The sequence below is a fragment of the Miscanthus floridulus genome, unplaced genomic scaffold (genome assembly GCF_019320115.1).
Source record: "Miscanthus floridulus cultivar M001 unplaced genomic scaffold, ASM1932011v1 fs_430_2, whole genome shotgun sequence".
Taxonomy (NCBI): Eukaryota; Viridiplantae; Streptophyta; class Magnoliopsida; order Poales; family Poaceae; genus Miscanthus; species Miscanthus floridulus.
The window spans coordinates 1-72,089 of record NW_027096740.1 but is presented as its reverse complement, the minus strand read 5'-3'; the positions used below and the strand labels follow the sequence as shown (position 1 = coordinate 72,089).

The window sequence follows — 72,089 nt, the reverse complement described above, 5'->3', positions numbered from 1 at the left end:
AGGCTTAGAAATCATTTTGGACGCACCCGATGGTACTCCTAGGTGACGTGGGTCATGTGGAGTCTCGTTTTGGTCCGTTGGGGGCCAGTGTCGGTGTAAGATAGGTGCGATGGAACTCCTAGGTGACGTCGGTAATGTGGAATCTCTTTTCAGTTCATTTGGAGACAGTGTTGGTGTCGGTGCAAGATAGGTGCACGGTTTGCGCCGAGTGTACCATAGGCTCAAAAATCATTTTAGACGCACCCAATGTTACTCGTAGGTGATGAGGCTCAAGCGAAAGCTTGTTTCAGTCCATTCGGATGTGGTGCTAATCTTGACACAAGATAGGTGCATGGTTTGCGCCGAACACACCATAGGCTCAGAAACTATTTTGGACGCACCCGATGGTACTCCTAGGTGACGTTGGTCATGTGGAATCTCGTTTCGGTCTATTGGGAGCCAGTGTTGGTGCAAGATAGGTGCACTGTTTGCGCCAAACATACCATAGGCTCGAAATTCATTTTGGACACACCCGATGGTACTCCTAGGTGATGTGGGTCATGTGGAGTCTCGTTTTGGTCCGTTGGGAGCCAGTGTCGGTGCAAGATAGGTGCACGGTTTGCGCCGAACACACCATAGGCTCAAAAATCATTTTCGAAGCACCCGATGGACTCCTAGGTGACGTGGGTCATGTGGAGTCTCGTTTTGGTCCGTTGGGAGCCAGTGTCGGTGCAAGATAGGTGCACGGTTTGCGCCGAACGTACCATAGGCTCAGAAATCATTTTGGATGCACCCGATGGTACTCCTAGGTGACGTGGGTCAAGTGGAATCTCGTTTCGGTCTGTTGGGAGCCAGTGTCGGTGCAAGATAGGTGCACGGTTGTCGCCGAACCTACCATAGGCTCGGAAATCATTTTGGACGCACCCGATGGTACTCCTAGGTGACGTGGGTCAAGTGGAATCTCGTTTCGGTCTGTTGGGAGCCAGTGTCTGTGCAAGATAGGTGCACGGTTTGCGCCAAACATACCATAGGCTCGGAAATCATTTTGGACGCACCCGATGTAACTCCTAGGTGATATGGGTCATGTGGAATCTTGTTTCGGTCTATTTGGAGACAGTGTTAGTGTCGGTGCAAGATAGGTGCATGATATGCGACGAACATACCATAGGCTCATAAATCATTTCGGATGCACCCAATTTTACTCCTAGGTGAAGTGGGTCATGTAGAATCTTGTTTCGGTCTATTGGGAGCCAGTGTCGGTGCAAGATAGGTGCATGGTTTGTGCCGAACATACCATAGGCTCAGAAGTTGTTTTGGACGAACCCGATGGTACTCCTAGGTGACGTGGGTCATGTGGAATCTCGTTTTGGTCTGTTGGGATCCTGTGTCTATACAAGATAGGTGCATGGTTTGTGTCGAACATACCATAGGCTTGGAAATCATTTTGGACGCACCACATGGAGCTCCTAGGTGATGTGGATCATGTGGAGTCTTGTTTCGGTCCGTTGGGAGCCAGTGTCGGTGCAAGATTGGTGCACGGTTTGCGCCGAACACACCATAGGCTCAGAAATCGTTTTGGACGCACCCGATGGTACTCCTAGGTGACGTTGGTCATGTGGAATCTCGTTTCGGTCTATTGGGAGCCAGTGTCGGTGCAAGATAGGTGCACGGTTTGCGCCGAACATACCATAGGCTCAGAAATCATTTTGGACGCACCCGATGGTACTCCTAGGTGACGCGGGTCAAGTGGAATCTCGTTTCGGTCTGTTGGGATCTAGTGTCTATGCAAGATAGGTGCATGGTTTGTGTCGAACATACCATAGGCTCGAAAATCATTTTGGACGCACCCGATGGTACTCCTAGGTGACGTGGGTCATGTGGAGTCTCGTTTTGGTCTGTTGGGAGCCACTGTCGGTGCAAGATAGGTGCACGGTTTGCGCCGGACATACCATAGGCTTAGAAATCTTTTTGGACGCACCTGATGGTACTCCTAGGTGATGTGGGACATGTGGAGTCTCGTTTTGGTCTGTTGGGAGCCAGTGTCGGTGTAAGATAGGTGCGATGGAACTCCTAGGTGACGTGGGTAATGTGGAATCTCTTTTCAGTTCATTTGGAGACAGTGTTGGTGTCGGTGCAAGATAGGTGCACGGTTTGCACCGAGTGTACCATAGGCTCAAAAATCATTTCAGACGCACCCAATGGTACTCGTAGGTGATGAGGCTCAAGCGAAAGCTCGTTTCGGTCCGTTCGGATGTGGTGCTAATCTTGACGCAAGATAGGTGCATGGTTTGCGCCGAACACACCATAGGCTCAGAAACTGTTTTGGACGCACCCGATGGTACTCCTAGGTGACGTTGGTCATGTGGAATCTCGTTTCGGTCTATTGGGAGCCAGTGTCGGTGCAAGATAGGTGCACGGTTTGCGCCGAACATACCATAGGCTCGGAAATCATTTTGGATGCACCCGATGGTACTCCTAGGTGACGTGGGTCATGTGGAATCTCATTTTGGTCCATTGGGAGCCAGTGTTGGTGCAAGATAGGTGCACTGTTTGCGCCGAACATACCATAGGCTCGAAATTCATTTTGGACGCACCTGATGGTACTCCTAGGTGATGTGGGACATGTGGAGTCTCGTTTTGGTCCGTTGGGAGCCAGTGTCGGTGCAAGATAGGTGCACGGTTTGCGCCGAACACACCATAGGCTCAGAAATCATTTTGGACGCACCTGATGGTACTCCTAGGTGACGTGGGTCATGTGGAGTCTCGTTTTGGTCCGTTGGGAGCCAGTGTCCGTGCAAGATAGGTGCACAGTTTGCGCCGAACGTACCATAGGCTTGAAAATCATTTTGGATGCACCCGATGGTACTCCTAGGTGACGTGGGTCAAGTGGAATCTCGTTTCAGTCTGTTGGGAGCCAGTGTCGGTGCAAGATAGGTGCACGGTTGGCGCTGAACATACCATAGGCTCGGAAATCGTTTTGGACGCACCCGATGGTACTCCTAGGTGACGTGGGTCAAGTGGAATCTCGTTCCGGTTTGTTGGGAGCCAGTGTCTGTGCAAGATAGGTGCACGGTTTGCGCCAAACATACCATAGGCTCGGAAATCATTTTGGACGCACCCAATGGTACTCGTAGGTGATGAGGCTCAAGCAAAAGCTCGTTTTGGTCCGTTCGGAGGTGGTGCTAATCTTGACGCAAGATAGGTGCATGGTTTTGCCAAACGTACCGTAGGATCGGAAAACGTTTTGGACGCACCCGATGGTCCTCCTAGGTGACGTGGGTCATGTGGAATCTTGTTTCGGTCTGTTGGGAGCTAGTGTCGGTGCAAGATAGGTGCACGGTTGGCGCCGAACATACCATAGGCTCAGAAATCATTTTGGACACACCCGATGGTACTCCTAGGTGACGTGGGTCAAGTGGAATCTCGTTCCGGTTTGTTGGGAGCCAGTGTCTGTGCAAGATAGGTGCACGGTTTGCGCCAAACATACCATAGGCTCGGAAATCATTTTGGACGCACCCAATGGTACTCGTAGGTGATGAGGCTCAAGCAAAAGCTCGTTTTGGTCCGTTCGGAGGTGGTGCTAATCTTGACGCAAGATAGGTGCATGGTTTTGCCAAACGTACCGTAGGATCGGAAAACGTTTTGGACGCACCCGATGGTCCTCCTAGGTGACGTGGGTCATGTGGAATCTTGTTTCGGTCTGTTGGGAGCTAGTGTCGGTGCAAGATAGGTGCACGGTTGGCGCCGAACATACCATAGGCTCAGAAATCATTTTGGACACACCCGATGGTACTCCTAGGTGACGTGGGTCAAGTGGAATCTTGTATTGGTCTGTTGGGAGCCAATTTCGGTGCAAGATTGGTGCACGGTTAGCGCCAAACATACCATAGGCTTGGAAATCATTTTGGACACACCAGATGGAGCTCCTAGGTGATGTAGATCATGTGGAGTCTTGTTTCGGTCCGTTGGGAGCCAGTGTCGGTGCAAGATTGGTGCACGGTTTGCGCCGAACACACCATAGGCTTAGAAATCGTTTTGGACGCACCCGATGGTACTCCTAGGTGACGTTGGTCATATGGAATCTCGTTTCGGTCTATTGGGAGCCAGTGTCGGTGCAGGATAGGTGCACGGTTTGCGCCGAACATACCATAGGCTCAGAAATCATTTTGGACACACCCGATGGTACTCCTAGGTGACGTGGGTCAAGTGGAATCTCGTTTCAGTCTGTTGGGATCCAGTGTCTATGCAAGATAGGTGCATGGTTTGTGTCGAACATACCATAGGCTCGAAAATCATTTTGGACGCACCCGATGGTACTCCTAGGTGACGTGGGTCATGTGGAGTCTCGTTTTGGTCTGTTGGGAGCCACTGTCGGTGCAAGATAGGTGCACGGTTTGCGCTGGACATACCATAGGCTTAGAAATCATTTTGGACGCACCCGATGGTACTCCTAGGTGACGTGGGTCATGTGGAGTCTCGTTTTGGTCCGTTGGGGGCCAGTGTCGGTGTAAGATAGGTGCGATGGAACTCCTAGGTGACGTCGGTAATGTGGAATCTCTTTTCAGTTCATTTGGAGACAGTGTTGGTGTCGGTGCAAGATAGGTGCACGGTTTGCGCCGAGTGTACCATAGGCTCAAAAATCATTTCAGACGCACCCAATGTTACTCGTAGGTGATGAGGCTCAAGCGAAAGCTTGTTTCAGTCCATTCGGATGTGGTGCTAATCTTGACACAAGATAGGTGCATGGTTTGCACCGAACACACCATAGGCTCAGAAACTATTTTGGACGCACCCGATGGTACTCCTAGGTGACGTTGGTCATGTGGAATCTCGTTTCGGTCTATTGGGAGCCAGTGTTGGTGCAAGATAGGTGCACTGTTTGCGCCAAACATACCATAGGCTCGAAATTCATTTTGGACACACCCGATGGTACTCCTAGGTGATGTGGGTCATGTGGAGTCTCGTTTTGGTCCGTTGGGAGCCAGTGTCGGTGCAAGATAGGTGCACGGTTTGCGCCGAACACACCATAGGCTCAAAAATCATTTTCGAAGCACCCGATGGACTCCTAGGTGACGTGGGTCATGTGGAGTCTCGTTTTGGTCCGTTGGGAGCCAGTGTCGGTGCAAGATAGGTGCACGGTTTGCGCCGAACGTACCATAGGCTCAGAAATCATTTTGGATGCACCCGATGGTACTCCTAGGTGACGTGGGTCAAGTGGAATCTCGTTTCGGTCTGTTGGGAGCCAGTGTCGGTGCAAGATAGGTGCACGGTTGTCGCCGAACCTACCATAGGCTCGGAAATCATTTTGGACGCACCCGATGGTACTCCTAGGTGACGTGGGTCAAGTGGAATCTCGTTTCGGTCTGTTGGGAGCCAGTGTCTGTGCAAGATAGGTGCACGGTTTGCGCCAAACATACCATAGGCTCGGAAATCATTTTGGACGCACCCGATGTAACTCCTAGGTGATATGGGTCATGTGGAATCTTGTTTCGGTCTATTTGGAGACAGTGTTAGTGTCGGTGCAAGATAGGTGCATGATATGCGACGAACATACCATAGGCTCATAAATCATTTCGGATGCACCCAATTTTACTCCTAGGTGAAGTGGGTCATGTAGAATCTTGTTTCGGTCTATTGGGAGCCAGTGTCGGTGCAAGATAGGTGCATGGTTTGTGCCGAACATACCATAGGCTCAGAAGTTGTTTTGGACGAACCCGATGGTACTCCTAGGTGACGTGGGTCATGTGGAATCTCGTTTTGGTCTGTTGGGATCCTGTGTCTATACAAGATAGGTGCATGGTTTGTGTCGAACATACCATAGGCTTGGAAATCATTTTGGACGCACCACATGGAGCTCCTAGGTGATGTGGATCATGTGGAGTCTTGTTTCGGTCCGTTGGGAGCCAGTGTCGGTGCAAGATTGGTGCACGGTTTGCGCCGAACACACCATAGGCTCAGAAATCGTTTTGGACGCACCCGATGGTACTCCTAGGTGACGTTGGTCATGTGGAATCTCGTTTCGGTCTATTGGGAGCCAGTGTCGGTGCAAGATAGGTGCACGGTTTGCGCCGAACATACCATAGGCTCAGAAATCATTTTGGACGCACCCGATGGTACTCCTAGGTGACGCGGGTCAAGTGGAATCTCGTTTCGGTCTGTTGGGATCTAGTGTCTATGCAAGATAGGTGCATGGTTTGTGTCGAACATACCATAGGCTCGAAAATCATTTTGGACGCACCCGATGGTACTCCTAGGTGACGTGGGTCATGTGGAGTCTCGTTTTGGTCTGTTGGGAGCCACTGTCGGTGCAAGATAGGTGCACGGTTTGCGCCGGACATACCATAGGCTTAGAAATCTTTTTGGACGCACCTGATGGTACTCCTAGGTGATGTGGGACATGTGGAGTCTCGTTTTGGTCTGTTGGGAGCCAGTGTCGGTGTAAGATAGGTGCGATGGAACTCCTAGGTGACGTGGGTAATGTGGAATCTCTTTTCAGTTCATTTGGAGACAGTGTTGGTGTCGGTGCAAGATAGGTGCACGGTTTGCGCCGAGTGTACCATAGGCTCAAAAATCATTTCAGACGCACCCAATGGTACTCGTAGGTGATGAGGCTCAAGCGAAAGCTCGTTTCGGTCCGTTCGGATGTGGTGCTAATCTTGACGCAAGATAGGTGCATGGTTTGCGCCGAACACACCATAGGCTCAGAAACTGTTTTGGACGCACCCGATGGTACTCCTAGGTGACGTTGGTCATGTGGAATCTCGTTTCGGTCTATTGGGAGCCAGTGTCGGTGCAAGATAGGTGCACGGTTTGCGCCGAACATACCATAGGCTCGGAAATCATTTTGGATGCACCCGATGGTACTCCTAGGTGACGTGGGTCATGTGGAATCTCATTTTGGTCCATTGGGAGCCAGTGTTGGTGCAAGATAGGTGCACTGTTTGCGCCGAACATACCATAGGCTCGAAATTCATTTTGGACGCACCTGATGGTACTCCTAGGTGATGTGGGACATGTGGAGTCTCGTTTTGGTCCGTTGGGAGCCAGTGTCGGTGCAAGATAGGTGCACGGTTTGCGCCGAACACACCATAGGCTCAGAAATCATTTTGGACGCACCTGATGGTACTCCTAGGTGACGTGGGTCATGTGGAGTCTCGTTTTGGTCCGTTGGGAGCCAGTGTCCGTGCAAGATAGGTGCACAGTTTGCGCCGAACGTACCATAGGCTTGAAAATCATTTTGGATGCACCCGATGGTACTCCTAGGTGACGTGGGTCAAGTGGAATCTCGTTTCAGTCTGTTGGGAGCCAGTGTCGGTGCAAGATAGGTGCACGGTTGGCGCTGAACATACCATAGGCTCGGAAATCGTTTTGGACGCACCCGATGGTACTCCTAGGTGACGTGGGTCAAGTGGAATCTCGTTCCGGTTTGTTGGGAGCCAGTGTCTGTGCAAGATAGGTGCACGGTTTGCGCCAAACATACCATAGGCTCGGAAATCATTTTGGACGCACCTGATGTAACTCCTAGGTGATATGGGTCATGTGGAATCTTGTTTCGGTCCATTTGGAGACAGTGTTAGTGTCGGTGCAAGATAGGTGCATGATATGCGACGAACATACCATAGGCTCAGGAATCATTTTGGACGCACCCAATTTTACTCCTAGGTGAAGTGGGTCATGTAGAATCTTGTTTCGATCTATTGGGAGCCAGTGTCGGTGCAAGATATGTGCATGGTTTGTGCCGAACATACCATAGGCTCAGAAGTTGTTTTAGACGAACCCGATGGTACTCCTAGGTGACGTTGGTCATGTGGAAACTCATTTCGGTCTGTTGGGAGCCAGTGTCGGTGCAAGATAGGTGCACGGTTTGCGTCGAACATACCATAGGCTCGGAAATCATTTTGGACGCACCCGATGGTACTCCTAGGTGACGTGGGTCATGTGGAGTCTCGTTTTGGTCTATTGGGAACCAGTGTCGGTGCAAGATAGGTGCACGATTTGCGCCGAACATACCATAGGCTCAGAAATCATTTTGGACACACCCGATGGTACTCCTAGGGGACGTGGGTCATGTGGAGTCTCATTTTGGTCCGTTGGGAGCCAGTGTCAGTGTAAGATAGGTGCGATGGAACTCCAAGGTGATGTGGGTAATGTGGAATCTCTTTTCGGTTCATTTGGAGACAGTGTTGGTGTCAGTGCAAGATAGGTGCACGGTTTGCGCCGAGTGTACCATAGGCTCAAAAATCATTTCGGACACACCCAATGGTACTCGTAGGTGATGAGGCTCAAGCGAAAGCTTGTTTTGGTCCATTCGGAGGTGGTGCTAATCTTGACGCAAGATAGGTGCATGGTTTTGCCAAACGTACCGTAGGATCAGAAAACGTTTTGGACGCACCTGATGGTACTCCTAGGTGACGTGGGTCATGTGGAATCTTGTTTCGGTCTGTTGGGAGCTAGTGTCGGTGCAACATAGCTGCACGATTTGCGCCGAACATACCATAGGCTCGGAAATCATTTTGGACGCACCCGATGGTACTCCTAGGTGACGTGGGTCATGTGGAGTCTCGTTTTGGTCTGTTGGGAGCCAGTGTCGGTGCAAGATAGGTGCACGGTTTGCGCCAAACATACCATAGGCTCAGAAATCATTTTGGACGCACCTGATGGTACTCCTAGGTAACGTGGGTCATGTGGAATCTCGTTTCGGTCTATTGGGAGCCAGTGTCGGTGCAAGATAGGTGCACGGTTGGCGCCGAACATACCATAGGCTCGAAAATCATTTTGGACACACCCGATGGTACTCCTAGGTGACGTGGGTCAAGTGGAATCTCGTATCGGTTTGTTGGGAGCCAGTGTCGGTGCAAGATAGGTGCACGGTTAGCGCCGAACATACCATAGGCTCGGAAATCATTTTGGACACACCAGATGGAACTCCTAGGTGATGTGGGTCATGTGGAGTCTTGTTTCCGTCCGTTGGGAGCTAGTGTCGGTGCAAGATTGTTGCACGGTTTGCGCCGAACACACCATAGGCTCAGAAATCGTTTTGGACGCACCCGATGGTACTCCTAGGTGACGTTGGTCATGTGGAATCTCGTTTCGGTCTGTTGGGAGCCACTGTTGGTGCAAGATAGGTGCACGGTTTGCGCCGAACTTACCATAGGCTCAGAAATCATTTTGGACGCACCCGATGGTACTCCTAGGTGATGTGGGTCAAGTGGAATCTCGTTTCGGTCTGTTGGGAGCCAGTGTCGGTGCAAGATAGGTGCACGGTTTGCGTCGAACATACCGTAGGCTCGGAAATCATTTTGGACGCACCCGATGGTACTCCTAGGTGACGTGGGTCATGTGGAGTCTCGTTTTGGTCTGTTGGGAACCTGTGTCGGTGCAAGATAGGTGCACGGTTTGCGCCGAACATACCATAGGCTCGGAAATCATTTTGGACGCACCCGATGGTACTCCTAGGGGATGTGGGTCATGTGGAGTCTCGTTTTGGTCCGTTGGGAGCCAGTGTCGGTGTAAGATAGGTGCGATGGAACTCCAAGGTGACGTGGGTAATGTGGAATCTCTTTTCGGTTCATTTGGAGACAGTGTTGGTATCGGTGCACGGTTTGCGCCGAGTGTACCATAGGCTCAAAAATCATTTCGGACGCACCCAATGGTACTCGTAGGTGATGAGGCTCAAGCGAAAGCTCGTTTTGGTCCATTCGGAGGTGGTGCTAATCTTGATGCAAGATAGGTGCATGGTTTTGCCAAACGTACCGTAGGATCGGAAAACGTTTTGGACGCACCCGATGGTACTCCTAGGTGACGTGGGTCATGTGGAATCTTGTTTTGGTCTGTTGGGAGCTAGTGTCGGTGCAAGATAGGTGCACGGTTGGCGCCGAACATACCATAGGCTCAGAAATCATTTTGGACACACCCGATGGTACTCCTAGGTGACGTGGGTCAAGTGGAATCTCGTATCAGTCTGTTGGGAGCCAGTATCGGTGCAAGATAGGTGCACGGTTAGCGCCAAACATACCATAGGCTTGGAAATCATTTTGGACACACCAGATGGAGCTCCTAGGTGATGTGGATCATGTGGAGTCTTGTTTCGGTCCGTTGGGAGCCAGTGTCGGTGCAAGATTGGTGCATGGTTTGCGCCGAACACACCATAGGCTCAGAAATCGTTTTGGACGCACCCAATGGTACTCCTTGGTGACGTTGGTCATGTGGAATCTTGTTTCGGTCTATTGGGAGCCAGTGTCGGTGCAAGATAGGTGCACGGTTTGCGCCGAACATACCATAGGCTCAGAAATCATTTTGGACACACCCGATGGTACTCCTAGGTGACGTGGGTCAAGTGGAATCTCGTTTCGGTCTATTGGGATCCAGTGTCTATGCAAGATAGGTGCATGGTTTGTGTCGAACATACCATAGGCTCGAAAATCATTTTGGACGCACCCGATGGTACTCCTAGGTGACGTGGGTCATGTGGAGTCTCGTTTTGGTCTGTTGGGAGCCACTGTCGGTGCAAGATAGGTGCACGGTTTGCGCCGGACATACCATAGGCTTAGAAATCATTTTGGACGCACCCGATGGTACTCCTAGGTGACGTGGGTCATGTGGAGTCTCGTTTTGGTCCGTTGGGAGCTAGTGTCGGTGTAAGATAGGTGCGATGGAACTCCTAGGTGACATGGGTAATGTGGAATCTCTTTTTAGTTCATTTGGAGACAGTGTTGGTGTCGGTGCAAGATAGGTGCACGGTTTGCGCCGAGTGTTCCATAGGCTCGAATTTCATTTTGGACACACCCGATGGTACTCCTAGGTGATGTGGGTCATGTGGAGTCTCGTTTTGGTCCGTTGGGAGCCAGTGTCGGTGCAAGATAGGTGCACGGTTTGCGCCGAACACACCATAGGCTCAGAAATCATTTTGGATGCACCCGATGGTACTCCTAGGTGACGTGGGTCATGTGGAGTCTCGTTTTGGTCCGTTGGGAGCCTGTGTCGGTGCAAGATAGGTGCATGGTTTGCGCCGAACATACCATAGGCTCGGAAATCATTTTGGATGCACCCGATGGTACTCCTAGGTGACGTGGGTCAAGTGGAATCTCGTTTTGGTCTGTTGGGAGCCAGTGTCGGTGCAAGATAGGTGCACGGTTGGCGCCGAACATACCATAGGCTCGGAAATCATTTTGGACGCACCCGATGGTACTCCTAGGTGACGTGGGTCAAGTGGAATCTTGTTTCGGTCTGTTGGGAGCCAGTGTCTGTGCAAGATAGGTGCACGGTTTGCGCTAAACATACCATAGGCTCGGAAATCATTTTGGACGCATCCGATGTAACTCCTAGGTGATATGGGTCATGTGGAATCTTGTTTCGGTCCATTTGGAGACAGTGTTAGTGTCGGTGCAAGATAGGTGCATGATATGCGATGAACATACCATAGGCTCAGAAATCATTTCGGACGCACCCAATTTTACTCCTAGGTGAAGTGGGTCATGTAGAATCTTGTTTCGGTCTATTGGGAGCTAGTGTCGGTGCAAGATAGGTGCATGGTTTGTGCTGAACATACCATAGGCTCAGAAGTTGTTTTGGACGAACCCGATGGTACTCCTAGGTGATGTGGGTCTTGTGGAATCTCATTTCGGTCTGTTGGGAGCCAGTGTCGGTGCAAGATAGGTGCACGGTTTGTGCCGAACATACAATAGGCTCAGAAATCATTTTGAACGCAGCTGATGGTACTCCTAGTTTACGTGGGTCAAGTGCAATCTCATTTCGGTCTATTGGGAGCCAGTGTCGGTGCAAGATAGCTGCACGATTTGCGCCAAACATACCATAGGCTCGGAAATCATTTTGGACGCACCCGATGGTACTCCTAGGTGACGTGGGTCATGTGGAGTCTCGTTTTGGTCTGTTGGGAGCCAGTGTCGGTGCAAGATAGGTGCACGGTTTGCGCCAAACATACCATAGGCTCAGAAATCATTTTGGACGCACCCAATGGTACTCCTAGGTAACGTGGGTCAAGTGGAATATCGTTTCGGTCTGTTGGGAGCCAGTGTCGGTGCAAGATAGGTGCACGGTTTTCGCCAAACATACCATAGGCTCGAAAATCATTTTGGACACAGCCGATGGTACTCCTAGGTGACGTGGGTCATGTGGAATCTCGTTTCGGTCTATTGGGAGCCAGTGTCGGTGCAAGATAGGTGCACGGTTTGCGCCGAACATACCATAGGCTCGGAAATCATTTTGGATGCACCCGATGGTACTCCTAGGTGACGTGGGTCATGTGGAATCTCATTTTGGTCCATTGGGAGCCAGTGTTGGTGCAAGATAGGTGCACTATTTGCGCCGAACATACCATAGGCTCGAAATTCATTTTGGACGCACCTGATGGTACTCCTAGGTGATGTGGGTCATGTGGAGTCTCGTTTTGGTCCGTTGGGAGCCAGTGTCGGTGCAAGATAGGTGCACGGTTTGCGCCGAACACACCATAGGCTCAGAAATCATTTTGGACGCACCTGATGGTACTCCTAGGTGACGTGGGTCATGTGGAGTCTCGTTTTGGTCCGTTGGGAGCCAGTGTCCGTGCAAGATAGGTGCACGGTTTGCGCCGAACGTACCATAGGCTCGAAAATCATTTTGGATGCACCCGATGGTACTCCTAGGTGATGTGGGTCAAGTGGAATCTCGTTTCGGTCTGTTGGGAGCCAGTGTCGGTGCAAGATAGGTGCACGGTTGGCGCTGAACATACCATAGGCTCGGAAATCGTTTTGGACGCACCCGATGGTACTCCTAGGTGACGTGGGTCAAGTGGAATCTCGTTCCGGTTTGTTGGGAGCCAGTGTCTGTGCAAGATAGGTGCACGGTTTGCGCCAAACATACCATAGGCTCGGAAATCATTTTGGACGCACCTGATGTAACTCCTAGGTGATATGGGTCATGTGGAATCTTGTTTCGGTCCATTTGGAGACAGTGTTAGTGTCGGTGCAAGATAGGTGCATGATATGCGACGAACATACCATAGGCTCAGAAATCATTTCGGACGCACCCAATTTTACTCCTAGGTGAAGTGGGTCATGTAGAATCTTGTTTCGGTCTATTGGGAACCAGTGTCGGTGCAAGATATGTGCATGGTTTGTGCCTAACATACCATAGGCTCAGAAGTTGTTTTGGACGAACCCGATGGTACTCCTAGGTGATGTTGGTCATGTGGAAACTCATTTCGGTCTGTTGGGAGCCAGTGTCGGTGCAAGATAGGTGCACGGTTTGCGTCGAACATACCATAGGCTCGGAAATCATTTTGGACGCACCCGATGGTACTCCTAGGTGACGTGGGTCATGTGGAGTCTCGTTTTGGTCTGTTGGGAACCAGTGTCGGTGCAAAATAGGTGCACGGTTTGCGCCGAACATACCATAGGCTCAGAAATCATTTTGGACGCACCCGATGGTACTCCTAGGGGACGTGGGTCATGTGGAGTCTCGTTTTGGTCCGTTGGGAGCCAGTGTCGGTGTAAGATAGGTGCGATGGAACTCCAAGGTGACATGGGTAATGTGGAATCTCTTTTCGGTTCATTTGGAGACAGTGTTGGTGTCAGTGCAAGATAGGTGCACGGTTTGCGCCGAGTGTACCATAGGCTCAAAAATCATTTCGGACGCACCCAATGGTACTCATAGGTGATGAGGCTCAAGCGAAAGCTTGTTTTGGTCCATTCGGAGGTGGTGCTAATCTTGACGCAAGATAGGTGCATGGTTTTGCCAAACATACCGTAGGATCAGAAAACGTTTTGGACGCACCTGATGGTACTCCTAGGTGACGTGGGTCATGTGGAATCTTGTTTCGGTCTGTTGGGAGCTAGTGTCGGTGCAAGATAGCTGCATGATTTGCGCCGAACATACCATAGGCTCAGAAATCATTTTGGACGCACCCGATGGTACTCCTAGGTGACGTGGGTCATGTGGAGTCTCGTTTTGGTCTGTTGGGAGCCAGTGTCGGCGCAAGATAGGTGCACGGTTTGCGCCAAACATACCATAGGCTCAGAAATCATTTTGGACGCACCTGATGGTACTCCTAGGTAACGTGGGTCATGTGGAATCTCGTTTCGGTCTATTGGGAGCCAGTGTCGGTGCAAGATAGGTGCACGGTTGGCGCCGAACATACCATAGGCTCGAAAATCATTTTGGACACACCCGATGGTACTCCTAGGTGACGTGGGTCAAGTGGAATCTCGTATCGGTTTGTTGGGAGCCAGTGTCGGTGCAAGATAGGTGCACGGTTAGCGCCGAACATACCATAGGCTCGGAAATCATTTTGGACACACCAGATGGAGCTCCTAGGTGATGTGGATCATGTGGAGTCTTGTTTCGGTCCGTTGGGAGCCAGTGTCGGTGCAAGATTGGTGCATGGTTTGCGCCGAACACACCATAGGCTCAGAAATCGTTTTGGACGCACCCGATGGTACTCCTTGGTGACGTTGGTCATGTGGAATCTTGTTTCGGTCTATTGGGAGCCAGTGTCGGTGCAAGATAGGTGCACGGTTTGCGCCGAACATACCATAGGCTCAGAAATCATTTTGGACACACCCGATGGTACTCCTAGGTGACGTGGGTCAAGTGGAATCTCGTTTCGGTCTATTGAGATCCAGTGTCTATGCAAGATAGGTGCATGGTTTGTGTCGAACATACCATAGGCTCGAAAATCATTTTGGACGCACCCGATGGTACTCCTAGGTGACGTGGGTCATGTGGAGTCTCGTTTTGGTCTGTTGGGAGCCACTGTTGGTGCAAGATAGGTGCACGGTTTGCGCCGGACATACCATAGGCTTAGAAATCATTTTGGACGCACCCGATGGTACTCCTAGGTGACGTGGGTCATGTGGAGTCTCGTTTTGGTCCGTTGGGAGCCAGTGTCGGTGTAAGATAGGTGCGATGGAACTCCTAGGTGACGTGGGCAATGTGGAATCTCTTTTCAGTTCATTTGGAGACAGTGTTGGTGTCGGTGCAAGATAGGTGCACGGTTTGCGCCGAGTGTTCCATAGGCTCGAATTTCATTTTGGACGCACCCGATGGTACTCCTAGGTGACGTTGGTCATGTGGAGTCTCGTTTTGGTCTATTGGGAGCTAGTGTCGGTGCAAGATAGGTGCATGGTTTGTGCTGAACATACCATAGGCTCAGAAGTTGTTTTGGACGAACCCGATGGTACTCCTAGGTGATGTGGGTCTTGTGGAATCTCATTTCGGTCTGTTGGGAGCCAGTGTCGGTGCAAGATAGGTGCACGGTTTGTGCCGAACATACAATAGGCTCAGAAATCATTTTGAACGCAGCTGATGGTACTCCTAGTTTACGTGGGTCAAGTGCAATCTCATTTCGGTCTATTGGGAGCCAGTGTCGGTGCAAGATAGCTGCACGATTTGCGCCAAACATACCATAGGCTCGGAAATCATTTTGGACGCACCCGATGGTACTCCTAGGTGACGTGGGTCATGTGGAGTCTCGTTTTGGTCTGTTGGGAGCCAGTGTCGGTGCAAGATAGGTGCACGGTTTGCGCCAAACATACCATAGGCTCAGAAATCATTTTGGACGCACCCAATGGTACTCCTAGGTAACGTGGGTCAAGTGGAATATCGTTTCGGTCTGTTGGGAGCCAGTGTCGGTGCAAGATAGGTGCACGGTTTTCGCCAAACATACCATAGGCTCGAAAATCATTTTGGACACAGCCGATGGTACTCCTAGGTGACGTGGGTCATGTGGAATCTCGTTTCGGTCTATTGGGAGCCAGTGTCGGTGCAAGATAGGTGCACGGTTTGCGCCGAACATACCATAGGCTCGGAAATCATTTTGGATGCACCCGATGGTACTCCTAGGTGACGTGGGTCATGTGGAATCTCATTTTGGTCCATTGGGAGCCAGTGTTGGTGCAAGATAGGTGCACTATTTGCGCCGAACATACCATAGGCTCGAAATTCATTTTGGACGCACCTGATGGTACTCCTAGGTGATGTGGGTCATGTGGAGTCTCGTTTTGGTCCGTTGGGAGCCAGTGTCGGTGCAAGATAGGTGCACGGTTTGCGCCGAACACACCATAGGCTCAGAAATCATTTTGGACGCACCTGATGGTACTCCTAGGTGACGTGGGTCATGTGGAGTCTCGTTTTGGTCCGTTGGGAGCCAGTGTCCGTGCAAGATAGGTGCACGGTTTGCGCCGAACGTACCATAGGCTCGAAAATCATTTTGGATGCACCCGATGGTACTCCTAGGTGATGTGGGTCAAGTGGAATCTCGTTTCGGTCTGTTGGGAGCCAGTGTCGGTGCAAGATAGGTGCACGGTTGGCGCTGAACATACCATAGGCTCGGAAATCGTTTTGGACGCACCCGATGGTACTCCTAGGTGACGTGGGTCAAGTGGAATCTCGTTCCGGTTTGTTGGGAGCCAGTGTCTGTGCAAGATAGGTGCACGGTTTGCGCCAAATATACCATAGGCTCGGAAATCATTTTGGACGCACCTGATGTAACTCCTAGGTGATATGGGTCATGTGGAATCTTGTTTCGGTGCATTTGGAGACAGTGTTAGTGTCGGTGCAAGATAGGTGCATGATATGCGACGAACATACCATAGGCTCAGAAATCATTTCGGACGCACCCAATTTTACTCCTAGGTGAAGTGGGTCATGTAGAATCTTGTTTCGGTCTATTGGGAACCAGTGTCGGTGCAAGATATGTGCATGGTTTGTGCCTAACATACCATAGGCTCAGAAGTTGTTTTGGACGAACCCGATGGTACTCCTAGGTGATGTTGGTCATGTGGAAACTCATTTCGGTCTGTTGGGAGCCAGTGTCGGTGCAAGATAGGTGCACGGTTTGCGTCGAACATACCATAGGCTTGGAAATCATTTTGGACGCACCCGATGGTACTCCTAGGTGACGTGGGTCATGTGGAGTCTCGTTTTGGTCTGTTGGGAACCAGTGTCGGTGCAAAATAGGTGCACGGTTTGCGCCGAACATACCATAGGCTCAGAAATCATTTTGGACGCACCCGATGGTACTCCTAAGGGACGTGGGTCATGTGGAGTCTCGTTTTGGTCCGTTGGGAGCCAGTGTCGGTGTAAGATAGGTGCGATGGAACTCCAAGGTGACATGGGTAATGTGGAATCTCTTTTCGGTTCATTTGGAGACAGTGTTGGTGTCAGTGCAAGATAGGTGCACGGTTTGCGCCGAGTGTACCATAGGCTCAAAAATCATTTCGGACGCACCCAATGGTACTCATAGGTGATGAGGCTCAAGCGAAAGCTTGTTTTGGTCCATTCGGAGGTGGTGCTAATCTTGACGCAAGATAGGTGCATGGTTTTGCCAAACATACCGTAGGATCAGAAAACGTTTTGGACGCACCTGATGGTACTCCTAGGTGACGTGGGTCATGTGGAATCTTGTTTCGGTCTGTTGGGAGCTAGTGTCGGTGCAAGATAGCTGCATGATTTGCGCCGAACATACCATAGGCTCAGAAATCATTTTGGACGCACCCGATGGTACTCCTAGGTGACGTGGGTCATGTGGAGTCTCGTTTTGGTCTGTTGGGAGCCAGTGTCGGCGCAAGATAGGTGCACGGTTTGCGCCAAACATACCATAGGCTCAGAAATCATTTTGGACGCACCTGATGGTACTCCTAGGTAACGTGGGTCATGTGGAATCTCGTTTCGGTCTATTGGGAGCCAGTGTCGGTGCAAGATAGGTGCACGGTTGGCGCCGAACATACCATAGGCTCGAAAATCATTTTGGACACACCCGATGGTACTCCTAGGTGACGTGGGTCAAGTGGAATCTCGTATCGGTTTGTTGGGAGCCAGTGTCGGTGCAAGATAGGTGCACGGTTAGCGCCGAACATACCATAGGCTCGGAAATCATTTTGGACACACCAGATGGAGCTCCTAGGTGATGTGGATCATGTGGAGTCTTGTTTCGGTCCGTTGGGAGCCAGTGTCGGTGCAAGATTGGTGCATGGTTTGCGCCGAACACACCATAGGCTCAGAAATCGTTTTGGACGCACCCGATGGTACTCCTTGGTGACGTTGGTCATGTGGAATCTTGTTTCGGTCTATTGGGAGCCAGTGTCGGTGCAAGATAGGTGCACGGTTTGCGCCGAACATACCATAGGCTCAGAAATCATTTTGGACACACCCGATGGTACTCCTAGGTGACGTGGGTCAAGTGGAATCTCGTTTCGGTCTATTGAGATCCAGTGTCTATGCAAGATAGGTGCATGGTTTGTGTCGAACATACCATAGGCTCGAAAATCATTTTGGACGCACCCGATGGTACTCCTAGGTGACGTGGGTCATGTGGAGTCTCGTTTTGGTCTGTTGGGAGCCACTGTTGGTGCAAGATAGGTGCACGGTTTGCGCCGGACATACCATAGGCTTAGAAATCATTTTGGACGCACCCGATGGTACTCCTAGGTGACGTGGGTCATGTGGAGTCTCGTTTTGGTCCGTTGGGAGCCAGTGTCGGTGTAAGATAGGTGCGATGGAACTCCTAGGTGACGTGGGCAATGTGGAATCTCTTTTCAGTTCATTTGGAGACAGTGTTGGTGTCGGTGCAAGATAGGTGCACGGTTTGCGCCGAGTGTTCCATAGGCTCGAATTTCATTTTGGACGCACCGATGGTACTCCTAGGTGATGGGGTCATGTGGAGTCTCGTTTTGGTCCGTTGGGAGCCAGTGTCGGTGCAAGATAGGTGCACGGTTTGCGCCGAACACACCATAGGCTCAGAAAATCATTTTGGACGCACCCTGGTACTCCTAGGTGACGTGGGTCATGTGGAGTCTCGTTTTGGTCCGTTGGGAGCCAGTGTCGGTGCAAGATAGGTGCATGGTTTGCGCCGAACATACCATAGGCTCGGAAATCATTTTGGATGCACCCGATGGTACTCCTATGACGGTGGGTCAAGTGGAATCTCGTTTTTGGTCTGTTGGGAGCCAGTGTCGGTGCAAGATAGGTGCACGGTTGGCGCCGAACATACCATAGGCTCGGAAATCATTTTGGACGCACCCGGTGTACTGCTAGGTGACGTGGGTCAAGTGGAATCTCGTTTCGGTCTGTTGGGAGCCAGTGTCTATGCAAGATAGGTGCACAGTTTGCGCTAAACAACCATAGGCTCGGAAATCATTTTGGACGCATCCGATGTAACTCCTAGTGATATGGGTCATGTGGAATCTTGTTTCGGTCCATTTGGAGACAGTGTTAGTGTCGGTTGCAAATAGGTGCATGATATGCGATGAACATACCATAGGCTCAGAATCATTTCGGACGCACCCAATTTACTCCTAGGTGAAGTGGGTCATGTGAATCTTGTTTTCGGTCTATTGGGAGCTAGTGTCGGTGCAAGATAGGTGCATGGTTTGTGCTGAACATACCATAGGCTCAGAAGTTGTTTTGGACGAACCCGATGGTACTCCTAGTGATGTGGGTCTTGTGGAATCTCATTTCGGTCTGTTGGGAGCCAGTGTCGGTGCAGATAGGTGCATGGTTTGTGCCGAACATACAATAGGCTCAGAAATCATTTTGAACGCAGCTGATGGTACTCCTAGGTGACGTGGTCAAGTGCAATCTCATTTCGGTCTATTGGGAGCCAGTGTCGGTGCAAGATAGCTGCACGATTGCGCCAAACATACCATAGGCTCGGAAATCATTTTGGACGCACCCGATGGTACTCCTAGGTGACGTGGGTCATGTGGGAGTCTCGTTTTGGTCTGTTGGGAGCCAGTTGTCGGTGCAAGATAGGTGCACGGTTTTGCGCCAAACATACCATAGGCTCAGAAATCATTTTGGACGCACCCAATGGTACTCCTAGGTAACGTGGGTCAAGTGGAATATCGTTTTCGGTCTGTTGGGATCCAGTGTCGGTGCAAGATAGGTGCACGGTTTTTGCCAAACATACCATAGGCCGAAAATCATTTTGGACACAGCCGATGGTACTCCTAGTGACGTGGGTCAAGTGGAATCTCGTATCGGTTTGTTGGGAGCCAGTGTCGGCTGCAAGATAGTGGCACGGTTAGCGCCGAACATACCATAGCTCGGAATCATTTTGGACACACCAGATGGAACTCCTAGGTGATGTGGGTCATGTGGAGTCTTGTTTTCGGTCCAGTTGGGAGCTAGTGTCGGTGCAAGATTGTTGCACGGTTTGTGCTCGAAACACACCATAGGCTCAGAAATCGTTTTGGACGCACCCGATGGTACTCCTAGGTGACGTTGGTCATGTGGAATCTCATTTCGGTCTATTGGGAGCCACTGTTGGTGCAAGATAGGTGCACGGTTTGCGCCGAACTTACCATAGGCTCAGAAATCATTTTGGACGCACCCGATGGTACTCCTAGGTGATGTGGGTCATAGTGGAATCTCGTTTCGGTCTGTTGGGAGCCAGTGTCGGTGCAAGATAGGTGCACGGTTTGCGATCGAACATACCATAGGCTCAGAAATCATTTTGGACGCACCCGATGGTACTCCTAGGTGACGGTGGGTCATTGCAGAGTCTCGTTTTGGTCTGTTGGGAACCAGTGTCGGTGCAAGATAGGTGCACGGTTTGCGCCGAACATACCATAGGCTCGGAAATCATTTTGGACGCACCCTGATGGTACTCCTAGGGACGTGGGTCATGTGGAGTCTCGTTTTGGTCCGTTGGAGCTAGTGTCGGTGTAAGATAGGTGCGATGGAACTCCAAGGTGACGTGGGTAATGTGAATCTCTTTTCGGTTCATTTGGAGACAGTGTTGGTGTCGGTGCAAGATAGGTGCACGGTTTGCGCCGAGTGTACCATAGGCTCAAAAATCATTTCGGACGCACCCAATGGTACTCGTAGGTGATGAGGCTCAAGCGAAAGCTCGTTTTGGTCCGTTCGGAGGTGGTGCTAATCTTGACGCAAGATAGGTGCATGGTTTTGCCAACGTACCGTAGGATCGGAAAACGTTTTGGACGCACCCGATGGTACTCCTAGGTGACGTGGGTCATGTGGAATCTTGTTTCGGTCTGTTGGGAGCTAGTGTCGGTGCAAGATAGGTTGCACGGTTGGCGCCGAACATACCATAGGCTCGGAAATCATTTTGGACACACCCGATGGTACTCCTAGGTGACGTGGGTCAAGTGGAATCTCGTATCAGTCTGTTGGGAGCCAGTGTCGGTGCAAGATAGGTGCACGGTTAGCGCCAAACATACCATAGGCTTGGAAATCATTTTGGACACACCAGATGGAGCTCCTAGGTGATGTGGATCATGTGGAGTCTTGTTTCGGTCCGTTGGGAGCCAGTGTCGGTGCAAGATTGGTGCATGGTTTGCGCCGAACACACCATAGGCTTAGAAATCATTTTGGACGCACCCGATGGTACTCCTTGGTGACGTTGGTCATGTGGAATCTTGTTTCGGTCTATTGGGAGCCAGTGTCGGTGCAAGATAGGTGCACGGTTTGCGCCGAACATACCATAGGCTCAGAAATCATTTTGGACGCACCCGATGGTACTCCTAGGTGACGTGGGTCAAGTGGAATCTCGTTTCGGTCTATTGGGATCCAGTGTCTATGCAAGATAGGTGCATGGTTTGTGTCGAACATACCATAGGCTGGAAAATCATTTTGGACGCACCCGATGGAACTCCTAGGTGACGTGGGTCATGTGGAGTCTCGTTTTGGTCTGTTGGGAGCCACTGTCGGTGCAAGATAGGTGCACAGTTTGCGCCGGACATACCATAGGCTTAGAAATCATTTTGGACGCACCCGATGGTACTCCTAGGTGACGTGGGTCATGTGGAGTCTTGTTTTGGTCCGTTGGGAGCCAGTGTCGGTGTAAGATAGGTGCGATGGAACTCCTAGGTGACGTGGGTAATGTGGAATCTCTTTTCAGTTCATTTGGAGACAGTGTTGGTGTCGGTGCAAGAAGATAGGTGCACGGTTTGCGCCGAGTGTTCCATAGGCTCGAATTTCATTTTGGACGCACCCGATGGTACTCCTAGGTGATGTGGGTCATGTGGAGTCTCGTTTTGGTCCGTTGGGAGCCAGTGTCGGTGCAAGATAGGTGCACGGTTTGCGCCGAACACACCATAGGCTCAGAAATCATTTTGGACGCACCCGATGGTACTCCTAGGTGACGTGGGTCATGTGGAGTCTCGTTTTGGTCCATTGGGAGCCAGTGTCGGTGCAAGATAGGTGCATGGTTTGCGCCGAACATACCATAGGCTCAGAAATCATTTTGGATGCACCCGATGGTACTCCTAGGTGATGTGGGTCTTGTGGAATCTCATTTCGGTCTGTTGGGAGCCAGTGTCGGTGCAAGATAGGTGCACGGTTTGTGCCGAACATACAATAGGCTCAGAAATCATTTTGAACGCAGCTGATGGTACTCCAAGGTGACGTGGGTCAAGTGCAATCTCATTTCGGTCTATTGGGAGCCAGTGTCGGTGCAAGATAGCTGCACGATTTGCGCCAAACATACCATAGGCTCGGAAATCATTTTGGACGCATCCGATGGTACTCCTAGGTGACGTGGGTCATGTGGAGTCTCGTTTTGGTCTGTTGGGAGCCAGTGTCGGTGCAAGATAGGTGCACGGTTTGCGCCAAACATACCATAGGCTCAGAAATCATTTTGGACGCACCCGATGGTACTCCTAGGTGACGTGGGTCAAGTGGAATCTCGTTTCGGTCTATTGGGATCCAGTGTCTATGCAAGATAGGTGCATGGTTTGTGTCGAACATACCATAGGCTCGAAAATCATTTTGGACGCACCCGATGGAACTCCTAGGTGACGTGGTCCATGTGGAGTCCTCGTTTTGGTCTGTTGGGAGCCACTGTCGGTGCAAGATAGGTGCACAGTTTGCGCCGGACATACCATAGGCTTAGAAATCATTTGGACGCACCCGATGGTACTCCTAGGTGACGTGGGTCATGTGGAGTCTTGTTTTGGTCCATTGGGAGCCAGTGTCGGTGTAAGATAGGTGCGATGGAACTCCTAGGTGACGTGGGTAATGTGGAATCTCTTTTCAGTTCATTTGGAGACAGTGTTGGTGTCGGTGCAAGATAGGTGCACGGTTTGCGCCGAGTGTTCCATAGGCTCGAATTTCATTTTGGACGCACCCGATGGTACTCCTAGGTGATGTGGGTCATGTGGAGTCTCGTTTTGGTCCGTTGGGAGCCAGTGTCGGTGCAAGATAGGTGCACGGTTTGCACCGAACACACCATAGGCTCAGAAATCATTTTGGACGCACCCGATGGTACTCCTAGGTGACGTGGGTCATGTGGAGTCTCGTTTTGGTCCGTTGGGAGCCAGTGTCGGTGCAAGATAGGTGCATGGTTTGCGCCGAACATACCATAGGCTCAGAAATCATTTTGGATGCACCCGATGGTACTCCTAGGTGATGTGGGTCTTGTGGAATCTCATTTCGGTCTGTTGGGAGCCAGTGTCGGTGCAAGATAGGTGCACGGTTTGTGCCGAACATACAATAGGCTCAGAAATCATTTTGAACGCAGCTGATGGTACTCCAAGGTGACGTGGGTCAAGTGCAATCTCATTTCGGTCTATTGGGAGCCAGTGTCGGTGCAAGATAGCTGCACGATTTGCGCCAAACATACCATAGGCTCGGAAATCATTTTGGACGCATCCGATGGTACTCCTAGGTGACGTGGGTCATGTGGAGTCTCGTTTTGGTCTGTTGGGAGCCAGTGTCGGTGCAAGATAGGTGCACGGTTTGCGCCAAACATACCATAGGCTCAGAAATCATTTTGGACGCACCCAATGGTACTCCTAGGTAACGTGGGTCAAGTGGAATATCGTTTCGGTCTGTTGGGAGCCAGTGTCGGTGCAAGATAGGTGCACGGTTTTTGCCAACATACCATAGGCTCGAAAATCATTTTGGACACAGCCGATGGTACTCCTAGGTGACGTGGGTCAAGTGGAATCTCGTATCGGTTTGTTGGGAGCCAGTGTTGCTGCAAGATAGGTGCACGGTTAGCGCCGAACATACCATAGGCTCGGAAATCATTTTGGACACACCAGATGGAACTCCTAGGTGATGTGGGTCATGTGGAGTCTTGTTTCGGTCCATTGGGAGCTAGTGTCGGTGCAAGATTGTTGCACGGTTTGTGTCGAACACACCATAGGCTCAGAAATCGTTTTGGACGCACCCGATGGTACTCCTAGGTGACGTTGGTCATGTGGAATCTCATTTCGGTCTATTGGGAGCCACTGTTGGTGCAAGATAGGTGCACGGTTTGCGCCGAACTTACCATAGGCTCAGAAATCATTTTGGACACACCCGATGGTACTCCTAGGTGATGTGGGTCTAGTGGAATCTCGTGTCGGTCTGTTGGGAGCCAGTGTCAGTGCAAGATAGGTGCACGGTTTGCGTCGAACATACCATAGGCTCAGAAATCATTTTGGACGCACCCGATGGTACTCCTAGGTGACGTGGGTCATGCAGAGTCTCGTTTTGGTCTGTTGGGAACCAGTGTCGGTGCAAGATAGGTGCACGGTTTGCGCCGAACATACCATAGGCTCGGAAATCATTTTGGACGCACCCGATGGTACTCCTAGGGGACGTGGGTCATGTGGAGTCTCGTTTTGGTCCGTTGGGAGCTAGTGTCGGTGTAAGATAGGTGCGATGGAACTCCAAGGTGACGTGGGTAATGTGGAATCTCTTTTCGGTTCATTTGGAGACAGTGTTGGTGTCGGTGCAAGATAGGTGCACGGTTTGCGCCGAGTGTACCATAGGCTCAAAAATCATTTCGGACGCACCCAATGGTACTCGTAGGTGATGAGGCTCAAGCGAAAGCTCGTTTGGTCCGTTCGGAGGTGGTGCTAATCTTGACGCAAGATAGGTGCATGGTTTTGCCAAACGTACCGTAGGATCGGAAAACGTTTTGGACGCACCCGATGGTACTCCTAGGTGACGTGGGTCATGTGGAATCTTGTTTCGGTCTGTTGGGAGCTAGTGTCGGTGCAAGATAGGTGCACGGTTGGCGCCGAACATACCATAGGCTCGGAAATCATTTTGGACACACCCTATGGTACTCCTAGGTGACGTGGGTCAAGTGGAATCTCGTATCAGGTCTGTTGGGAGCCAGTGTTGGTGCAAGATAGGTGCACGGTTAGCGCCAAACATACCATAGGCTTGGAAATCATTTTGGACACACCAGATGGAGCTCCTAGGTGATGTGGATCATGTGGAGTCTTGTTTCGGTCCGTTGGGAGCCAGTGTCGGTGCAAGATTGGTGCATGGTTTGCGCCGAACACACCATAGGCTCAGAAATCGTTTTGGACGCACCCGATGGTACTCCTTGGTGACGTTGGTCATGTGGAATCTTGTTTCGGTCTATTGGGAGCCAGTGTCGGTGCAAGATAGGTGCACGGTTTGCGCCGAACATACCATAGGCTCAGAAATCATTTTGGACGCACCCGATGGTACTCCTAGGTGACGTGGGTCAAGTGGAATCTCGTTTCGGTCTATTGGGATCCAGTGTCTATGCAAGATAGGTGCATGGTTTGTGTCGAACATACCATAGGCTCGAAAATCATTTTGGACGCACCCGATGGTACTCCTAGGTGACGTGGGTCATGTGGAGTCTCGTTTTGGTCTGTTGGGAGCCACTGTCGGTGCAAGATAGGTGCACGGTTTGCGCCGGACATACCATAGGCTTAGAAATCATTTTGGACGCACCCGATGGTACTCCTAGGTGACGTGGGTCATGTGGAGTCTTGTTTTGGTCCGTTGGGAGCCAGTGTCGGTGTAAGATAGGTGCGATGGAACTCCTAGGTGACGTGGGTAATGTGGAATCTCTTTTCAGTTCATTTGGAGACAGTGTTGGTGTCGGTGCAAGATAGGTGCACGGTTTGCGCCGAGTGTTCCATAGGCTCGAATTTCATTTTGGATGCACCCGATGGTACTCCTAGGTGATGTGGGTCATGTGGAGTCTCGTTTTGGTCCGTTGGGAGCCAGTGTCGGTGCAAGATAGGTGCACGGTTTGCGCCGAACACACCATAGGCTCAGAAATCATTTTGGACGCACCCGATGGTACTCCTAGGTGACGTGGGTCATGTGGAGTCTCATTTTGGTCCGTTGGGAGCCAGTGTCGGTGCAAGATAGGTGCATGGTTTGCGCCGAACATACCATAGGCTCAGAAATCATTTTGGATGCACCCGATGGTACTCCTAGGTGACGTGGGTCAAGTGGAATCTCGTTTTGGTCTGTTGGGAGCCAGTGTCGGTGCAAGATAGGTGCACGGTTGGCGCCGAACATACCATAGGCTCGGAAATCATTTTGGACGCACCCGATGGTACTCCTAGGTGACGTGGGTCAAGTGGAATCTCGTTTCGGTCTGTTGGGAGCCAGTGTCTGTGCAAGAAAGGTGCACGGTTTGCGCTAAACATACCATAGGCTTAGAAATCATTTTGGACGCATCCGATGTAACTCCTAGGTGATATGGGTCATGTGGAATCTTGTTTCGGTCCATTTGGAGACAGTGTTAGTGTCGGTGCAAGATAGGTGCATGATATGCGATGAACATACCATAGGCTCAGAAATCATTTCGGACGCACCCAATTTTACTCCTAGGTGAAGTGGGTCATGTAGAATCTTGTTTCGGTCTATTGGGAGCTAGTGTCGGTGCAAGATAGGTGCATGGTTTGTGCTGAACATACCATAGGCTCAGAAGTTGTTTTGGACGAACCCGATGGTACTCCTAGGTGATGTGGGTCTTGTGGAATCTCATTTCGGTCTGTTGGGAGCCAGTGTTGGTGCAAGATAGGTGCACGGTTTGTGCCGAACATACAATAGGCTCAGAAATCATTTTGAACGCAGCTGATGGTACTCCTAGGTGACGTGGGTCAAGTGCAATCTCATTTCGGTCTATTGGGAGCCAGTGTCGGTGCAAGATAGCTGCACGATTTGCGCCGAACATACCATAGGCTCGGAAATCATTTTGGACGCACCCGATGGTACTCCTAGGTGACGTGGGTCATGTGGAGTCTCGTTTTGGTCTGTTGGGAGCCAGTGTCGGTGCAAGATAGGTGCACGGTTTGCGCCAAACATACCATAGGCTCAGAAATCATTTTGGACGCACCCAATGGTACTCCTAGGTAACGTGGGTCAAGTGGAATATCGTTTCGGTCTGTTGGGAGCCAGTGTCGGTGCAAGATAGGTGCACGGTTTTCGCCAAACATACCATAGGCTCAAAAATCATTTTGGACACAGCCGATGGTACTCCTAGGTGACGTGGGTCAAGTGGAATCTCGTATCGGTTTGTTGGGAGCCAGTGTCGCTGCAAGATAGGTGCACGGTTAGCGCCGAACATACCATAGGCTCGGAAATCATTTTGGACACAACAGATGGAACTCCTAGGTGATGTGGGTCATGTGGAGTCTTGTTTCGGTCCATTGGGAGCTAGTGTCGGTGCAAGATTGTTGCACGGTTTGTGTCGAACACACCATAGGCTCAGAAATCGTTTTGGACGCACCCGATGGTACTCCTAGGTGACGTTGGTCATGTGGAGTCTCGTTTCGGTCTATTGGGAGCCACTGTTGGTGCAAGATAGGTGCACGGTTTGCGCCGAACTTACCATAGGCTCAGAAATCATTTTGGACGCACCCGATGGTACTCCTAGGTGATGTGGGTCTAGTGGAATCTCGTTTCGGTCTGTTGGGAGCCAGTGTCGGTGCAAGATAGGTGCACGGTTTGCGTCGAACATACCATAGGCTCAGAAATCATTTTGGACGCACCCGATGGTACTCCTAGGTGACGTGGGTCATGCAGAGTCTCGTTTTGGTCTGTTGGGAACCAGTGTCGGTGCAAGATAGGTGCACGGTTTGCGCCGAACATACCATAGGCTCGGAAATCATTTTTGATGAGGACACCACGAGTACATCTACACCAGCAGCACCTCAGGCGCCTCCAGTTGATCATCTAGGGCCAATCACTCGGGCCCGTGCGAGAGAATTAAACTTCATCATGCTGTTAAGGAACGAAGGGCCAGCGGAATAAGAAGATGGCCCAACAGGGCAGCCCAGGTGGGGCGCCTAGGGCTGGCAGCCGCCGCCTTTTTCCCTGGTGGCGCCCCCCCCTCCTGCCGTCGATCTGGACTCCAGGGGCTGCGCCCCCTTTATTTAGTCGGAGTCCCTTTTGTTTACAACTCGAGTTTTGTTTTACATCTAGCTTTAGCTACTCTCGAACACGGCAATTCCGCGCCGTCTTTGTGTGATTCAGAACTCCACCTTCGAGCGATAATTGTGATTGCTCGCGTCTTTTTCTTGTTCGTTTTTCGATTGCGTGCAGGAAACGATCTTCGTGATCAGGCTGATCTCGCACCGGCGAGGTTGGTAACCATCGGGAGTTGGTTCAGCGATTGCATTGGCGCTTCGGGTTCGCTCGTCGTAGTCGGATCGTGAGGGTCTACTTCCACCAGATCGAAATTATCTCCACTCACCGAAAGATCGGGCACTCCCCTTCTATCAAGTGGTATCAGATTTCCAGGTTGATCGGTGAGCTTTATCGAGTGTTTTCCCGATTCATATTTGTTCATTACCTAGAGTCCACAAAAGCCAAAAAAATATTTTACTTTCCGCTGTCCTATCAACCTTTGTGCCTTTGCAATTTCGTTCCAGTTTCGCATTGTTGAGTTTGTTTCCGTGGTCGAGTCTTGTTGCTGGTTTAGGATTGTGTTCGTGGTCGTAGTTCAACCGCACCGTTGCTATTCTTTGTTTCCGCCGCTATCCCACCCACCGTTCCCAAACAACAAGTCGAAGCCACCATATTACTCGACTTGCCCCCGCTAGCCGCCTTGTGTGATCTCTCGCCGCCGCGCTAACCCTAGATAGGTTGCCAGCCGCTGTTATTTCTCCTGCATCGCAGCCCTCCTTACATCATCTGGCGCCTACCTACTGCTGTTAGTCACAGGGACGATTGATCCTGTGATCGGTGTTGGAGTTTAGGGACGCTTTGCCCTAACTGCCGCCGCCGTGTTGTGCCTTCCGAAAAACATAACTTGAGATACCTTCGGTAAAACAGGCATAACTTTTCGCTCGTTTGTCAGAAAAATCTGAAATTTTTTGTGGAGCATCTCGACACCATTTGGAGCCGACCCAAACTACCTTCGGTCTGTTTGGTTTCGTCAAAATCCCCAAAAAAATTCGGGAAAATATAGAAAAAAAATTGTCAAGGGTTTTGCACGTTTTTCAGAGAACGTGTTGTTTTTCTGTAGGCCACATAACACCTCAGTTGTAGGTGCCAATTTTTGTGGTTGCATCTTTTGTGATCCTTGTTCAGAGAAAAATATAAAAAAAAATAGTGCAAAAAAAAAAAGTTGATTCCTACTAGTACCTTTTGGAAAAAAAAAGAAAAATCCGGGCTATTTGCTTGTTCTGTGAGTTCTTTCCATCGTCCTTTGTTTCACCTTGTTGCGCTACGTCTAGGACACGTCTTAGCCAGCACTTGTGACTTGTACTTTGGATACTTATTGAACATTCGCTAATCTGCATTCGTTAATTGCTAATCCTTGACTTGAGTGCGGCCTACCCAGAACTCCACATAGTTCTACGACGAGCTGACTTTGTTCCCAGGCAATCGCTGCTCCAATCTTTCGCGAGTTCCTCCGGTCGGTTGTGGGTCGCCCCTGTGTGCTAGGTAAGAACGGATAAGACATTGATAACAGCACTAGTGTGAGCGCCTTGTGAACCGTTACACCCTATTTTGGCATCGGTTTTGTGTTTGCGCTAACCATGGCAGGCGACGGCGACGACGTGAAGGATGAGCTGCAGGACATGCGGACACAGATTGATGGACTTGCCACCGACATCAAGACGATGCATGAACGGATGGATTCCACGGTCACTACGTCGAACGAGCGGTTCGATCAGCTAGACCTCTCGCAGACAGCCACCAAGACCACGCTCGACACCATCGTGTCACGCCTCGACTCATTGAGCACGCTGGTCGCAGATCTCCAGAACGATTATGTTGGTGACACGGAGCAGGACGGTGGAGACCGTCAAGGCCGCGCTCGCCGTGTGCCACGCCGTCCCGGTAATGATTCTTTTGCTAAGATAAAATTTAAAATTCCATCTTTTAATGGCAAATATGATCCTGCTGCATATCTTGATTGGGAATTAGAAGTCGACCAGAAATTTTCATGCCATGATATTCCTGCTAATTCTCAAGTTAAAGCTGCTATTAGTGAATTTACTGATTTTGCTTTAATTTGGTGGCGTGAATATAAACAAAAACATCCCGCTACAGTTCCAACCACATGGGATCAATTAAAAGCTGCTATGCGATACAGATTTGTACCTTCTTATTATGCTCGCGATTTGCTTAATAAAATGCAATGTTTTCAGCAAGGTTCACAATCTGTAGAGGACTATTACCAGGAATTGCAAAAAGGCATGATTCGGTGTGGGTTAGTTGAGGAAAACGATGCTGCTATGGCACGTTTTCGTGGTGGTTTAAACCGTGAAATTCAGGATATACTTGATTACAAAGAGTATTATGATATGACCACATTATTTGAATTTGCTTGCAAAGCTGAACGTCAAATACAGGGACGCCGCTCGAAGCCATATTCTAACTCTTTTGCAGGACGAAGCTCGACATCCGGTTCAGCACCCGCGCCCCCTGCACCGTCCACACCCACCACTACACCACGTGAGCGGGCAGCCACTTCTGCAGGTACTCCTCCGTCCACAGGTGCAGTTCCTTCCACACGCCGCACACGGGATATTCAGTGCTTTCGTTGCCAAGGATTTGGCCATGTGTCTCGGGAATGTCCGAACAAGCGTGCCTTGCTCATTCGTGACGATGGTGAGTATTCTTCCGCTAGTGATTCTGACGATATTCAACCCGCTATGCTTGCCACTGACCATGCAGCAAAGACGGACGTACATGTCAACCCGGACGACGCCGATAGATATGAAAGTCTTGTTGTGCAGCGTGTTCTTAGTACACAGGTCGCTACGCCTGAGACGAATCAGCGACACACTCTTTTCCATACCAAGGGCGTTGTGCAAGAGCGATCCATTCGCATCATCATCGACAGCGGCAGCTGCAACAATTTGGCGAGTACCGCGCTGGTTGAGAAGTTGTCTTTACCCACTCGTAAGCATCCACATCCATATCACATTCAATGGCTTAATGATGGTGGGAAAATTAGAATTACTCGTTCGGTCCGTGTTCCTTTCTCCATGGGTGCTTATTCTGATTTTGTCGATTGTGATGTTATTCCCATGGAAGTATGCTCTCTGTTACTTGGGCGACCTTGGCAATATGATACTGATAGCTTGCATCATGGTCGTTCCAATCACTATTCTCTCATGTTTAAGGGTCAAAAAATAATTATACATCCAATGACACCTGAACAAATTCTTAAAGATGATCTTGCTCGAGCTGCTAAAACTGCTAAACAACTTGCACCATCGACCTCTGTTAATTCTGAAATCAAGTTAAATGCTCCTGTTTTGCTTGCTACACGTGCTGATTTTGATAAGTTACACGATGCTACTTTGCCATGCTATGCCCTTATATGCTCTCGTGTGCTCGTTTCCCTTGATGATACACCGTCTTTGGATATTCCCCCTGCTGTTGCTAACATTTTGCAGGAGTACGCTGATGTCTTTCCAAAAGATTTGCCACCAGGCCTTCCACCACTTCGTGGCATTGAGCACCAGATCGACCTCATTCCCGGCGCACAGCTCCCGAACCGCGCCCCGTACCGTACAAATCCGGATGAGACAAAGGAGATCCAGCGACAGGTACAGGCGTTGCTTGACAAGGGTTATATTCGTGAGTCTCTTAGCCCTTGCTCTGTTCCTGTGTTACTTGTTCCAAAGAAAGATGGCTCTTGGCGTATGTGTGTAGACTGTCGTGCTATTAATAACATTACCATTCGCTACCGATATCCTATACCACGCCTTGATGATATGCTAGATGAGCTTAGTGGTGCCATTATTTTTACTAAGATTGATTTGCGTAGTGGCTACCATCAGATTCGCATGAAATTAGGTGATGAATGGAAAACGGCTTTTAAAACGAAATTTGGGTTATATGAATGGTTGGTTATGCCGTTTGGTTTGACGAATGCTCCCAGCACTTTTATGCGTTTGATGAATGAAGTTCTGAGGCCCTTCATAGGATTGTTTGTAGTTGTCTATTTTGATGATATCCTTATTTACAGCAAGTCTATGGAAGAGCATTTAGACCATTTGCGTGCTGTTTTTGATGCGTTGCGTGCGGCCAATTTATTTGCTAACATCGAAAAATGCATGTTTTGCACACAACGTGTCTCGTTTCTTGGCTATGTTGTTACTCCACAGGGCATTGAGGTGGATAGCAGCAAGATCGATGCCATTCGGGCGTGGCCTACACCGACGACGGTCACACAAATTCGAAGCTTTCTTGGCCTTGCAGGTTTCTACCGCAGGTTTGTTCGTGATTTTAGCTCCATTGCAGCGCCTCTACATGAGCTTACAAAGAAGGATGTCCCCTTTGCTTGGAGTGATTCGCAAGAGGTTGCGTTCAGCACCTTGAAAGATAAGTTAACCAATTCTCCTCTCTTGCAGTTGCCTGATTTTACTAAAGTGTTTGAGCTTGAATGTGATGCTAGCGGTATTGGGCTAGGTGCTGTTTTGTTACAAGAAGGAAAACCTGTTGCCTATTTTAGCGAGAAATTAAGTGGTGCTAGCTTGAATTATTCTACTTATGATAAGGAGCTTTATGCTTTAGTGCGCACTTTGCATACTTGGCAGCACTACCTTTGGCATCGCGAGTTTATAATTCATTCTGATCATGAGGCTTTAAAACATATTCGTACCCAAACAAACCTGAACCGTCGTCATGCTAAATGGGTAGAATTCATTGAGTCTTTTCCTTACATTATTAAACACAAGAGCGGGAAAGAAAATGTTATTGCTGATGCTTTGTCTCGTCGCTATACCATGCTATCACAGTTAGATTTTAAAATTTTTGGCCTGCAAACTGTGAAGGATCAATATGTGGATGATGCTGATTTTAAAGATGCTTTTGCCCATTGTATTCATGGCAAACCATGGGGCAAATTTCACATACAGGACGGGTTCCTGTTTCGCGCTAACAAGCTGTGTGTTCCAGCTAGCTCGGTTCGTCGTTTGTTGTTACAGGAAGCGCATGGAGGCGGTCTCATGGGGCACTTTGGCGTCTACAAGACGCATGAGGTGCTGGCTGCTCATTTCTTTTGGCCCCGGATGCGCGCTGATGTTGAGCGCCTTGTTGCACGTTGCAATACTTGCCAGAAAGCTAAGTCACGATTGAACAACCATGGTTTGTACATGCCTTTGCCTGTTCCTACTTCCCCTTGGCTTGATATTTCTATGGACTTTGTTTTGGGATTGCCTCGAACTAAGAAGGGGAGGGACAGTATTTTTGTGGTTGTTGATCGTTTCTCCAAAATGGCTCATTTTATACCTTGTCATAAGACTGATGATGCTAGCAATATTGCTGAATTGTTCTTTAAAGAGATTATTCGTTTGCATGGTATTCCAAATACAATAGTCTCTGATCGTGATGCTAAGTTTCTCAGTCATTTTTGGAGATCACTGTGGAATAAAATGGGAACTAAATTGCTGTTTAGCACTACTTGTCACCCTCAGACTGATGGGCAAACTGAGGTGGTTAATCGAACTTTGTCAACCATGCTTAGGGCTGTTTTAGATAAAAACTTGAAACGTTGGGAGGATTGCTTGCCTCATGTTGAGTTTGCTTATAATCATGCAACGCATTCTTCTACAAAAATGTGTCCCTTTCAGATTGTTTATGGTTATATTCCTCGAGCGCCCATTGATTTGTTTGCTCTTGATGCTGAGGACGCTCCACACATAGATGCCGCTGCACATATTGATCAAATGATTAGCTTGCATGAACAAACTAAACAAAACATTGCTACTGCTAATGCTAAATATCAGGTTGCGGGTAGTAAAGGGAGAAAACATGTTACTTTTGAACCGGGTGATCTGGTTTGGTTGCATTTAAGAAAGGATCGTTTTCCTACTTTACGTCGTTCTAAATTGATGCCACGTGCTGCTGGTCCTTTTAAAGTACTAACCAAGATTAATGATAATGCTTACATCCTTGACCTGCCTGCGGAGTTTGGTGTTTCCACGAGTTTTAATGTTGCAGATTTGAAACCTTATGCGGGCGAAGATGAGGAGTTGCCGTCGAGGACGACTTCAATTCAAGAAGGGGAGGATGATGAGGACACCACGAGTACATCTACACCAGCAGCACCTCAGGCGCCTCCAGTTGATCATCTAGGGCCAATCACTCGGGCCCGTGCGAGAGAATTAAACTTCATCATGCTGTTAAGGAACGAAGGGCCAGCGGAATAAGAAGATGGCCCAACAGGGCAGCCCAGGTGGGGCGCCTAGGGCTGGCAGCCGCCGCCTTTTTCCCTGGTGGCGCCCCCCCCTCCTGCCGTCGATCTGGACTCCAGGGGCTGCGCCCCCTTTATTTAGTCGGAGTCCCTTTTGTTTACAACTCGAGTTTTGTTTTACATCTAGCTTTAGCTACTCTCGAACACGGCAATTCCGCGCCGTCTTTGTGTGATTCAGAACTCCACCTTCGAGCGATAATTGTGATTGCTCGCGTCTTTTTCTTGTTCGTTTTTCGATTGCGTGCAGGAAACGATCTTCGTGATCAGGCTGATCTCGCACCGGCGAGGTTGGTAACCATCGGGAGTTGGTTCAGCGATTGCATTGGCGCTTCGGGTTTGCTCGTCGTAGTCGGATCGTGAGGGTCTACTTCCACCAGATCGAAATTATCTCCACTCACCGAAAGATCGGGCACTCCCCTTCTATCAATTTTGGACGCACCCGATGGTACTCCTAGGGGACGTGGGTCATGTGGAGTCTCGTTTTGGTCCGTTGGGAGCCAGTGTCGGTGTAAGATAGGTGCGATGGAACTCCAAGGTGACGTGGGTAATGTGGAATCACTTTTTGGTTCATTTGGAGACAGTGTTGGTGTCGGTGCAAGATAGGTGCACGGTTTGCGCCGAGTGTACCATAGGCTCAAAAATCATTTCGGACGCACCCAATGGTACTTGTAGGTGATGAGGCTCAAGCGAAAGCTCGTTTTGTTCCGTTCGGAGGTGGTGCTAATCTTGACGCAAGATAGGTCCATGGTTTTGCCAAACGTACCGTAGGATCGGAAAACGTTTTGGACGCACCCGATGGTACTCCTAGGTGACGTGGGTCATGTGGAATCTTGTTTCGGTCTATTGGGAGCTAGTGTCGGTGCAAGATAGCTGCACGATTTGCGCCGAACATACCATAGGCTTGGAAATCATTTTGGACGCACCCGATGGTACTCCTTGGTGACGTGGGTCATGTGGAGTCTCGTTTTGGTCGGTTGGGAGCCAGTGTCGGTGCAAGATAGGTGCACGGTTGGCGCCAAACATACCATAGGCTCAGAAATCATTTTGGACGCACCTGATGGTACTCCTAGGTAACGTGGGTCAAGTGGAATCTCGTTTCGGTCTGTTGGGAGCCAGTGTCGGTGCAAGATAGGTGCACGGTTGGCGCCGAACATACCATAGGCTCAAAAATCATTTTGGACACACCCGATGGTACTCCTAGGTGATGCGGGTCAAGTGGAATCTCGTATCAGTTTGTTGGGAGCCAGTGTCGGTGCAAGATAGGTGCACGGTTAGCGCCGAACATACCATAGGCTCGGAAATCATTTTGGACACACCAGATGGAACTCCTAGGTGATGTGGGTCATGTGGAGTCTTGTTTCAGTCCGTTGGGAGCTAGTGTTGGTGCAAGATTGTTGCACGGTTTGCGCCGAACACACCATAGGCTCAGAAATCGTTTTGGACGCACCCGATGGTACTCCTAGGTGACGTTGGTCATGTGGAATCTCGTTTCGGTCTGTTGGGAGCCACTGTTGGTGCAAGATAGGTGCACGGTTTGCGCCGAACTTACCATAGGCTCAGAAATCATTTTGGACGCACCTGATGGTACTCCTAGGTGATGTGGGTCAAGTGGAATCTCATTTCGGTCTGTTGGGAGCCACTGTTGGTGCAAGATAGGTGCACGGTTTGCGCCGAACTTACCATAGGCTCGGAAATCATTTTGGACGCACCCGATGGTACTCCTAGGTGATGTGGGTCATGTGGAGTCTCGTTTTGGTCCGTTGGGAGCCAGTGTCGGTGCAAGATAGGTGCACGGTTTGCGCCGAACACACCATAGGCTCAGAAATCATTTTGGACGCACCCGATGGTACTCCTAGGTGACGTGGGTCATGTGGAGTCTCGTTTCGGTCCGTTGGGAGCCAGTGTCGGTGCAAGATAGGTGCATGGTTTGCGCCGAACATACCATAGGCTCGGAAATCATTTTGGATGCACCCGATGGTACTCCTAGGTGACGTGGGTCAAGTGGAATCTCGTTTTGGTCTGTTGGGAGCCAGTGTCGGTGCAAGATAGGTGCACGGTTGGCGCCGAACATACCATAGGCTCGGAAATCATTTTGGACGCACCCGATGGTACTCCTAGGTGACGTGGGTCAAGTGGAATCTCGTTTCGGTCTGTTGGGAGCCAGTGTCTGTGCAAGAAAGGTGCACGGTTTGCGCTAAACATACCATAGGCTCAGAAATCATTTTGGACGCATCCGATGTAACTCCTAGGTGATATGGGTCATGTGGAATCTTGTTTCGGTCCATTTGGAGACAGTATTAGTGTCGGTGCAAGATAGGTGCATGATATGCGATGAACATACCATAGGCTCAGAAATCATTTCGGACGCACCCAATTTTACTCCTAGGTGAAGTGGGTCATGTAGAATCTTGTTTCGGTCTATTGGGAGCTAGTGTCGGTGCAAGATAGGTGCATGGTTTGTGCTGAACATACCATAGGCTCAGAAGTTGTTTTGGACAAACCCGATGGTACTCCTAGGTGATGTGGGTCTTGTGGAATCTCATTTCGGTCTGTTGGGAGCCAGTGTCGGTGCAAGATAGGTGCACGGTTTGTGCCGAACATACAATAGGCTCAGAAATCATTTTGAACGCAGCTGATGGTACTCCTAGGTGACATGGGTCAAGTGCAATCTCATTTCGGTCTATTGGGAGCCAGTGTCGGTGCAAGATAGCTGCACGATTTGCGCCGAACATACCATAGGCTCGGAAATCATTTTGGACGCACCCGATGGTACTCCTAGGTGACGTGGGTCATGTGGAGTCTCGTTTTGGTCTGTTGGGAGCCAGTGTCGGTGCAAGATAGGTGCACGGTTTGCGCCAAACATACCATAGGCTCAGAAATCATTTTGGACGCACCCAATGGTACTCCTAGGTAACGTGGGTCAAGTGGAATATCGTTTCGGTCTGTTGGGAGCCAGTGTCGGTGCAAGATAGGTGCACGGTTTTCGCCAAACATACCATAGGCTCAAAAATCATTTTGGACACAGCCGATGGTACTCCTAGGTGACGTGGGTCAAGTGGAATCTCGTATCGGTTTGTTGGGAGCCAGTGTCGCTGCAAGATAGGTGCACGGTTAGCGCCGAACATACCATAGGCTCGGAAATCATTTTGGACACAACAGATGGAACTCCTAGGTGATGTGGGTCATGTGGAGTCTTGTTTCGGTCCATTGGGAGCTAGTGTCGGTGCAAGATTGTTGCACGGTTTGTGTCGAACACACCATAGGCTCAGAAATCGTTTTGGACGCACCCGATGGTACTCCTAGGTGACGTTGGTCATGTGGAATCTCGTTTCGGTCTATTGGGAGCCACTGTTGGTGCAAGATAGGTGCACGGTTTGCGCCGAACTTACCATAGGCTCAGAAATCATTTTGGACGCACCCGATGGTTCTCCTAGGTGATGTGGGTCTAGTGGAATCTCATTTCGGTCTGTTGGGAGCCAGTGTCGGTGCAAGATAGGTGCACGGTTTGCGTCGAACATACCATAGGCTCAGAAATCATTTTGGACGCACCCGATGGTACTCCTAGGTGACGTGGTGATATGCACCCGCTAGGGTTTATGGATGATCTTTCGATGAGAGAAGGTGGATAACTCGATTTGGGGATGGAGATGACGTTCACGGCCCGACTACAACCATCCAAGGATGCTGCGCCTTAGCAACCGATACACCACCTCCAACGGCCGTCGCGATCTTGTGGAGCACGATCAACCAAACCACTAGGGTAATTCCTGCAAGCAATCGAGGAACAAGCAAGAACAAGTAGAACAAGCAACTCAATTGCAAATATGGAGATGAAAACCAATCTGAAATCACAAAGTTGGGGTTCTGAATTGAGTAGAACGGATGGTCTAGTCGACACACGCGTCTACAAGGAAGTAGCAATGGCTAAACTTGATCTAAACAAAAACCCAATCTGTTTGTTGCGGCTCTAATCCTTATTAATACCTAGGGAACGACCAAGGGGTGTTGGGGTCGTTCTCCAACCCTAGGACGCATCCCTAATGGACCCAACTTGATACATGGGCCATCGCCCCAAAATAGGGTGACGCAGCACCAAAGGCAGAAAAGGTCCTGGCGTGAAAACGACGACTATGGAAGCATCAGATAAGATATAGCCATGAGTCCAGATCCGTTGGAAAATAGACTTGATAAGCTTTCCAAAAAGTGCTAGAACGTCCCAATCCGAGTCCGTATGCGACCGTGGTGAACATCACAAGTTGGAGCTGTCCTGGAGTCTGAATCCAGCCCCAAAACGTGTTGGATTTGATCTCTTTCTTTCCTTGGACCAAAAGTGACATGGTGTCCAGGTGGAGGACGTTAGGAATACATGGATTTGGTCCCCAATCAACTTCATTAACCTTCCATGCTTTCCATATGCAATCAAACCTTCCCTTGATCCATGTAAGTATTTCTGAAAATGACAACGAACACACATCATGGTGCAGCATCAATTCATCAAATGTATCAAATACAATCATGGTAAAGGATTGTTTCACCTGTGAATCAAAAGTTGCTAATGTGGTTGTATCTAGGCAGGTGATGTCCTCATCATTCTCCCCTTCTTGGCTACAAGTCGTCCTCGACTTGCCCCAATGGCATTCAAAGGTGCTTGCTTTGATGTTGGAGCATGGAGCGACGACTATGCTGCATGGCCACAACCAGCAATGCTCCCCTTCTTTGGCCTTACCCTGTTGCATATTGGAAAAACTAGGAAAACTTTGCAAGACATTATTAGTGTTAGTGCAGCCCTCAATTTGATCTTGGTATTGTGGCCCAAAAGGATATTTTAGATTAGAGCAAATATAAACTTTATGCACCAAATATTCTCCTTTGCTGTCATATTTGCCAATTGCATGAAGCGAGCAATGATTAAAACTTGGCAAACCAGAATCAAATTTAAGTTTCTCTTTTAGACAATTTAGATTACACAGAATATCAAATTCAATATAACCCAAAGTATTTAAAGAGGACAGCAAGTTCAGTTCATCTTGTGCACATGTAATAGGATGAAAAAGCTTATCTTCAGCACATTTGTATGGTTCCAAACCAAAAGTATCACACTTATTCGCTACTTGTGGCATAGGAGTAAAAGAATCATCAGCACCCAACTCCTCTTTATCACAAGGAACAACAAGTAATTCATTTTGTGACAAAGGAAAATCAGTAGTGGGTTCCACTATTTGTTGCTCTTCATTAGCATGCAGAGTGGACAAATTTTGGACATTATGGGTCACATCATTCTTGCAAGTATTCACAAATAATAGACTCTCCTTTTCAGCATTGAGAGCAAGACAAAACAATTGACCAATATGTTTGTATGATTTACTAATTAACAAGGTTCGAATTTCAGAATTGAGCCCTCTCATGAACCTACTCATAACATCTTCCATGCATTCATCTAATCCACCAAACATGATGCAAATCTTAAAATCATGGTAGTATTCTTTTACAGTCCTACTATCTTGCTTCAAGTTGTCTAATTTTGCAAGCAAATAATCAGCATAATATGAAGGAACGAATGCATCTCTAAAAAGAAATTTGAAGTCTTCCCAAGATTCTAGAACTTTGTTATGCCTACAAATGTGTTTCCATTCTAGTAAAGCATATTCAATCAAAACATTAGAGGCAATACAAATCTTTTGTTTCTCGGACAGGTCATGCTCATCAAATTCATTGTCTACTTTTAACTCCCAATCAATGTAAGCTTGAGGATCAAACTTACCATCATATAACGGCAAGTGTTGAATGATATCCTGAATATGAGGGTCTAGTTTCAACAGCTCAAAAATCTCCATATCACCTGCCATGATTAGTAGAAAACAAGAAACACAAAAAACAATATGTATCCTCCTATCAACTACTAGGATGTGTCGGTTGTAATTCTCTCAAACTCAACTTGTTAAAACAAGCCCTTACAAGTTCTTACCAAGCCAAACAGGAGGTGACGGCAACCAACAAGTCTACAACCATGGAATGAAGTGTATCGGTGCCGCAACAACAACACCGGTCAAGCTGTAGTCGAAATATGTGGAGCTATAGGTGGGCTAAAGCAAGGAAGTACTAGAACCACGTTAGTTGCAAGCAAATTGAACAAACGCTCAATGACGTTATTGTGCTGGTCCTAGGCTAGTACATGCTAGAGACGCGAGCCTAGACACAAACGAAGTCACTGAGCTGCAACAAAGAAGGATCCCAAGGAGAGGAATAACAACAAAAGAAAAATCCTTCTCTTCTTCTTTCTCTTTCTGTTCTTTCTTTCTTTCTTTCTTCCTGTCTTTCTTTTCTTTCTTTCTTTCTTTCTTTCTTTCTTTTCTTTCTTTCTTTCTTTCTTTCTTTCTTTCTTTCTTTCTTTTTCTTTCAAGTAGCACAAAGCTGAAATTTTGCAACAAGAGATAACAAGCTACTTACAGCAATTAAATGTATCCTTGGGAAGGGTGATTCAGTAGCAAAGTCAAACCAGTGGCTGTTTTGCAAAACCAGGAGATGCGCAAATCTCCAGGGCGATTACGAAGCGCTCAAAATGAATTTAGGAGCAATGTCAGATCTGTTGGAAAGAGCACAAGTTAAGGTTTCCAGATTATATTTAAACTCCTTATTTGGACTCCTGACAAAGGAAATATGGTGCTTTTCTTTTCAGGATAAAACAGGACTCCGAATCGAATTCTACCTTGATCTTGTTGGATTTCCTTTTTGTAGATGGAAATATGGACGTGGATGAAACCTCCAAGGACGTGGCTAGGATAATGGTGGTAAACAAAACAAAGGAATTTGGAAATCCACTCGGATTCGTAGAGAGAAACAAATAAACTCAAATCTGCGATGGTGACAGAAACGTGACTAGAACTCGAAACTCTAAACGACTAGACGCTAAGACCAGCAACTTGACACGACGATGCAACCGTTAATTCAATAAGCCCTAACTAAGCAGTAATAGTATTAAGCTCAAAGGGTTTTTGGGATTATGAAGAACTAATCTACTAATTTTGTTTTGGCTTTTTCTGGACTAAAGGAGATTAAAAACAGCAAAGAACTGGAAGTCTCTCACCGATCAACCTTGCTCTGATACCAACTGATATGCACCCGCTAGGGTTTATGGATGATCTTTCGATGAGAGAAGGTGGATAACTCGATTTGGGGATGGAGATGACGTTCACGGCCCGACTACAACCATCCAAGGATGCTGCGCCTTAGCAACCGATACACCACCTCCAACGGCCGTCGCGATCTTGTGGAGCACGATCAACCAAACCACTAGGGTAATTCCTGCAAGCAATCGAGGAACAAGCAAGAACAAGTAGAACAAGCAACTCAATTGCAAATATGGAGATGAAAACCAATCTGAAATCACAAAGTTGGGGTTCTGAATTGAGTAGAACGGATGGTCTAGTCGACACACGCGTCTACAAGGAAGTAGCAATGGCTAAACTTGATCTAAACAAAAACCCAATCTGTTTGTTGCGGCTCTAATCCTTATTAATACCTAGGGAACGACCAAGGGGTGTTGGGGTCGTTCTCCAACCCTAGGACGCATCCCTAATGGACCCAACTTGATACATGGGCCATCGCCCCAAAATAGGGTGACGCAGCACCAAAGGCAGAAAAGGTCCTGGCGTGAAAACGACGACTATGGAAGCATCAGATAAGATATAGCCATGAGTCCAGATCCGTTGGAAAATAGACTTGATAAGCTTTCCAAAAAGTGCTAGAACGTCCCAATCCGAGTCCGTATGCGACCGTGGTGAACATCACAAGTTGGAGCTGTCCTGGAGTCTGAATCCAGCCCCAAAACGTGTTGGATTTGATCTCTTTCTTTCCTTGGACCAAAAGTGACATGGTGTCCAGGTGGAGGACGTTAGGAATACATGGATTTGGTCCCCAATCAACTTCATTAACCTTCCATGCTTTCCATATGCAATCAAACCTTCCCTTGATCCATGTAAGTATTTCTGAAAATGACAACGAACACACATCATGGTGCAGCATCAATTCATCAAATGTATCAAATACAATCATGGTAAAGGATTGTTTCACCTGTGAATCAAAAGTTGCTAATGTGGTTGTATCTAGGCAGGTGATGTCCTCATCAATTTCCGAGCCTATGGTATGTTTGGCGCAAACCGTGCACCTATCTTGCACAGACACTGGCTCCCAACAGACCGAAACGAGATTCCACTTGACCCACGTCACTTAGGAGTACCATCGGGTGTGTCCAAAATGATTTCCGAGCCTATGGTATGTTCGGCGCCAACCGTGCACCTATCTTGCACCGACACTGGCTCCCAACAGACCGAAACGAGATTCCACTTGACCCACGTCACCTAGGAGTACCATCGAGTGCATCCAAAATGATTTCTGAGCCTATGGTACGTTCGGCGCAAACCGTGCACCTATCTTGCACCGACACTGGCTCCCAACGGACCAAAACAAGACTCCACATGACCCACGTCACCTAGGAGTACCATCGGGTGCGTCCAAAATGATTTCTGAGTCTATGGTGTGTTCGGCGCAAACCGTGCACCTATCTTGCACCGACACTGGCTCCCAACGGACCAAAACGAGATTCCACTTGACCCACATCACCTAGGAGTACCATCAGGTGCGTCCAAAATGATTTCTGAGCCTATGGTAAGTTCGGCGCAAACCGTGCACCTATCTTGCACCAACAGTGGCTCCCAACAGACCGAAACGAGATTCCACATGACCAACGTCACCTAGGAGTACCATCGGGTGCGTCCAAAACGATTTCTGAGCCTATGGTGTGTTCGGCGCAAACCGTGCAACAATCTTGCACCAACACTAGCTCCCAACGGACTGAAACAAGACTCCACATGACCCACATCACCTAGGAGTTCCATCTGGTGTGTCCAAAATGATTTCCGAGCCTATGGTATGTTCGGCGCTAACCGTGCACCTATCTTGCACCGACACTGGCTCCCAACAAACTGATACGAGATTCCACTTGACCCGCATCACCTAGGAGTACCATCGGGTGCGTCCAAAATGATTTCCGAGCCTATGGTATGTTTGGCGCAAACCGTGCACCTATCTTGCACAGACACTGGCTCCCAACAGACCGAAACGAGATTCCACTTGACCCACGTCACCTAGGAGTACCATCGGGTGCGTCCAAAATGATTTCCGAGCCTATGGTATGTTCGGCGCCAACCGTGCACCTATCTTGCACCGACACTGGCTCCCAACAGACCGAAACGAGATTCCACTTGACCCACGTCACCTAGGAGTACCATCGGGTGCGTCCAAAATGATTTCTGAGTCTATGGTGTGTTCGGCGCAAACCGTGCACCTATCTTGCACCGACACTGGCTCCCAGCGGACCAAAACGAGATTCCACTTGACCCACATCACCTAGGAGTACCATCAGGTGCGTCCAAAATGATTTCTGAGCCTATGGTAAGTTCGGCGCAAACCGTGCACCTATCTTGCACCAACAGTGGCTCCCAACAGACCGAAACGAGATTCCACATGACCAACGTCACCTAGGAGTACCATCGGGTGCGTCCAAAACGATTTCTGAGCCTATGGTGTGTTCGGTGCAAACCGTGCAACAATCTTGCACCAACACTAGCTCCCAACGGACTGAAACAAGACTCCACATGACCCACATCACCTAGGAGTTCCATCTGGTGTGTCCAAAATGATTTCCGAGCCTATGGTATGTTTGGCGCTAACCGTGCACCTATCTTGCACCGACACTGGCTCCCAACAAACTGATACGAGATTCCACTTGACCCGCATCACCTAGGAGTACCATCGGGTGTGTCCAAAATGATTTTCGAGCCTATGGTATGTTCGGCGCCAACCGTGCACCTATCTTGCACCGACACTGGCTCCCAACAGACCAAAACGAGATTCCACTTGACCCACGTTACCTAGGAGTACCATCAGGTGCGTCCAAAATGATTTCTGAGCCTATGGTATGTTTGGCGCCAACCGTGCACCTATCTTGCACCGACACTGGCTCCCAACAGACCAAAACGAGACTCCACATGACCCACGTCACTAAGGAGTACCATCGGGTGCGTCCAAAATGATTTCCGAGCCTATGGTATGTTCGGCGCAAGTCGTGCAGCTATCTTGCACCGACACTAGCTCCCAATAGACCGAAACAAGATTCCACATGACCCACGTCACCTAGGAGTACCATCGGGTGCGTCCAAAATGTTTTCCGATCCTACGGTATGTTTGGCAAAACCATGGACCTATCTTGCGTCAAGATTAGCACCACCTCCGAACGGAACAAAACGAGCTTTCGCTTGAGCCTCATCACCTACGAGTACCATTGGGTGCGTCCGAAATGATTTTTGAGCCTATGGTACACTCGGCGCAAACCGTGCACCTATCTTGCACCGACACCAACACTGTCTCCAAATGAACCAAAAAGTGATTCCACATTACCCACGTCACCTTGGAGTTCCATCGCACCTATCTTACACCGACACTGGCTCCCAACGGACCAAAACGAGACTCCACATGACCCACGTCCCCTAGGAGTACCATCGGGTGCGTCCAAAATGATTTCCGAGCCTATGGTATGTTCGGCGCAAACCGTGCACCTATCTTGCACCGACACTGGTTCCCAACAGACCAAAACGAGACTCTGCATGACCCACGTGATGAGGACATCACCTGCCTAGATACAACCACATTAGCAACTTTTGATTCACAGGTGAAACAATCCTTTACCATGATTGTATTTGATACATTTGATGAATTGATGCTGCACCATGATGTGTGTTCGTTGTCATTTTCAGAAATACTTACATGGATCAAGGGAAGGTTTGATTGCATATGGAAAGCATGGAAGGTTAATGAAGTTGATTGGGGACCAAATCCATGTATTCCTAACGTCCTCCACCTGGACACCATGTCACTTTTGGTCCAAGGAAAGAAAGAGATCAAATCCAACACGTTTTGGGGCTGGATTCAGACTCCAGGACAGCTCCAACTTGTGATGTTCACCACGGTCGCATACGGACTCGGATTGGGACGTTCTAGCACTTTTTGGAAAGCTTATCAAGTCTATTTTCCAACGGATCTGGACTCATGGCTATATCTTATCTGATGCTTCCATAGTCGTCGTTTTCACGCCAGGACCTTTTCTGCCTTTGGTGCTGCGTCACCCTATTTTGGGGCGATGGCCCATGTATCAAGTTGGGTCCATTAGGGATGCGTCCTAGGGTTGGAGAACGACCCCAACACCCCTTGGTCGTTCCCTAGGTATTAATAAGGATTAGAGCCGCAACAAACAGATTGGGTTTTTGTTTAGATCAAGTTTAGCCATTGCTACTTCCTTGTAGACGCGTGTGTCGACTAGACCATCCGTTCTACTCAATTCAGAACCCCAACTTTGTGATTTCAGATTGGTTTTCATCTCCATATTTGCAATTGAGTTGCTTGTTCTACTTGTTCTTGCTTGTTCCTCGATTGCTTGCAGGAATTACCCTAGTGGTTTGGTTGATCGTGCTCCACAAGATCGCGACGGCCGTTGGAGGTGGTGTATCGGTTGCTAAGGCACAGCATCCTTGGATGGTTGTAGTCGGGCCGTGAACGTCATCTCCATCCCCAAATCGAGTTATCCACCTTCTCTCATCGAAAGATCATCCATAAACCCTAGCGGGTGCATATCAGAAATCATTTTGGACGCACCCGATGCAACTCCTAGGTGATATGGGTCATGTGGAATCTTGTTTCGGTCCATTTGGAGACAGTGTTAGTGTCGGTGCAAGATAGGTGCATGATATGCGACGAACATACCATAGGCTTAGAAATCATTTCGGACGCACCCAATTTTACTCCTAGGTGAAGTGGGTCATGTAGAATCTTGTTTCGGTCTATTGGGAGCCAGTGTCGGTGCAAGATACGTGCATGGTTTGTGCCAAATATACCATAGGCTCAGAAGTTGTTTTGGACGAACCCGATGGTACTCCTAGGTGACGTGGGTCATGTGGAATCTCGTTTCGGTCTGTTGGGATCCAGTGTCTATACAAGATAGGTGCATGGTTTGTGTCGAACATACCATAGGCTTGGAAATCATTTTGGACGCACCAGATGGAGCTCCTAGGTAATGTGGATCATGTGGAGTCTTGTTTCGGTCCGTTGGGAGCCAGTGTCGGTGCAAGATTGGTGCACGGTTTGCGCCGAACACACCATAGGCTCAGAAATCGTTTTGGACGCACCCGATGGTACTCCTAGGTGACGTTGGTCATGTGGAATCTCGTTTCGGTCTATTGGGAGCCAGTGTCGGTGCAAGATAGGTGCACGGTTTGCGCCGAACATACCATAGGCTCAGAAATCATTCTGGACGCACCCGATGGTACTCCTAGGTGATGTGGGTCAAGTGGAATCTCGTTTCGGTCTGTTGGGATCCAGTGTCTATGCAAGATAGGTGCATGGTTTGTGTCGAACATACCATAGGCTAGAAAATCATTTTGGACGCACCCGATGGTACCCCTAGGTGACGTGGGTCATGTGGAGTCTAGTTTTGGTCTGTTGGGAGCCACTGTCGGTGCAAGATAGGTGCACGGTTTGCGCCGAACATACCATAGGCTTAGAAATCATTTTGGACGCACCCGATGGTACTCCTAGGTGACGTGGGTCATGTGGAGTCTCGTTTTGGTCCGTTGGGAGCCAGTGTCGGTGTAAGATAGGTGCGATGGAACTCCTAGGTGACGTGGGTAATGTGGAATCTCTTTTCAGTTCATTTGGAGACAGTCTTGGTGTCGGTGCAAGATAGGTGCACGGTTTGCGCCGAGTGTACCATAGGCTCAAAAATCATTTCAGACGCACCCAATGGTACTCGTAGGTGATGAGGCTCAAGCGAAAGCTCGTTTCGGTCCGTTCGGATGTGGTGCTAATCTTGACGCAAGATAGGTGCATGGTTTGCGCCGAACACACCATAGGCTCAGAAACTGTTTTGGACGCACCCGATGGTACTCCTAGGTGACTTTGGTCATGTGGAATCTCATTTCGGTCTATTGGGAGCCAGTGTCGGTGCATGATAGGTGCACGGTTTGCGCCGAACATACCATAGGCTCGAAAATCATTTTGGATGCACCCGATGGTACTCCTAGGTGACGTGGGTCATGTGGAATCTCATTTTGGTCCATTGGGAGCCAGTGTTGGTGCAAGATAGGTGCACTGTTTGCGCCGAACATACCATAGGCTCGAAATTCATTTTGGACGCACCCGATGGTACTCCTCGGTGATGTGGGTCATGTGGAGTCTCGTTTTGGTCCGTTGGGAGCCAGTGTTGGTGCAAGATAGGTGCACGGTTTGCGCCGAACACACCATAGGCTTAGAAATCATTTTAGATGCACCCGATGGTACTCCTAGGTGACGTGGGTCATGTGGAGTCTTGTTTTGGTCCGTTGGGAGCCAGTGTCGGTGCAAGATAGGTGCACGGTTTGCGCCAAACGTACCATAGGCTCGGAAATCATTTTGGATGCACCCGATGGTACTCCTAGGTGACGTGGGTCAAGTGGAACCTCGTTTCGGTCTATTGGGAGCCAGTGTCGGTGCAAGATAGGTGCACGGTTGGCGCCGAACATACCATAGGCTCGGAAATCGTTTTGGACGCACCTGATGGTACTCCTAGGTGACGTGGGTCAAGTGGAATCTCATTTCGCTCTGTTGGGAGCCAGTGTCTGTGCAAGATAGGTGCACGGTTTGCGCTAAACATACCATAGGCTCGGAAATCATTTTGGACGCACTCGATGTAACTCCTAGGTGATATGGGTCATGTGGAATCTTGTTTCGGTCCATTTGGAGACTGTGTTAGTGTCGGTGCAAGATAGGTGCATGATATGCGACGAACATACCATAGGCTCAGAAATCATTTCAGACGCACCCAATTTTACTCCTAGGTGAAGTGGGTCATGTAGAATCTTGTTTCGGTCTATTGGGAGCCAGTGTCGGTGCAAGATAGGTGCATGGTTTGTGCCGAACATACCATAGGCTCAGAAGTTGTTTTGGACGAACCCGATGGTACTCCTAGGTGACGTGGGTCATGTGGAATCTCATTTCGGTCTGTTGGGAGCCAGTGTTGGTGCAAGATAGGTGCACGGTTTGCGTCGAACATACCGTAGGCTCAGAAATCATTTTGGACGCACCCGATGGTACTCATAGGTGACATGGGTCATGTGGAGTCTCGTTTTGGTCTGTTGGGAACCAGTGTCGGTGCAAGATAGGTGCACGGTTTGCGCTGAACATACCATAGGCTCGGAAATCATTTTGGACGCACCCGATGGTACTCCTAGGGGACGTGGGTCATGTGGAGTCTCGTTTTGGTCTGTTGGGAGCCAGTGTCGGTGTAAGATAGGTGCGATGGAACTCCAAGGTGACGTGGGTAATGTGGAATCACTTTTCGGTTCATTTGGAGACAGTGTTGGTGTCGGTGCAAGATAGGTGCACGGTTTGCGCCGAGTGTACCATAGGCTCAAAAATCATTTCGGACGCACCCAATGGTACTCGTAGGTGATGAGGCTCAAGCGAAAGCTCGTTTTGTTCCGTTCGGAGGTGGTGCTAATCTTGACGCAAGATAGGTCCATGGTTTTGCCAAACGTACCGTAGGATCGGAAAACGTTTTGGACGCACCCGATGGTACTCCTAGGTGACGTGGGTCATGTGGAATCTTGTTTCGGTCTATTGGGAGCTAGTGTCGGTGCAAGATAGCTGCACGATTTGCGCCGAACATACCATAGGCTCGGAAATCATTTTGGACGCACCCGATGGTACTCCTTGGTGACGTGGGTCATGTGGAGTCTTGTTTTGGTCTGTTGGGAGCCAGTGTCGGTGCAAGATAGGTGCACGGTTGGCGCCAAACATACCATAGGCTCAGAAATCATTTTGGATGCACCTGATGGTACTCCTAGGTAACGTGGGTCAAGTGGAATCTCGTTTCGGTCTGTTGGGAGCCAGTGTCGGTGCAAGATAGGTGCACGGTTGGCACCGAACATACCATAGGCTCGAAAATCATTTTGGACACACCCGATGGTACTCCTAGGTGATGCGGGTCAAGTAGAAACTCGTATCAGTTTGTTGGGAGCCAGTGTCGGTGCAAGATAGGTGCACGGTTAGCGCCGAACATACCATAGGCTCGGAAATCATTTTGGACACACCAGATGGAACTCCTAGGTGATGTGGGTCATGTGGAGTCTTGTTTCAGTCCGTTGGGAGCTAGTGTTGGTGCAAGATTGTTGCACGGTTTGCGCCGAACACACCATAGGCTCAGAAATCGTTTTGGACGCACCCGATGGTACTCCTAGGTGACGTTGGTCATGTGGAATCTCGTTTCGGTCTGTTGGGAGCCACTGTTGGTGCAAGATAGGTGCACGGTTTGCGCCGAACTTACCATAGGCTCAGAAATCATTTTGGACGCACCTGATGGTACTCCTAGGTGATGTGGGTCAAGTGGAATCTCGTTTCGGTCTGTTGGGAGCCAGTGTCGGTGCAAGATAGGTGCACGGTTTGCGTCGAACATACTGTAGGCTCGGAAATCATTTTGGATGCACCCGATGGTACTCCTAGGTGACGTGGGTCATGTGGAGTCTCGTTTTGGTCTATTGGGAACCAGTGTCGGTGCAAGATAGGTGCACGGTTTGCGCCGAACATACCATAGGCTCGGAAATCATTTTGGACGCACCCGATGGTACTCCTAGGGGACGTGGGTCATGTGGAGTCTCGTTTTGGTCCGTTGGGAGCCAGTGTCGGTGTAAGATAGGTGCGATGGAACTCCAAGGTGACGTGGGTAATGTGGAATCTCTTTTTGGTTCATTTGGAGACAGTGTTGGTGTCGGTGCAAGATAGGTGCACGGTTTGCGCCGAGTGTACCATAGGCTCAAAAATCATTTCGGACGCACCCAATGGTACTCATAGGTGATGAGGCTCAAGCGAAAGCTCGTTTCGGTCCGTTCGGATGTGGTGCTAATCTTGACGCAAGATAGGTGCATGGTTTGCGCCGAACACACCATAGGCTCAGAAACTGTTTTGGACGCACCCGATGGTACTCCTAGGTGACGTTGGTCATGTGGAATCTCGTTTCGGTCTATTGGGAGCCAGTGTCGGTGCAAGATAGGTGCACGGTTTGCGCCGAACATACCATAGGCTCGGAAATCATTTTAGATGCACCCGATGGTACTCCTAGGTGACGTGGGTCATGTGGAATCTCATTTTGGTCCATTGGGAGCCAGTGTTGGTGCAAGATAGGTGCACTGTTTGCGCCGAACATACCATAGGCTCGAATTTCATTTTGGACGCACCCGATGGTACTCCTAGGTGATGTGGGTCATGTGGAGTCTCGTTTTGGTCCGTTGGGAGCCAGTGTCGGTGCAAGATAGGTGCACGGTTTGCGCCGAACACACCATAGGCTCAGAAATCATTTTGGACGCACCCGATGGTACTCCTAGGTGACGTGGGTCATGTGGAGTCTCGTTTTGGTCCGTTGGGAGCCAGTGTCGGTGCAAGATAGGTGCATGGTTTGCGCCGAACATACCATAGGCTCGGAAATCATTTTGGATGCACCCGATGGTACTCCTAGGTGACGTGGGTCAAGTGGAATCTCGTTTCGGTCTGTTGGGAGCCAGTGTCGGTGCAAGATAGGTGCACGGTTGGCGCCGAACATACCATAGGCTCGGAAATCGTTTTGGACGCACCTGATGGTACTCCTAGGTGACGTGGGTCAAGTGGAATCTCGTTTCGGTCTGTTGGGAGACAGTGTCTGTGCAAGATAGGTGCACGGTTTGCGCCAAACATACCATAGGCTCGGAAATCATTTTGGACGCACCTGATGTAACTCCTAGGTGATATGGGTCATGTGGAATCTTGTTTCGGTCCATTTGGAGACAGTGTTAGTGTCGGTGCATGATATGCGACGAACATACCATAGGCTCAGAAATCATTTCGGACGCACCCAATTTTACTCCTAGGTGAAGTGGGTCATGTAGAATCTTGTTTCGGTCTATTGGGAACCAGTGTCGGTGCAAGATATGTGCATGGTTTGTGCCTAACATACCATAGGCTCAGAAGTTGTTTTGGACGAACCCGATGGTACTCCTAGGTGATGTTGGTCATGTGGAAACTCATTTCGGTCTGTTGGGAGCCAGTGTCGGTGCAAGATAGGTGCACGGTTTGCGCCGAACACACCATAGGCTCAGAAATCATTTTGGACGCACCCGATGGTACTCCTAGGTGACGTGGGTCATGTGGAGTCTCGTTTTGGTCCGTTGGGAGCCAGTGTCGGTGCAAGATAGGTGCATGGTTTGCGCCGAACATACCATAGGCTCGGAAATCATTTTGGATGCACCCGATGGTACTCCTAGGTGACGTGGGTCAAGTGGAATCTCGTTTCGGTCTGTTGGGAGCCAGTGTCGGTGCAAGATAGGTGCACGGTTGGCGCCGAACATACCATAGGCTCGGAAATCGTTTTGGACGCACCTGATGGTACTCCTAGGTGACGTGGGTCAAGTGGAATCTCGTTTCGGTCTGTTGGGAGACAGTGTCTGTGCAAGATAGGTGCACGGTTTGCGCCAAACATACCATAGGCTCGGAAATCATTTTGGACGCACCCGATGTAACTCCTAGGTGATATGGGTCATGTGGAATCTTGTTTCGGTCCATTTGGAGACAGTGTTAGTGTCGGTGCAAGATAGGTGCACGATATGAGACGAACATACCATAGGCTCAGAAATCATTTCGGACGCACCTAATTTTACTCCTAGGTGAAGTGGGTCATGTAGAATCTTGTTTCGGTCTATTGGGAGCCAGTGTCGGTGCAAGATAGGTGCATGGTTTGTGCCGAACATACCATAGGCTCAGAAGTTGTTTTGGACGAACCCGATGGTACTCCTAGGTGATGTGGGTCATGTGGAATCTCATTTCGGTCTGTTGGGAGCCAGTGTCGGTGCAAGATAGGTGCACGGTTTGCGTCGAACATACCGTAGGCTCAGAAATCATTTTGGACGCACCCGATGGTACTCCTAGGTGACGTGGGTCATGTGGAGTCTCGTTTTGGTCTGTTGGGAACCAGTGTCGGTGCAAGATAGGTGCACGGTTTGCGCCGAACATACCATAGGCTCGAAAATCATTTTGGACGCACCCGATGGTACTCCTAGGGGACGTGGGTCATGTGGAGTCTTGTTTTGGTCTATTGGGAGCCAGTGTCGGTGTAAGATAGGTGCGATGGAACTCCAAGGTGACGTGGGTAATGTGGAATCTCTTTTCGGTTCATTTGGAGACAGTGTTGGTGTCGGTGCAAGATAGGTGCACGGTTTGCGCCGAGTGTACCATAGGCTCAAAAATCATTTCGGACGCACCCAATGGTACTCGTAGGTGATGAGGCTCAAGCGAAAGCTCGTTTTGTTCCGTTCGGAGGTGGTGCTAATCTTGACGCAAGATAGGTCCATGGTTTTGCCAAACGTACCGTAGGATCGGAAAACGTTTTGGACGCACCCGATGGTACTCCTAGGTGACGTGGGTCATGTGGAATCTCATTTCAGTCTGTTGGGAGCCAGTGTCGGTGCAAGATAGGTGCACGGTTGGCGCCGAACATACCATAGGCTCGGAAATCATTTTGGACGCACCCGATGGTACTCCTAGGTGACGTGGGTCAAGTGGAATCTCGTTTTGGTCTGTTGGGAGCCAGTGTCGGTGCAAGATAGGTGCACGGTTTGCGCCAAACATACCATAGGCTCAGAAATCATTTTGGACGCACCCAATGGTACTCCTAGGTAACGTGGGTCAAGTGGAATATCGTTTCGGTCTGTTGGGAGCCAGTGTCGGTGCAAGATAGGTGCACGGTTGGCGCCGAACATACCATAGGCTCGAAAATCATTTTGGACACAGCCGATGGTACTCCTAGGTGACGTGGGTCAAGTGGAATCTCGTATCGGTTTGTTGGGAGCCAGTGTCGCTGCAAGATAGGTGCACGGTTAGCGCCGAACATACCATAGGCTCGGAAATCATTTTGGACACACCAGATGGAACTCCTAGGTGATGTGGGTCATGTGGAGTCTTGTTTCGGTCCATTGGGATCTAGTGTCGGTGCAAGATTGTTGCACGGTTTGTGTCGAACACACCATAGGCTCAGAAATCGTTTTGGACGCACCCGATGGTACTCCTAGGTGACGTTGGTCATGTGGAATCTCATTTCGGTCTATTGGGAGCCACTGTTGGTGCAAGATAGGTGCACGGTTTGCGCCGAACTTACCATAGGCTCAGAAATCATTTTGGACGCATCTGATGGTACTCCTAGGTGATGTGGGTCTAGTGGAATCTCGTTTCGGTCTGTTGGGAGCCAGTGTCGGTGCAAGATAGGTGCACGGTTTGCATCGAACATACCATAGGCTCAGAAATCATTTTGGACGCACCCGATGGTACTCCTAGGTGACGTGGGTCATGCAGAGTCTCGTTTTGGTCTGTTGGGAACCAGTGTCGGTGCAAGATAGGTGCACGGTTTGCGCCGAACATACCATAGGCTCGGAAATCATTTTGGACGCACCTGATGGTACTCCTAGGGGACGTGGGTCATGTGGAGTCTCGTTTTGGTCCGTTGGGAGCTAGTGTCGGTGTAAGATAGGTGCGATGGAACTCCAAGGTGACGTGGGTAATGTGGAATCTCTTTTCGGTTCATTTGGAGACAGTGTTGGTGTCGGTGCAAGATAGGTGCACGGTTTGCGCCGAGTGTACCATAGGCTCAAAAATCATTTCGGACGCACCCAATGGTACTCGTAGGTGATGAGGCTCAAGCGAAAGCTCGTTTTGGTCCGTTCGGAGGTGGTGCTAATCTTGACGCAAGATAGGTGCATGGTTTTGCCAAACGTACCGTAGGATCGGAAAACGTTTTGGACGCACCCGATGGTACTCCTAGGTGACGTGGGTCATGTGGAATCTTGTTTCGGTCTGTTGGGAGCTAGTGTCGGTGCAAGATAGGTGCACGGTTGGCGCCGAACATACCATAGGCTCGGAAATCATTTTGGACACACCCGATGGTACTCCTAGGTGACGTGGGTCAAGTGGAATCTCGTATCAGTCTGTTGGGAGCCAGTGTCGGTGCAAGATAGGTGCACGGTTAGCGCCAAACATACCATAGGCTTGGAAATCATTTTGGACACACCAGATGGAGCTCCTAGGTGATGTGGATCATGTGGAGTCTTGTTTCGGTCCGTTGGGAGCCAGTGTCGGTGCAAGATTGGTGCATGGTTTGCGCCGAACACACCATAGGCTCAGAAATCGTTTTGGACGCACCCGATGGTACTCCTTGGTGACGTTGGTCATGTGGAATCTTGTTTCGGTCTATTGGGAGCCAGTGTCGGTGCAAGATAGGTGCACGGTTTGCGCCGAACATACCATAGGCTCAGAAATCATTTTGGACGCACCCGATGGTACTCCTAGGTGACGTGGGTCAAGTGGAATCTCGTTTCGGTCTATTGGGATCCAGTGTCTATGCAAGATAGGTGCATGGTTTGTGTCGAACATACCATAGGCTCGAAAATCATTTTGGACGCACCCGATGGTACTCCTAGGTGACGTGGGTCATGTGGAGTCTCGTTTTGGTCTGTTGGGAGCCACTGTCGGTGCAAGATAGGTGCACGGTTTGCGCCGGACATACCATAGGCTTAGAAATCATTTTGGACGCACCCGATGGTACTCCTAGGTGACGTGGGTCATGTGGAGTCTTGTTTTGGTCCGTTGGGAGCCAGTGTCGGTGTAAGATAGGTGCGATGGAACTCCTAGGTGACGTGGGTAATGTGGAATCTCTTTTCAGTTCATTTGGAGACAGTGTTGGTGTCGGTGCAAGATAGGTGCACGGTTTGCGCCGAGTGTTCCATAGGCTCGAATTTCATTTTGGACGCACCCGATGGTACTCCTAGGTGATGTGGGTCATGTGGAGTCTCGTTTTGGTCCGTTGGGAGCCAGTGTCGGTGCAAGATAGGTGCACGGTTTGCGCCGAACACACCATAGGCTCAGAAATCATTTTGGACGCACCCGATGGTACTCCTAGGTGACGTGGGTCATGTGGAGTCTCGTTTTGGTCCGTTGGGAGCCAGTGTCGGTGCAAGATAGGTGCATGGTTTGCGCCGAACATACCATAGGCTCAGAAATCATTTTGGATGCACCCGATGGTACTCCTAGGTGATGTGGGTCTTGTGGAATCTCATTTCGGTCTGTTGGGAGCCAGTGTCGGTGCAAGATAGGTGCACGGTTTGTGCCGAACATACAATAGGCTCAGAAATCATTTTGAACGCAGCTGATGGTACTCCTAGGTGACGTGGGTCAAGTGCAATCTCATTTCGGTCTATTGGGAGCCAGTGTCGGTGCAAGATAGCTGCACGATTTGCGCCAAACATACCATAGGCTCGGAAATCATTTTGGATGCACCGATGGTACTCCTAGGTGACGTGGGTCATGTGGAGTGATAGAAGGGGAGTGCCCGATCTTTCGGTGAGTGGAGATAATTTCGATCTGGTGGAAGTAGACCCTCACGATCCGACTACGACGAGCGAACCCGAAGCGCCAATGCAATCGCTGAACCAACTCCCGATGGTTACCAACCTCGCCGGTGCGAGATCAGCCTGATCACGAAGATCGTTTCCTGCACGCAATCGAAAAACGAACAAGAAAAAGACGCGAGCAATCACAATTATCGCTCGAAGGTGGAGTTCTGAATCACACAAAGACGGCGTGGAATTGCCGTGTTCGAGAGTAGCTAAAGCTAGATGTAAAACAAAACTCGAGTTGTAAACAAAAGGGACTCCGACTAAATAAAGGGGGCGCAGCCCCTGGAGTCCAGATCGACGGCAGGAGGGGGGGGGGGGGGGCCACCAGGGAAAAGGCGGCGGCTGCCAGCCCTAGGCGCCCCACCTGGGCTGCCCTGTTGGGCCATCTTCTTATTCCGCTGGCCCTTCGTTCCTTAACAGCATGATGAAGTTTAATTCTCTCGCACGGGCCCGAGTGATTGGCCCTAGATGATCAACTGGAGGCGCCTGAGGTGCTGCTGGTGTAGATGTACTCGTGGTGTCCTCATCATCCTCCCCTTCTTGAATTGAAGTCGTCCTCGACGGCAACTCCTCATCTTCGCCCGCATAAGGTTTCAAATCTGCAACATTAAAACTCGTGGAAACACCAAACTCCGCAGGCAGGTCAAGGATGTAAGCATTATCATTAATCTTGGTTAGTACTTTAAAAGGACCAGCAGCACGTGGCATCAATTTAGAACGACGTAAAGTAGGAAAACGATCCTTTCTTAAATGCAACCAAACCAGATCACCCGGTTCAAAAGTAACATGTTTTCTCCCTTTACTACCCGCAACCTGATATTTAGCATTAGCAGTAGCAATGTTTTGTTTAGTTTGTTCATGCAAGCTAATCATTTGATCAATATGTGCAGCGGCATCTATGTGTGGAGCGTCCTCAGCATCAAGAGCAAACAAATCAATGGGCGCTCGAGGAATATAACCATAAACAATCTGAAAGGGACACATTTTTGTAGAAGAATGCGTTGCATGATTATAAGCAAACTCAACATGAGGCAAGCAATCCTCCCAACGTTTCAAGTTTTTATCTAAAACAGCCCTAAGCATGGTTGACAAAGTTCGATTAACCACCTCAGTTTGCCCATCAGTCTGAGGGTGACAAGTAGTGCTAAACAGCAATTTAGTTCCCATTTTATTCCACAGTGATCTCCAAAAATGACTGAGAAACTTAGCATCACGATCAGAGACTATTGTATTTGGAATACCATGCAAACGAATAATCTCTTTAAAGAACAATTCAGCAATATTGCTAGCATCATCAGTCTTATGACAAGGTATAAAATGAGCCATTTTGGAGAAACGATCAACAACCACAAAAATACTGTCCCTCCCCTTCTTAGTTCGAGGCAATCCCAAAACAAAGTCCATAGAAATATCAAGCCAAGGGGAAGTAGGAACAGGCAAAGGCATGTACAAACCATGGTTGTTCAATCGTGACTTAGCTTTCTGGCAAGTATTGCAACGTGCAACAAGGCGCTCAACATCAGCGCGCATCCGGGGCCAAAAGAAATGAGCAGCCAGCACCTCATGCGTCTTGTAGACGCCAAAGTGCCCCATGAGACCGCCTCCATGCGCTTCCTGTAACAACAAACGACGAACCGAGCTAGCTGGAACACACAGCTTGTTAGCGCGAAACAGGAACCCGTCCTGTATGTGAAATTTGCCCCATGGTTTGCCATGAATACAATGGGCAAAAGCATCTTTAAAATCAGCATCATCCACATATTGATCCTTCACAGTTTGCAGGCCAAAAATTTTAAAATCTAACTGTGATAGCATGGTATAGCGACGAGACAAAGCATCAGCAATAACATTTTCTTTCCCGCTCTTGTGTTTAATAATGTAAGGAAAAGACTCAATGAATTCTACCCATTTAGCATGACGACGGTTCAGGTTTGTTTGGGTACGAATATGTTTTAAAGCCTCATGATCAGAATGAATTATAAACTCGCGATGCCAAAGGTAGTGCTGCCAAGTATGCAAAGTGCGCACTAAAGCATAAAGCTCCTTATCATAAGTAGAATAATTCAAGCTAGCACCACTTAATTTCTCGCTAAAATAGGCAACAGGTTTTCCTTCTTGTAACAAAACAGCACCTAGCCCAATACCGCTAGCATCACATTCAAGCTCAAACACTTTAGTAAAATCAGGCAACTGCAAGAGAGGAGAATTGGTTAACTTATCTTTCAAGGTGCTGAACGCAACCTCTTGCGAATCACTCCAAGCAAAGGGGACATCCTTCTTTGTAAGCTCATGTAGAGGCGCTGCAATGGAGCTAAAATCACGAACAAACCTGCGGTAGAAACCTGCAAGGCCAAGAAAGCTTCGAATTTGTGTGACCGTCGTCGGTGTAGGCCACGCCCGAATGGCATCGATCTTGCTGCTATCCACCTCAATGCCCTGTGGAGTAACAACATAGCCAAGAAACGAGACACGTTGTGTGCAAAACATGCATTTTTTGATGTTAGCAAATAAATTGGCCACACGCAACGCATGAAAAACAGCACGCAAATGGTCTAAATGCTCTTCCATAGACTTGCTGTAAATAAGGATATCATCAAAATAGACAACTACAAACAATCCTATGAAGGGCCTCAGAACTTCATTCATCAAACGCATAAAAGTGCTGGGAGCATTCGTCAAACCAAACGGCATAACCAACCATTCATATAACCCAAATTTCGTTTTAAAAGCCGTTTTCCATTCATCACCTAATTTCATGCGAATCTGATGGTAGCCACTACGCAAATCAATCTTAGTAAAAATAATGGCACCACTAAGCTCATCTAGCATATCATCAAGGCGTGGTATAGGATATCGGTAGCGAATGGTAATGTTATTAATAGCACGACAGTCTACACACATACGCCAAGAGCCATCTTTCTTTGGAACAAGTAACACAGGAACAGAGCAAGGGCTAAGAGACTCACGAATATAACCCTTGTCAAGCAACGCCTGTACCTGTCGCTGGATCTCCTTTGTCTCATCCGGATTTGTACGGTACGGGGCGCGGTTCGGGAGCTGTGCGCCGGGAATGAGGTCGATCTGGTGCTCAATGCCACGAAGTGGTGGAAGGCCTGGTGGCAAATCTTTTGGAAAGACATCAGCGTACTCCTGCAAAATGTTAGCAACAGCAGGGGGAATATCCAAAGACGGTGTATCATCAAGGGAAACGAGCACACGAGAGCATATAAGAGCATAGCATGGCAAAGTAGCATCGTGTAACTTATCAAAATCAGCACGTGTAGCAAGCAAAACAGGAGCATTTAACTTGATTTCAGAATTAACAGAGGTCGATGGTGCAAGTTGTTTAGCAGTTTTAGCAGCTCGAGCAAGATCATCTTTAAGAATTTGTTCAGGTGTCATTGGATGTATAATTATTTTTTGACCCTTAAACATGAGAGAATAGTGATTGGAACGACCATGATGCAAGCTATCAGTATCATATTGCCAAGGTCGCCCAAGTAACAGAGAGCATACTTCCATGGGAATAACATCACAATCGACAAAATCAGAATAAGCACCCATGGAGAAAGGAACACGGACCGAACGAGTAATTCTAATTTTCCCACCATCATTAAGCCATTGAATGTGATATGGATGTGGATGCTTACGAGTGGGTAAAGACAACTTCTCAACCAGCGCGGTACTCGCCAAATTGTTGCAGCTGCCGCTGTCGATGATGATGCGAATGGATCGCTCTTGCACAACGCCCTTGGTATGGAAAAGAGTGTGTCGCTGATTCGTCTCAGGCGTAGCGACCTGTGTACTAAGAACACGCTGCACAACAAGACTTTCATATCTATCGGCGTCGTCCGGGTTGACATGTACGTCCGTCTTTGCTGCATGGTCAGTGGCAAGCATAGCGGGTTGAATATCGTCAGAATCACTAGCGGAAGAATACTCACCATCGTCACGAATGAGCAAGGCACGCTTGTTCGGACATTCCCGAGACACATGGCCAAATCCTTGGCAACGAAAGCACTGAATATCCCGTGTGCGGCGTGTGGAAGGAACTGCACCTGTGGACGGAGGAGTACCTGCAGAAGTGGCTGCCCGCTCACGTGGTGTAGTGGTGGGTGTGGACGGTGCAGGGGGCGCGGGTGCTGAACCGGATGTCGAGCTTCGTCCTGCAAAAGAGTTAGAATATGGCTTCGAGCGGCGTCCCTGTATTTGACGTTCAGCTTTGCAAGCAAATTCAAATAATGTGGTCATATCATAATACTCTTTGTAATCAAGTATATCCTGAATTTCACGGTTTAAACCACCACGAAAACGTGCCATAGCAGCATCGTTTTCCTCAACTAACCCACACCGAATCATGCCTTTTTGCAATTCCTGGTAATAGTCCTCTACAGATTGTGAACCTTGCTGAAAACATTGCATTTTATTAAGCAAATCGCGAGCATAATAAGAAGGTACAAATCTGTATCGCATAGCAGCTTTTAATTGATCCCATGTGGTTGGAACTGTAGCGGGATGTTTTTGTTTATATTCACGCCACCAAATTAAAGCAAAATCAGTAAATTCACTAATAGCAGCTTTAACTTGAGAATTAGCAGGAATATCATGGCATGAAAATTTCTGGTCGACTTCTAATTCCCAATCAAGATATGCAGCAGGATCATATTTGCCATTAAAAGATGGAATTTTAAATTTTATCTTAGCAAAAGAATCATTACCGGGACGGCGTGGCACACGGCGAGCGCGGCCTTGACGGTCTCCACCGTCCTGCTCCGTGTCACCAACATAATCGTTCTGGAGATCTGCGACCAGCGTGCTCAATGAGTCGAGGCGTGACACGATGGTGTCGAGCGTGGTCTTGGTGGCTGTCTGCGAGAGGTCTAGCTGATCGAACCGCTCGTTCGATGTAGTGACCGTGGAATCCATCCGTTCATGCATCGTCTTGATGTCGGTGGCAAGTCCATCAATCTGTGTCCGCATGTCCTGCAGCTCATCCTTCACGTCGTCGCCGTCGCCTGCCATGGTTAGCGCAAACACAAAACCGATGCCAAAATAGGGTGTAACGGTTCACAAGGCGCTCACACTAGTGCTGTTATCAATGTCTTATCCGTTCTTACCTAGCACACAGGGGCGACCCACAACCGACCGGAGGAACTCGCGAAAGATTGGAGCAGCGATTGCCTGGGAACAAAGTCAGCTCGTCGTAGAACTATGTGGAGTTCTGGGTAGGCCGCACTCAAGTCAAGGATTAGCAATTAACGAATGCAGATTAGCGAATGTTCAATAAGTATCCAAAGTACAAGTCACAAGTGCTGGCTAAGACGTGTCCTAGACGTAGCGCAACAAGGTGAAACAAAGGACGATGGAAAGAACTCACAGAACAAGCAAATAGCCCGGATTTTTCTTTTTTTTTCCAAAAGGTACTAGTAGGAATCAACTTTTTTTTTTTTGCACTATTTTTTTTTTAATATTTTTCTCTGAACAAGGATCACAAAAGATGCAACCACAAAAATTGGCACCTACAACTGAGGTGTTATGTGGCCTACAGAAAAACAACACGTTCTCTGAAAAACGTGCAAAACCCTTGACAATTTTTTTTCTATATTTTCCCGAATTTTTTTGGGGATTTTGACGAAACCAAACAGACCAAAGGTCAGTTTGGGTCGGCTCCAAATGGTGTCGAGATGCTCCACAAAAAATTTCAGATTTTTCTGACAAACGAGCGAAAAGTTATGCCTGTTTTACCGAAGGCATCTCAAGTTATGTTTTTCGGAAGGCACAACACGGCGGCGGCAGTTAGGGCAAAGCGTCCCTAAACTCCAACACCGATCACAGGATCAATCGTCCCTGTGACTAACAGCAGTAGGTGATAGAAGGGGAGTGCCCGATCTTTCGGTGAGTGGAGATAATTTCGATCTGGTGGAAGTAGACCCTCACGATCCGACTACGACGAGCGAACCCGAAGCGCCAATGCAATCGCTGAACCAACTCCCGATGGTTACCAACCTCGCCGGTGCGAGATCAGCCTGATCACGAAGATCGTTTCCTGCACGCAATCGAAAAACGAACAAGAAAAAGACGCGAGCAATCACAATTATCGCTCGAAGGTGGAGTTCTGAATCACACAAAGACGGCGTGGAATTGCCGTGTTCGAGAGTAGCTAAAGCTAGATGTAAAACAAAACTCGAGTTGTAAACAAAAGGGACTCCGACTAAATAAAGGGGGCGCAGCCCCTGGAGTCCAGATCGACGGCAGGAGGGGGGGGGCGCCACCAGGGAAAAGGCGGCGGCTGCCAGCCCTAGGCGCCCCACCTGGGCTGCCCTATTGGGCCATCTTCTTATTCCGCTGGCCCTTCGTTCCTTAACAGCATGATGAAGTTTAATTCTCTCGCACGGGCCCGAGTGATTGGCCCTAGATGATCAACTGGAGGCGCCTGAGGTGCTGCTGGTGTAGATGTACTCGTGGTGTCCTCATCATCCTCCCCTTCTTGAATTGAAGTCGTCCTCGACGGCAACTCCTCATCTTCGCCCGCATAAGGTTTCAAATCTGCAACATTAAAACTCGTGGAAACACCAAACTCCGCAGGCAGGTCAAGGATGTAAGCATTATCATTAATCTTGGTTAGTACTTTAAAAGGACCAGCAGCACGTGGCATCAATTTAGAACGACGTAAAGTAGGAAAACGATCCTTTCTTAAATGCAACCAAACCAGATCACCCGGTTCAAAAGTAACATGTTTTCTCCCTTTACTACCCGCAACCTGATATTTAGCATAAGCAGTAGCAATGTTTTGTTTAGTTTGTTCATGCAAGCTAATCATTTGATCAATATGTGCAGCGGCATCTATGTGTGGAGCGTCCTCAGCATCAAGAGCAAACAAATCAATGGGCGCTCGAGGAATATAACCATAAACAATCTGAAAGGGACACATTTTTGTAGAAGAATGCGTTGCATGATTATAAGCAAACTCAACATGAGGCAAGCAATCCTCCCAACGTTTCAAGTTTTTATCTAAAACAGCCCTAAGCATGGTTGACAAAGTTCGATTAACCACCTCAGTTTGCCCATCAGTCTGAGGGTGACAAGTAGTGCTAAACAGCAATTTAGTTCCCATTTTATTCCACAGTGATCTCCAAAAATGACTGAGAAACTTAGCATCACGATCAGAGACTATTGTATTTGGAATACCATGCAAACGAATAATCTCTTTAAAGAACAATTCAGCAATATTGCTAGCATCATCAGTCTTATGACAAGGTATAAAATGAGCCATTTTGGAGAAACGATCAACAACCACAAAAATACTGTCCCTCCCCTTCTTAGTTCGAGGCAATCCCAAAACAAAGTCCATAGAAATATCAAGCCAAGGGGAAGTAGGAACAGGCAAAGGCATGTACAAACCATGGTTGTTCAATCGTGACTTAGCTTTCTGGCAAGTATTGCAACGTGCAACAAGGCGCTCAACATCAGCGCGCATCCGGGGCCAAAAGAAATGAGCAGCCAGCACCTCATGCGTCTTGTAGACGCCAAAGTGCCCCATGAGACCGCCTCCATGCGCTTCCTGTAACAACTAACGACGAACCGAGCTAGCTGGAACACACAGCTTGTTAGCGCGAAACAGGAACCCATCCTGTATGTGAAATTTGCCCCATGGTTTGCCATGAATACAATGGGCAAAAGCATCTTTAAAATCAGCATCATCCACATATTGATCCTTCACAGTTTGCAGGCCAAAAATTTTAAAATCTAACTGTGATAGCATGGTATAGCGACGAGACAAAGCATCAGCAATAACATTTTCTTTCCCGCTCTTGTGTTTAATAATGTAAGGAAAAGACTCAATGAATTCTACCCATTTAGCATGACGACGGTTCAGGTTTGTTTGGGTATGAATCTGTTTTAAAGCCTCATGATCAGAATGAATTATAAACTCGCGATGCCAAAGGTAGTGCTGCCAAGTATGCAAAGTGCGCACTAAAGCATAAAGCTCCTTATCATAAGTAGAATAATTCAAGCTAGCACCACTTAATTTCTCGCTAAAATAGGCAACAGGTTTTCCTTCTTGTAACAAAACAGCACCTAGCCCAATACCGCTAGCATCACATTCAAGCTCAAACACTTTAGTAAAATCAGGCAACTGCAAGAGAGGAGAATTGGTTAACTTATCTTTCAAGGTGCTGAACGCAACCTCTTGCGAATCACTCCAAGCAAAGGGGACATCCTTCTTTGTAAGCTCATGTAGAGGCGCTGCAATGGAGCTAAAATCACGAACAAACCTGCGGTAGAAACCTGCAAGGCCAAGAAAGCTTCGAATTTGTGTGACCGTCGTCGGTGTAGGCCACGCCCGAATGGCATCGATCTTGCTGCTATCCACCTCAATGCCCTGTGGAGTAACAACATAGCCAAGAAACGAGACACGTTGTGTGCAAAACATGCATTTTTCGATGTTAGCAAATAAATTGGCCGCACGCAACGCATCAAAAACAGCACGCAAATGGTCTAAATGCTCTTCCATAGACTTGCTGTAAATAAGGATATCATCAAAATAGACAACTACAAACAATCCTATGAAGGGCCTCAGAACTTCATTCATCAAACGCATAAAAGTGCTGGGAGCATTCGTCAAACCAAACGGCATAACCAACCATTCATATAACCCAAATTTCGTTTTAAAAGCCGTTTTCCATTCATCACCTAATTTCATGCGAATCTGATGGTAGCCACTACGCAAATCAATCTTAGTAAAAATAATGGCACCACTAAGCTCATCTAGCATATCATCAAGGCGTGGTATAGGATATCGGTAGCGAATGGTAATGTTATTAATAGCACGACAGTCTACACACATACGCCAAGAGCCATCTTTCTTTGGAACAAGTAACACAGGAACAGAGCAAGGGCTAAGAGACTCACGAATATAACCCTTGTCAAGCAACGCCTGTACCTGTCGCTGGATCTCCTTTGTCTCATCCGGATTTGTACGGTACGGGGCGCGGTTCGGGAGCTGTGCGCCGGGAATGAGGTCGATCTGGTGCTCAATGCCACGAAGTGGTGGAAGGCCTGGTGGCAAATCTTTTGGAAAGACATCAGCGTACTCCTGCAAAATGTTAGCAACAGCAGGGGGAATATCCAAAGACGGTGTATCATCAAGGGAAACGAGCACACGAGAGCATATAAGGGCATAGCATGGCAAAGTAGCATCGTGTAACTTATCAAAATCTGCACGTGTAGCAAGCAAAACAGGAGCATTTAACTTGATTTCAGAATTAACAGAGGTCGATGGTGCAAGTTGTTTAGCAGTTTTAGCAGCTCGAGCAAGATCATCTTTAAGAATTTGTTCAGGTGTCATTGGATGTATAATTATTTTTTGACCCTTAAACATGAGAGAATAGTGATTGGAACGACCATGATGCAAGCTATCAGTATCATATTGCCAAGGTCGCCCAAGTAACAGAGAGCATACTTCCATGGGAATAACATCACAATCGACAAAATCAGAATAAGCACCCATGGAGAAAGGAACACGGACCGAACGAGTAATTCTAATTTTCCCACCATCATTAAGCCATTGAATGTGATATGGATGTGGATGCTTACGAGTGGGTAAAGACAACTTCTCAACCAGCGCGGTACTCGCCAAATTGTTGCAGCTGCCGCTGTCGATGATGATGCGAATGGATCGCTCTTGCACAACGCCCTTGGTATGGAAAAGAGTGTGTCGCTGATTCGTCTCAGGCGTAGCGACCTGTGTACTAAGAACACGCTGCACAACAAGACTTTCATATCTATCGGCGTCGTCTGGGTTGACATGTACGTCCGTCTTTGCTGCATGGTCAGTGGCAAGCATAGCGGGTTGAATATCGTCAGAATCACTAGCGGAAGAATACTCACCATCGTCACGAATGAGCAAGGCACGCTTGTTCGGACATTCCCGAGACACATGGCCAAATCCTTGGCAACTGAAAGCACTGAATATCCCGTGTGCGGCGTGTGGAAGGAACTGCACCTGTGGACGGAGGAGTACCTGCAGAAGTGGCTGCCCGCTCACGTGGTGTAGTGGTGGGTGTGGACGGTGCAGGGGGCGCGGGTGCTGAACCGGATGTCGAGCTTCGTCCTGCAAAAGAGTTAGAATATGGCTTCGAGCGGCGTCCCTGTATTTGACGTTCAGCTTTGCAAGCAAATTCAAATAATGTGGTCATATCATAATACTCTTTGTAATCAAGTATATCCTGAATTTCACGGTTTAAACCACCACGAAAACGTGCCATAGCAGCATCGTTTTCCTCAACTAACCCACACCGAATCATGCCTTTTTGCAATTCCTGGTAATAGTCCTCTACAGATTGTGAACCTTGCTGAAAACATTGCATTTTATTAAGCAAATCGCGAGCATAATAAGAAGGTACAAATCTGTATCGCATAGCAGCTTTTAATTGATCCCATGTGGTTGGAACTGTAGCGGGATGTTTTTGTTTATATTCACGCCACCAAATTAAAGCAAAATCAGTAAATTCACTAATAGCAGCTTTAACTTGAGAATTAGCAGGAATATCATGGCATGAAAATTTCTGGTCGACTTCTAATTCCCAATCAAGATATGCAGCAGGATCATATTTGCCATTAAAAGATGGAATTTTAAATTTTATCTTAGCAAAAGAATCATTACCGGGACGGCGTGGCACACGGTGAGCGCGGCCTTGACGGTCTCCACCGTCCTGCTCCGTGTCACCAACATAATCGTTCTAGAGATCTGCGACCAGCGTGCTCAATGAGTCGAGGCGTGACACGATGGTGTCGAGCGTGGTCTTGGTGGCTGTCTGCGAGAGGTCTAGCTGATCGAACCGCTCGTTCGACGTAGTGACCGTGGAATCCATCCGTTCATGCATCGTCTTGATGTCGGTGGCAAGTCCATCAATCTATGTCCGCATGTCCTGCAGCTCATCCTTCACGTCGTCGCCGTCGCCTGCCATGGTTAGCGCAAACACAAAACCGATGCCAAAATAGGGTGTAACGGTTCACAAGGCGCTCACACTAGTGCTGTTATCAATGTCTTATCCGTTCTTACCTAGCACACAGGGGCGACCCACAACCGACCGGAGGAACTCGCGAAAGATTGGAGCAGCGATTGCCTGGGAACAAAGTCAGCTCGTCGTAGAACTATGTGGAGTTCTGGGTAGGCCGCACTCAAGTCAAGGATTAGCAATTAACGAATGCAGATTAGCGAATGTTCAATAAGTATCCAAAGTACAAGTCACAAGTGCTGGCTAAGACGTGTCCTAGACGTAGCGCAACAAGGTGAAACAAAGGACGATGGAAAGAACTCACAGAACAAGCAAATAGCCCGGATTTTTCTTTTTTTTTTCCAAAAGGTACTAGTAGGAATCAACTTTTTTTTTTTGCACTATTTTTTTTTATATTTTTCTCTGAACAAGGATCACAAAAGATGCAACCACAAAAATTGGCACCTACAACTGAGGTGTTATGTGGCCTACAGAAAAACAACACGTTCTCTGAAAAACGTGCAAAACCCTTGACAATTTTTTTTCTATATTTTCCCGAATTTTTTTGGGGATTTTGACGAAACCAAACAGACCAAAGGTCAGTTTGGGTCGGCTCCAAATGGTGTCGAGATGCTCCACAAAAAATTTCAGATTTTTCTGACAAACGAGCGAAAAGTTATGCCTGTTTTACCGAAGGTATCTCAAGTTATGTTTTTCGGAAGGCACAACACGGCGGCGGCAGTTAGGGCAAAGCGTCCCTAAACTCCAACACCGATCACAGGATCAATCGTCCCTGTGACTAACAGCAGTAGGTAGGCAGCCAGATGATGTAAGGAGGGCTGCGATGCAGGAGAAATAACAGCGGCTGGCAACCTATCTAGGGTTAGCGCGGCGGCGAGAGATCACACAAGGCGGCTAGCGGGGGCAAGTCGAGTAATATGGTGGCTTCGACTTGTTGTTTGGGAACGGTGGGTGGGATAGCGGCGGAAACAAAGAATAGCAACGGTGCGGTTGAACTACGACCACGAACACAATCCTAAACCAGCAACAAGACTCGACCACGGAAACAAACTCAACAATGCGAAACTGGAACGAAATTGCAAAGGCACAAAGGTTGATAGGACAGCGGAAAGTAAAATATTTTTTTGGCTTTTGTGGACTCTAGGTAATGAACAAATATGAATCGGGAAAAACACTCGATAAAGCTCACCGATCAACCTGGAAATCTGATACCACTTGATAGAAGGGGAGTGCCCGATCTTTCGGTGAGTGGAGATAATTTCGATCTGGTGGAAGTAGACCCTCACGATCCGACTACGACGAGCGAACCCGAAGCGCCAATGCAATCGCTGAACCAACTCCCGATGGTTACCAACCTCGCCGGTGCGAGATCAGCCTGATCACGAAGATCGTTTCCTGCACGCAATCGAAAAACGAACAAGAAAAAGACGCGAGCAATCACAATTATCGCTCGAAGGTGGAGTTCTGAATCACACAAAGACGGCGTGGAATTGCCGTGTTCGAGAGTAGCTAAAGCTAGATGTAAAACAAAACTCGAGTTGTAAACAAAAGGGACTCCGACTAAATAAAGGGGGCGCAGCCCCTGGAGTCCAGATCGACGGCAGGAGGGGGGGGCGCCACCAGGGAAAAGGCGGCGGCTGCCAGCCCTAGGCGCCCCACCTGGGCTGCCCTGTTGGGCCATCTTCTTATTCCGCTGGCCCTTCGTTCCTTAACAGCATGATGAAGTTTAATTCTCTCGCACGGGCCCGAGTGATTGGCCCTAGATGATCAACTGGAGGCGCCTGAGGTGCTGCTGGTGTAGATGTACTCGTGGTGTCCTCATCAGTAGGTAGGCGCCAGATGATGTAAGGAGGGCTGCGATGCAGGAGAAATAACAGCGGCTGGCAACCTATCTAGGGTTAGCGTGGCGGCGAGAGATCACACAAGGCGGTTAGCGGGGGCAAGTCGAGTAATATGGTGGCTTCGACTTGTTGTTTGGGAACGGTGGGTGGGATAGCGGCGGAAACAAAGAATAGCAACGGTGCGGTTGAACTACGACCACGAACACAATCCTAAACCAGCAACAAGACTCGACCACGGAAACAACTCAACAATGCGAAACTGGAACGAAATTGCAAAGGCACAAAGGTTGATAGGACAGCGGAAAGTAAAATATTTTTTTGGCTTTTGTGCACCCGATGGTACTCCTAGGTGATGTGGGTCTTGTGGAATCTCATTTCGGTCTGTTGGGAGCCAGTGTCGGTGCAAGATAGGTGCACGGTTTCTGCCGAACATACAATAGGCTCAGAAATCATTTTGAACGCAGCTGATGGTACTCCTAGGTGACGTGGGTCAAGTGCAATCTCATTTCGGTCTATTGGGAGCCAGTGTCGGTGCAAGATAGCTGCACGATTTGCGCCAAACATACCATAGGCTCGGAAATCATTTTGGATGCACCCGATGGTACTCCTAGGTGACGTGGGTCATGTGGAGTCTTGTTTTGGTCTGTTGGGAGCCAGTGTCGGTGCAAGATAGGTGCACGGTTTGCGCCAAACATACCATAGGCTCAGAAATCATTTTGGACGCACCCAATGGTACTCCTAGGTAACATGGGTCAAGTGGAATATCGTTTCGGTCTGTTGGGAGCCAGTGTCGGTGCAAGATAGGTGCACGGTTTTTGCCAAACATACCATAGGCTCGAAAATCATTTTGGACACAGCCGATGGTACTCCTAGGTGACGTGGGTCAAGTGGAATCTCGTATCGGTTTGTTGGGAGCCAGTGTCGCTGCAAGATAGGTGCACGGTTAGCGCCGAACATACCATAGGCTCGGAAATCATTTTGGACACACCAGATGGAACTCCTAGGTGATGTGGGTCATGTGGAGTCTTGTTTCGGTCCATTGGGAGCTAGTGTCGGTGCAAGATTGTTGCACGGTTTGTGTCGAACACACCATAGGCTCAGAAATCGTTTTGGACGCACCCGATGGTACTCCTAGGTGATGTTGGTCATGTGGAATCTCATTTCGGTCTATTGGGAGCCACTGTTGGTGCAAGATAGGTGCACGGTTTGCGCCGAACTTACCATAGGCTCAGAAATCATTTTGGACGCACCCGATGGTACTCCTAGGTGATGTGGGTCTAGTGGAATCTCGTTTCGGTCTGTTGGGAGCCAGTGTTGGTGCAAGATTGTTGCACGGTTTGCGCCGAACACACCATAGGCTCAGAAATCGTTTTGGACGCACCCGATGGTACTCCTAGGTGATGTTGGTCATGTGGAATCTCATTTCGGTCTATTGGGAGCCACTGTTGGTGCAAGATAGGTGCACGGTTTGCGCCAAACTTACCATAGGCTCAGAAATCATTTTGGACGCACCCGATGGTACTCCTAGGTGATGTGGGTCTAGTGGAATCTCGTTTCGGTCTGTTGGGAGCCAGTGTCGGTGCAAGATAGGTGCACGGTTTGCGTCGAACATACCATAGGCTCAGAAATCATTTTGGACGCACCCGATGGTACTCCTAGGTGACGTGGGTCATGCAGAGTCTCGTTTTGGTCTGTTGGGAACCAGTGTCGGTGCAAGATAGGTGCACGGTTTGCGCCGAACATACCATAGGCTCGGAAATCATTTTGGACGCACCCGATGGTACTCCTAGGGGACGTGGGTCATGTGGAGTCTCGTTTTGGTCCGTTGGGAGCTAGTGTCGGTGTAAGATAGGTGCGATGGAACTCCAAGGTGACGTGGGTAATGTGGAATCTCTTTTCGGTTCATTTGGAGACAGTGTTGGTGTCGGTGCAAGATAGGTGCACGGTTTGCGCCGAGTGTACCATAGGCTCAAAAATCATTTCGGACGCACCCAATGGTACTCGTAGGTGATGAGGCTCAAGCGAAAGCTCGTTTTGGTCCGTTCGGAGGTGGTGCTAATCTTGACGCAAGATAGGTGCATGGTTTTGCCAAACGTACCGTAGGATCGGAAAACGTTTTGGACGCACCCGATGGTACTCCTAGGTGACGTGGGTCATGTGGAATCTTGTTTCGGTCTGTTGGGAGCTAGTGTCGGTGCAAGATAGGTGCACGGTTGGCGCCGAACATACCATAGGCTCGGAAATCATTTTGGACACACCCGATGGTACTCCTAGGTGACGTGGGTCAAGTGGAATCTCGTATCAGTCTGTTGGGAGCCAGTGTCGGTGCAAGATAGGTGCACGGTTAGCGCCAAACATACCATAGGCTTGGAAATCATTTTGGACACACCAGATGGAGCTCCTAGGTGATGTGGATCATGTGGAGTCTTGTTTCGGTCCGTTGGGAGCCAGTGTCGGTGCAAGATTGGTGCATGGTTTGCGCCGAACACACCATAGGCTCAGAAATCGTTTTGGACGCACCCGATGGTACTCCTTGGTGACGTTGGTCATGTGGAATCTTGTTTCGGTCTATTGGGAGCCAGTGTCGGTGCAAGATAGGTGCACGGTTTGCGCCGAACATACCATAGGCTCAGAAATCATTTTGGACGCACCCGATGGTACTCCTAGGTGACGTGGGTCAAGTGGAATCTCGTTTCGGTCTATTGGGATCCAGTGTCTATGCAAGATAGGTGCATGGTTTGTGTCGAACATACCATAGGCTCGAAAATCATTTTGGACGCACCCGATGGTACTCCTAGGTGACGTGGGTCATGTGGAGTCTCGTTTTGGTCTGTTGGGAGCCACTGTCGGTGCAAGATAGGTGCACGGTTTGCGCCGGACATACCATAGGCTTAGAAATCATTTTGGACGCACCCGATGGTACTCCTAGGTGACGTGGGTCATGTGGAGTCTTGTTTTGGTCCGTTGGGAGCCAGTGTCGGTGTAAGATAGGTGCGATGGAACTCCTAGGTGACGTGGGTAATGTGGAATCTCTTTTCAGTTCATTTGGAGACAGTGTTGGTGTCGGTGCAAGATAGGTGCACGGTTTGCGCCGAGTGTTCCATAGGCTCGAATTTCATTTTGGACGCACCCGATGGTACTCCTAGGTGATGTGGGTCATGTGGAGTCTCGTTTTGGTCCGTTGGGAGCCAGTGTCGGTGCAAGATAGGTGCACGGTTTGCGCCGAACACACCATAGGCTCAGAAATCATTTTGGACGCACCCGATGGTACTCCTAGGTGACGTGGGTCATGTGGAGTCTCGTTTTG

The 72,089-nt window shown here is 48.9% G+C and overlaps 1 protein-coding gene across 1 annotated transcript; it reads right to left on the bottom strand.

Annotated features, from left to right (window-relative positions):
• Window positions 1-58,472: 58,472 nt before the first annotated feature.
• On the bottom strand, window positions 58,473-59,322 carry LOC136531746 (uncharacterized). The gene is made up of 2 exons (XM_066524394.1): window positions 58,824-59,322; window positions 58,473-58,495 (listed from the first exon to the last, which is right to left on the bottom strand). Exons 1-2 carry the CDS (start codon window positions 59,320-59,322, stop codon window positions 58,473-58,475), a joined length of 522 nt encoding a protein of 173 aa, XP_066380491.1.
• Window positions 59,323-72,089: the final 12,767 nt, after the last annotated feature.

What these genes read in the sequence shown, in the direction of transcription:
- LOC136531746 (XM_066524394.1), bottom strand. Translation starts at nt 59,322, where the DNA reads ATGACACCTGAACAAATTCTTAAAGATGATCTTGCTCGAGCTGCTAAA. An exon ending in AAAGAAAGATGGCTCTTGGC is followed by an intron (nt 58,496 to 58,823) that starts GTATGTGTGTAG and finishes CCTTATTTACAG; the next exon opens with CAAGTCTATGGAAGAGCATT.